Consider the following 72,089-nt stretch of genomic DNA (forward strand, 5'->3'; position numbering starts at 1 on the left):
GAGAGTTGGACTGTGAAGAAAGCTGATTGCTGAAGAATTGATGCTTTTGAACTGTGGTGCTGGAGAAGACTCTTGAGAGTCCCTTGGACTGCAAGGAGATCCAACCAGTCCATTCTAAAGGAGGTCAGTCCTAGGTGTTCATTGGAAGGACTGATGCTAAAGCTGAAACTGCAATACTTTGGCCACCTCATGCAACGAGTTGACTCATTGGAAAAGACTCTGATGCTGGGAGCGATTGGGGGTAGGAAGAGACGGGGACGACAGAGAATGAGATGGCTGGATGGCATCACCGACTCGATGGACATGAGTTTGAGTGAACTGCGGGAGTTGGTGATGGACAGGGAGGCCTGGTGTGCTGTGGTTCATGGGGTTACTAAGAGTCGGACACGACTGAGCGACTGAGCTGAACTGACTGAAATAGACAGTGATTTGTTTAATTCATGTGCGAGTTTAAATTTCACAGTAATCACAGAAAGTGCACATATTAATAATTATGAAATATATCCCATACTTTAAAAAAAAATTAAGTGAAATTTCAGAAACATCTCACCAAATCAGGGAATGACTGTGATAAAGAAGGTGAGGATAATTGATTCAGCCTCTTATTAGTCACAGATCTATCACTGTTATCACCACATCACTGATTCATGCCAGGGGGTGTTTATTCTATTTGTGTTAGCTTTGAATCCAAATGCCATTTTTTAACTGAAGATGTAATTGTGTTTTTCTTTTTATTACTTTGATTGTAAGACAATTACTGTTCTATTACCATATTTATCAATATACCAAAAGTTTAACATGCAAGCACATGCAGTAAGTGCCATAGAAAGGATAAAATCTTCAAAACACTGATTTTCAGGTAAGTTATAATGTTGTTTGATACACATGAGACATTTGGAGTGATGAAATAGGAAACTAGTGGAAAACTAGATTGTCCTTACATCAGTCACATCTTTGAGACCTTGTACCCTGCAGCAATCTGATCTCCTTATCACATTTGTTGTCCACACGTGAGGGTGTGAGGTTACTTCATTGGATATCACTTTAATAAACTTAAATTTATTAAAAACAGGCTATCATCTCACACGCTAGTAAAGTCATGCTCAAAATTCTCCAAGCCAGGCTTCAGCAGTATGTAAACCGTGAACTCCCAGATGTTCAAGCAGGTTTTAGAAAAGGCAGAGGCACCAGAGATCAAATTGCCAACATCCACTGGATCATGGAGAAAGCAAGAGAGTTCCAGAAAAAACATCTATTTCTGCTTCATTGACTATGCCAAAGCCTTTGACTGTGTGGATCACAATAAACTGTGGAACATTCTGAAAGAGATGGGAATCCCAGGCCACCTGACCTGCCTCTTGAGAAACCTGTATGCAGGTCAGGAAGCAACAGTTAGAACTGGACATGGAACAACAGACTGGTTCCAAATAGGAAAAGGTGTACGTCAAGGTTGTATATTGTCACCTTGCTTATTTAACTTATATGCAGAGTACATCATGAGGAACGCTGGGCTGGAAGAAGCACAAGCTGGAATCAAGATTGCTGGGAGAAATATCAATAACCTCAGACATGCAGATGATACTACCCTTATGGCAGAAAGTGAAGAGGAACTCAAAAGCCTCTTGATGAAAGTGAAAGAGGAGAGTGAAAAGGTTGGCTTGAAGCTCAACATTCAGAAAACAAAGATCATGGCATGTGGTCCCATCACTTCATGGGAAATAGATGGAAAGACAGTGGAAACAGTGTCAGACTTTATATTTTTGGGCTCCAAAATCACTGCGGATGCTGATTGCAGCCATGAAATTAAAAGACGCTTGCTCCTTGGAAGGAAAATTATGACCAACCTTGATAGTATATTAAGAAGCAGAGACATTACTTTGCCAACCAAGGTCCGTCTAGTCAAGGCAATGGTTTTTCCCGTGGTCATGTATGGATGTGAGAGTTGGACTGTGAAGAAAGCTGACCGCCGAAGAATCGATGCTTTTGAACTGTGGTGTTGGAGAAGACTCTTGAGAGTTCCTTATACTGCAAGGAGATCCAACCAGTCCATTCTAAAGGAGGTCAGTCCTGGATGTTCATTGGAGGGACTGATGCTAAAGCTGAAACTGCAATACTTTGGCCACCTCATGCGACTCACTGGAAAAGACTCTGATGCTGGGAAAGCTTGGGGGCGGGAGGAGAAGGGGACGACAGAGAATGAGATGGCTGGATGGCATCACCGACACTGTGGACATGAGTTTGAGTGAACTCCGGGAGTTGGTGATGGACAGGGAGGCCTGGCGTGCTGTGATTCATGGGGTCGCGGAGAGTCGGACACGACTGAGCGACTGAACTGAACTGAACTGATATGAATATTATTCCTATGAGAAATGACAGGTTTTACAAAAGAGGCAAAGCCATAGTTCCGTGTTCAGTAAAAGATTTCAACTGAAGTCAAGATATCTATTAAAAAGTTCATTACCAGATAATAAAAGCAAGTAAAGGATATAATAGACATCATAAACATATGTTTATAATGGTATGTTATAAACATATGAAGTGTTAATAGTCTCAGTGTGGTAATGTTCAGCTTTGTTCAATTCAATGTAGCTCAATACTTTTCAGCAACTTTTTACTTAATTTATGCCGATGTTGTCGTCAGAGGAGACTAAGAAAGAACTCTGGCTTCATGTAAATGACTGAACATTAAGGAAACAAAGACTCACAGAACTTACTCTGTATTCGAATTGCAGAAGGGTATGACCAGTGGAGCACATTTTGCTGGCCAACCACCAGAAAACCTCATAATTGATACCAATTTAATGAATTGCCCTAGTGCAAGTTTTGGCCCACAGACTTACAGACCCAGAAATGCCAACTTGTTGATAATTGCAAGAAACTTGGGGGAATTTGTCAAGTTCCACTGAAATTGTAATTATAAAACAAATCAAATAGTCACAGCATTGTAATTAGAAAAGATATCGAATTATTAGTTAGTGCTTTTGGTGAAGCTATGTTGGTTACTTGATTGACACAAGATCATCATACTCTGATAACCTGACAGGGAAACACCACCTGAACAACGTTGGGGTGGGCACTGTTATGATTTGCCTTGGTGATTCCCTCTCTTATTTCCCTGTATATTCAGGACTAAATATAGTCTTTTTCAGAGTGTGCTAATACCTCTCACCAGATTAAAATAAAAATTTACTGGCCTAAGAGTCACTGTAATTGAACTGAAGAGAATATGTTCTCATATGTTCTATACATTATGTATGTTATAAAACCTAATTCTCAAATGACAACCATATTTTACTATTTCTAAACACTTCTGAGTCATATATCATAGGCAGCAAATTTCATGAAAAGCTATGCAAATGATAAACACAAACAGAAAAAAAGTCAATCTATTAGGTAGTAAAAGTATAATTTAAAACAAGAGAGAAGTGTTATGTTCTCTGTTATACTGATAAGGAATAAAATAAGACTGAAAATGTGGAAATATGGAAGTTCTCTTTAGTCAAAAATTGCTGATAAATTTTTAGAAAGCAATCTGGTATATTTATCAAAATATGTCTGTATTTATAACTTAATAAATTTATCTAGGCATCTTCTATCTTTACAAATAAATTCCCAATTCTCAAGCACAAAATTAAATATTTATAAATATTATACATTATGGACTCTAGAAAATAGAGTCCCCATTAAGAATTGGATAAAGCTAGTCATAAATAAAAAAAAAAATTGTGACTCCTTTCATGTAAGAATGCCATTGAAGACAGAGATTGATATTTCTTCCCCTTTCTGGAAGAGCATTCCTCCATCCAATGAAACCAGAATAAACTTCATTCTAAAATTTGACAGGCATCATTATAAGGGAATTTTTTAAGCCAATTTCACTTAAAAAGAAGTATAAAAAATTCCTTTAAAAACAGCAATACAAATTCAAGAATATGTAAAAACAGGAAGCAAAAGTGATGATCTAGTTTAAGATACCCAGAAATATAATATTGGTTTGAAATTTGACTATCATTCAATATAATTCACTTTACTAACAAAAATACAAGAAAATAAACATATGATTATCTCAATACATGGGAAAAGTCTTTAAAAACAGTCATTGTTGAAAAACAAAACTTTCATTAACTCAGAACAGAAAAGAATATCTATGGCTGAAAACTTCAATATGAGGCACAAAGCATTTAATAGTACCTATAAATAGCATTGTTATCTACTAAACTGAAGTGCTAGTTCAGAAAACAAAACACTGTCAACAAAATTAAAAAAAAATTTATAAACAGGAAGTAGAAGGAGGTGGGATTCACAGCAAATTGAATTCAGATAAACTTTAAAGATTAACTAAGTGAGTAGTTAAAAAAAAATTCACCCTAAAACTTTTAAATACTGCAACCTGGAGAACTTTATACTAAGTGCAATAAACCAGACACAGAAGAATAAATATTACATGGTATCACTTATACAAGATTTCTAAAATAGTCAAAATCATAGAAAATCTCATAGAAGCAGAGAGTAGCAGTTGCCTGAGGGGGAGGAAAACAGGGAGATATTAGTTTAGACAAAGGAGTTTCTATTAAAAGATGAAAAGCTCTGGAGTTCTAATACATCATGGTGACTATAGTAAACAATATTTCATTTTACACTTGAAATTTGTTTAGAGAGTATGTCTTATGCTGAATGTTATTACAAAAGAGGCAATACCTATAAAAAAGAAACTTTTAGAGGTAACGGATATGTTTTTGACACACATTGTGGTGACAATCTCACAGGTGTATAATTATCTTCAGACTCAGCAAACTGTATCAATTAAAAATGTACAGTCTTTGTATATCAGTCATACATCAATAAAATGTTTCTTTAAAGATTAAAGCTCCACATCTAACAAAAAAATAAAACATGACAAAGTAAATGATATAACATGAAGTGAATATTTTAAATTAAAACATTATATAAAAAGAAGTATACTTATATGATAAGATGTTACAATATCATTTAATAAAGTGGAAGATAAAAGTTATAGATCAGTTTAAAGGTAAAATAACACCAACAGAAAAAATAGAAAACTAAAAAAAGAAATCCAATAGAGGACAGAATGAGTAGGAAAAATGAGCAGATATAGATAAAATAAAGAGCTTCCCATGTGGCTCAGCTGGTAAAGTATCCACCTGCAATGCGGGAGACCTGGGTTTCATCCCTGGGTTGGGAAGATCCCTTGAAGAAGGGAAAGATTACCCACTCCAGTATTCTGGCCTGGAGAATTCTTGGGGTCCCAAAGATTAAATAAATAGAAAAAAATAGCAAGATAGTAGGTATACAGTCATTAAAGTCATTACATGTGAAAGGTCTAAGGACTTCACTAAGAGACAGATACTGTCAAGATGAACCACAAGCAAGAACCAGCTATTTGCTGTGTATAAGGAATCAACTTTAAATATAAAGACATAGACTGCTCAAAATAAAAGGATGGAGAAAAGACATACAATGCAAACAGTAATTATAAGGGAACCAAAGAAATCAAATCAATATCTGACTCTGAAGACTTCAGAACAAGAAATATTACTGAGAATAAAGAGAGACATGCTGTGATAGTAAAGAGCTTAATCCATCAAGAAGGCATAATGATCCTAATCTGCTCGCACCTGATTGATGAGCTTTCAATACATTGAGCCAAACATTTCTTCTAAATTTATTTATTTGTTTGTTTTTGTGTAGCAGAGTTTTATTAATGTAAGATAAAGAACAGAAAGCTTCTGACATAGATATCAGAAGGGGAGCAGAGAAAACCCACTTGCTAGTGCTAGCACGGGGGTTATATACTTTTAAAATTAGCTATTACAGTAAGTCAAAAGAATGTCTCAAGGTTGCAAAGATCTTACTAGACCTACTCCCATAGTTTACATTTTAAGATAACAGAATTAGCCAGAAGGTTTTCAGTTCAGTTCAGTTCAGTTCAGTGGCTCAGTTGTGTCTGACTCTCTGTGACCCCATGGACTGCAGCATGCCAGGCCTCCCTGTCCATCACCAACTCCCAAAGCTGACTAAACTCATGTCCATTGAATCGGTGATGCCAACCATCTCATCCTCTGTCGTTCCCTTCTCCTCCTGCTTCAATCAGTCCCAGCATCAGAGCTTTTCCAAATGAGCCAGTTCTTCACATCAGGTGGCCAAAGTGGTGGGGTTTCAACTTTAGCATCAGTCATTCCAATGAATATTCAGGACTGATTTCCTTTAGGATAGACTCATTGGATCTCCTTGAGTCCAAAGGACTCTCAAGAGTCTTCTCCAACACCACAGTTCAAAAGCATCAATTCTTCAGCGCTCAGCTTTATTTATAGTCCAACTCTCACATCCATACATGAATACTGGAAAAACCATAGCCTTGACTAGATAGACCTCTGTTGACAAAGTAATGCTTTTTAATTTGCTGTCTATGTTGGTCATAGCTTTTCTTCCAAGGAGCAAACGTCTTCTAATTTCATGGCTGCAGTCACCATCTGCAGTGATTTTGGAGCCCAGAAAAATAAAGTCAGCCAATGTTTCCACTGTTTCCCCATCTATTTCCTGTGAAGTGATGGGACCAGATGCCATGATCTTAGTTTTCTGAATGTTGAGCTTTAAGCCAACTTTTTCACTCTCCTCTTTCACACACATAAAGAGGACCTTTAGTTCCTCTTCACTTTCTACCATAAGGGTGGTGTCATCTGCATATCTGAGGTTATTGCTAGTTCTCCTTGAAATCTTGATTCTAGCTTGTGCTTCATCCATTCCAGCATTTCTCATGATGTACTTGGCATATAAATTAAATAAGGTGGATGACAATATACAGTCTTGCGATACTCCTTTCCCAATTTGGAACCAGTCTGTTGTTCCATGTCCAGTTCTAACTGATGCTTCCTGACCTGCATACAGATTTCTCAGGAGGTAGGTCAGATGGTATTCCCATCTGGTATTCCCATCTCTTTCAGAATTTTCCACAGTTTATTGTGATCCACACAGTCAAAGGCTTTGGCATAATCAATAAAGCAGAAGTAGATATTTTTCTGGGACTCTCTTGCTTTTTCATGATCCAGTGGATGTTGGCAATTTGATCTCTGGTTCCTCTGCCTTTTCTAAATCCAGCTTGAACATATGGAAGTTCACGGTTCACATACTATAGAACCCAGGCTTGGAGAATTTTGATCAATACTTTGCTAGCGTGTGAGATGAGTGCAATTGTGCGGTTGTTTGAACATTTTTTGGCATTGCTTTTCTTTGGTATTGGGATGAAGACTGACCTTTTCCAGTCCTGTGGCCACTGCTGAGTTTTCCAAATTTGCTGGCATATTGAGTTCAGCAATATCACAGCATCATCTTTTATGACTTGAAATAGCTCAGCTGGAATTCCATCACCTCCACTAGCTTTGTTCATAGTGATACTTCCTAAGGTCCACTTGAGTTTGCATTCCAGGATGTCTGGCTCTGGGTGAGTGATCACACCATCATGATTATAAAGGTCGTAAAGATCTTTTTTTGTATAATTCTTATGTGTATTCTTGCCACCTCTTCTTAATATCTTCTGTTTCTGTTAGGTCCATAACATTTCTGTCCTTTATTGAGCCCATCTTTGCATGAAATGTTCCCTTGGTATCTCTAATTTTCTTGAAGAGATTAGGCTGTCTTCCCTCCCTGTTATTTGACCTGAGGCCATGCCAAAGCCTTTGATTGTGTGGATCACAATAAATTGTGGAAAATTCTGAAAGAGATGAGAATACCAGACCACCTGACCTGCCTCTTCAGAAAACTATATGCAAGTCAGGAAGAAACAGTTAGAACTGGACATGGAACAACAGACTGGTTCCAAATAGGAAAAGGAGTATGTCAAGGCTGTATATTGTCACCCTGCTTATTTAACTTATATGCAGGGTACATCATGAGAAACACTGGGCTGGAAGAAGCACAAGCTGGAATCAAGATTGCTGGGAGAAATATCAATAACCTCAGATATGCAGATGACACCACCATTATGGCAGAAGTGAAGAGGAACTAAAAAGCCTCTTGATGAAAGTGAAAGAGGAGAGTGAAAAAGGTTGGCTTGAAGCTCAACATTCAGAAAACTAAGATCATGGCAACCGGTCACATCACTTCATTGGAAATAGATGGGGTAACAGTGGCTGATTTTATTTTGGGGAGCTCCAAAATCACTTCAGATGGTGATTGCAGACATGAAATTAAAATACGCTTACTCCTTGGAAAGAAAGTTATGATCACCCTAGACAGCATATTAAAAAGCAGAGACATTACTTTGCAAACAAAGGTCCGCCTAGTCAAGGCTATGGTTTTTCCAGTGGTCATGTATGGATGTGACAGTTGGACTGTGAAAAAAGCTGATCACTGAGGAATTGATGCTTTTGAACTGTGGTGCTGGAAAAGACTCTTGAGAGTCCCTTGGACTGCAAGGAGATCCAACCAGTTCATCCTAAAGGAGATCAGTCCTAGGTGTTCACTGGAAGGACTGATGCTAAAGCTGAAATCCCAATACTTTGGCCACCTCATGCGAAATGCTGACTCATTGGAAAAGATCCTGATGCTGGCAGGGATTGGGGGCAGGAGGAGAAGGGGACGACAGAGGATGAGATGGCTGGATGGCATCACCGACTCGATGGACATGAGTTTGGGTAAACTCTGGGAGTTGGTGATGGACAGAGAGTCCTGGCGTGCTGCGATTCATGGGGTCACAAAGAGTCGGACACAACTGAGTGACTGAACTGAACTGAAACTGTGGTGTAGGTTATGAAGATAATGGTTCAGTTCAGTTCAGTTCTGTCGCTCAGTCGTGTCTGACTCTTTGTGACCCCATGAATCACAGCACGCCAAGCCTATCTGTCCATCACCAACGCCCGGAGTTCACTCAAACTCATGTCCATCGAGTCGGTGATGCCATCCAGCCATCTCATTCTCTGTCGTCCCCTTCTCCTCCCGCCCCCTATCCTTCCCAGCATCAGAGTCTTTTCCAGTGAGTCAACTCATCGCATAAGGTGGCCAAAGTATAGGAGTTTCAGCTTTAGCATCAGTCCTTCCAATGAACACCCAGGATTGATCTCCTTTAGAATGGACTGGTTGGATCTCCTTGCAGTCCAAGGGACTCTCAAGATAATGGTAACCTCCTTCAAAAGGTCCCATTCACGCACTGCTGCAGGCAGTGCCCCCAAGCCTGCAGCAGGCCACCACCGACCCTGAGACTCTTGGACACTCAAGAGCAAGAAGATTTTCAGGAAGGAGAAACTGTCCTTAAGCAGTACATTGTTGTTATATAATCCTTATGACAGTGTTCAAACTGAATTGTTTGTTGTATAATCATGAGTTCTCAGCTGAAAGAAAAAAACTATTTATGTGACTAAGGAATGTATAGGAAAAAAAAGATGGTTGTCCTTTCTGCCTCCTTTAGAATTCCAGACCACTATCTCTGTTTCAAGAGCCTCAGACCCCTTTCTCCTCCTCGTGGAACCCCAGAGTTCTTATCAACCTGCCTAGGAATTGACTCTCCCATTCCCTTCTTTTCTTTTAAGAGAATTATGTTGCCAAGGGAAAGGGGCATCGTTTTCATTCCATAACTACTTCCTGCTGTGATGGGGTGCTGGCCCTAAATTGTTGAGGCAATACATTCTCCTAACCCTCATATTGAGGGTTTCTGATCAAGAGGCCCCAAGTTGGAGCAGTCTGTGGCACTCCTAGGAGCCTGAACAACCAACCATTTGTAACTTAAAAGCTTTCAAACGGTTAAAAGCAAGTCCAGTTACACAGTTACAGATGCAGAAAACAAACAGTAAAGACAGAACAATTAGACTTATTAAGATTAAGATAGTTTTCCACCGTGGGGAGCTACTTAATGTTTCCCAAAGTGAGGTGACTGAGGCTTCAGGAGAATCCATATCCTGAATCATCTTGTTCATGTGTTTAGTAAAGTGAGTAATATTAGTACTCATATTGGATATGAATAATGGCACGAGTTCCTCCTTGTGCAGCCCTTAGAATATCTAAGGCCAATCTGTTTTGTAAAACTGCCTTTCTAATTTGTATTTGTTCAGCATTAAAGGCTGAAAGTTAGTCAGAGCATCAACTCATGGCATAACATCTGATCTGTAGTTCCCAGAGATGGAACTAATATTGCAGCCAGATAATCATGCCAGTGAAATACATATCTTGCCCAATGAGTTTTAAGGTGTGACAGATTAGTAGGCTTCTCTGGAAGCTCTGAAAATATGAAGCCAAGAGTAAAAGCTAGACCTAGGGTGCATCTCCCTATCCAACTAGGGGGAAGCCACGCCCATAGGTAAGAGCCTCATATCCAGTAGATCCCATTTGGTGCAAGCCAGCGTGACTGAGGGATCCAGTCCCAATCAGTGCCTGGCCAGGCAAAAGGAGGACTTGAGCTGGGATTGGAAAACACAGGAATGATCACACTGCATATTTCTTGAGGCAAAAATCCCAATTGTTTCTAATCATTATAATTAAGTTGTCAGCTAACTTCTGGGAAGGCTTTATTTGTTCCCAGCATATGAGAGCATTAGATAGTAGGTGTCCCTTTATAGGAGTTAGCCATGTGACCTCATCCCATATTTGATAAACATCAGGTAAAAAACCACCAGATCTAGACCCACTTACCTTCGTAAGTGCAGCAAAATAGTCATTAAACTAAGATAATGTATAGTCAAAGTTGAAAGTCACATTGTGCCCATAGTTAAGGTACAATATGTTACACCAGTCCATTTTAGGATTGTTAGATGTCATCACAGAGTTGAAGAAAGTCCTTTCCTTGAAGCGGAGAAACCCATCATGGGAAGCCTTCAATTGATGAGAAGGGAAGTACTCTGTAGACCTAGCAATTATGTTGATTGTGGAATGCAGCATAGGAACGAGCTCAGGACAGGAAGGCATTGTCTTGAGGGTCAAACTGCAGACTCAGGGCTTTTGGAGTCAGCAGAGCAAGCCAACATAGATTCTCAGGCCCATCTTGGTTCCTGGCTCAAACAGCAGCTCAGTTCAGTTCAGTTCAGTCGCTCAGTCGTGTCCGACTCTCTGCGACCCCATGAATCACAGCACGCAGGCCTCCCTGTCCATCACCAACTCCCGGAGTTCACTCAGACTCATGTCCATCGAGTTGGTGATGCCATCCAGCCATCTCATTCTCTGTTGTCCCCGTCTCCTCCCACCCCCAATCCCTCCCAGCATCAGGGTCTTTTCCAGTGAGTCAACTCGTCGCATGAGGTGGCCAAAGTATTGGAGTTTTAGCTTCAGTGTCAGTCCTTCCAAATAACAGCCAGGGTTGATATCCTTAAGAATGGACTGGTTGGATCTCCTTGCAGTCCAAGGGACTCTCAAGAGTCTTCTCGAGCACCACAGTTCAAAATCATCAATTCTTTATGAGCTTTGCTGCTGCTGCTGCTGCTAAGTCGCTTCAGTCGTGTCCGATTCTGTGCGACCCCATAGACGGCAGCCCACCAGGCTCCCCCGTCCCTGGGATTCTCCAGGCAAGAACAGTGGAGTGGGTTGCCATTTCCTTCTCCAATGTCTGAAAGTGAACAGTGAAAGTGAAGTCGCTCAGTCCTGTCCGACTCTCTGCGACCCCATGGACTGCAGCCTACTAGGCTCCTCCAGCCATGGGATTTTCCAGGCAAGAGTACTGGAGTGGGTTGAACTTTAGGCATTAGTAAAACAATAGTAACAATTACCCTTAAATAATGTGGCCATAGCCTTTTTTTCAGTAACAAACAAACTAAACTCTGATCCTGTGGGCAAGCTCAAAGTTGGAGCCTGCAAAAGAGCAATTTGAAGAGCCTTAAAAGCCTTTTGGGAGAAGGCAATGGCACCCCACTACAGTATTCTTGCCTGGAAAATCCCATGGACAGAGGAGCCTGGTGGGATACAGTCCATGGGGTCGCAAAGAGTCGGATACGACTGAGCGACTTCACTTTCACTTTTCACTTTCATGCATTGGAGAAGAAAATGGCAAACCACTCCAGTGTTCTTGACTGGAGAATCCCAGGGATGGGGGAGCCTGGTGGGCTGCCATCTATGGGGTTGCACAAAGTCGGACATGACTGAGGCGACTTAGCAGCAGCAGCAGCAAAGGCCTTTTGAGTAGCTAGAGACCAAACCAGCTTGTCAGTTTGGGCCTGCTGAGTCTCAATTGTAAGTCTATATAAAGGCCAGGCAAGTTCCCTATAACCTGGAATCCATATGTGGCCATAGCCTGTAATGCCCAAGAATCCTCTCAATTGTCTTAAAGTAATAGGTAGAAGATGATCTAATATAGATTTAACTCTAGAAAGCATCCTTCAAATCAATGACTGAAAAATATTTGACTCGTCCAGATAGCCCCATTATGGTAGTGGATCAGGAAGAAAGCAGACCAGGGGCTTTAGTGAGCAGAAAGTTGCCCCAGTGTCCAAAAGAAACTTATTGGCCCTCCACAGTTATTAATACTCAAGGTTCCTCAGGTGTTACTAGGATGGGAGCTTGTGTGTGGACCCCCAGGCACCTTCGATCCCGATAGTGGTGAGAGTACAAACCCTGGGGCCTACACTTCAGAGGACAGTCTCTTCTCCAATATGGTCCTTTGCAGACAGGACATGGAGCTGGGGACGGCTTAGATGCCTGAGGGCAATCCCGCTTGAGATGCCCCTCCTTTCCACGGTAATAACAAGTCCGTCCCTTTTCACCTGGGTCCCTCTGGGCATTTTTTTCTCAGGCTGTTTCAGAGCAGGTCTAACAGCCATTATTGGGGCTTCAGTCTTTTTCCTGGTTCTTTTTTGCCTCTTATTTTCTACCATAATATCCTGTCTGAGCCAGCTGCAACAGCTTTTCTGAAGACTGATTTGGTCCAAACTCCTGTTTTTCTGACTTAGGGAAGATATCTGGAGCTGGCTGAATGAGAAATCTATCTTTTAAGATCATTCCTCCTTCTGCACTTTCAAGATCAACATCAGTAAACTTGTGGAGACCTCCCATGGTCTATCTAGGAATTTACCAGGAGTGTGTGCTTGCTTAAGTCCTTCAAGAGTACATCCAGCAAAGCAGCTCTGTTATTGGAACTACTTGGCTCCCAGTTGGAAGGAGGGCTATTCTGTGTTCGCTCTTTCCCCTTGTCTCACGTTCAAGCCATTCATCTCCAAAAGTACTAACTTCCCCCAAAACTCAAGTTTTCGAGTCAGGAATCAGTGTCTGTCCCAAGACATACATAACATCTCTTCAAGTAAGGTCATAAAGTTAGTCCTGGAAAGTCTTCTATGTACTTTTTGGATCCTCTAAATAGTCTTGACCGAAACTGGGACTGTTTGAAATTCTACCGAGACTGAGGCAACCCTTCCTAGAAGGTTGCCCTGATTTTCAGCCTGTTCAGTTGGGAGCCCCAGATAAAGGGGTAAAGTAAGAGAACAGGAGGGAGTTGAAGGTTTCACATGCAAATCTGCACCCTTAGGACATAGTCTGGCATGTCTTTCAGAGAGATAAAGAGCAACACATATGTCACTTCTGCCAATTTCCCTTATTTTCTACAGAACCGGTCTAGTTGTAAAACAGTAATATTTGAGATCCTTTAGCAGGTCAGCGTTTCCCGTCTTCCAAAGGATACTGTGGTCATTCAGTATCACAGAAGAAGATCAGATATGTCTTTTTAAACTCGGGGGATCAAACTTGTCCCAGCTTGTTTTTTAAAACACATATTAAAGGTGTGGTTCTCCCACCTGTAAGAGAGAAAAAAGCGGCATCCACAGCCATGGCTTCTTTCCACCGGAGACATCCCTCCCTGCTCTAGATGAGGGTGTAGACAGACTTGCCACCAAAGCATCCCTTCCCTGGTCAGACTTAGTCTGTCCCTTACTGATGCAGGCATCTTACTCATACCAGTTCTTATCTGGTTCTACCACCTTGGCGGGGTGGAGATGCACCAGGTGTAGACCTGATGGTATCCCAGATTGATTTATTTCCATACAACCAAGACCTTTGTTTGATTTGCCCTTTTCTCTAATGCCACCGGGGTGGAGCAGAGTAGCTTTCTGGAATGTTTCCCAAGCTAGGACTGCTAGGGGAAGCATCCGTCTTACGTGTGTCTGCGCACATTCCTGAGTACAGTCCTAACCGCAGTAGAAGCGGTGAGTCGTAAAGGGGCGAGCAACAACCAAGATGGCCCTTCTGAGTGTCACCACGCCAGTATATATGATAGGAAAAGAGGTGGTGGAGGGTCGGCCAGTGAGGAAAAAGTGATTTTTGTCCTCAAGCTATTAGGGCCAATCCTTCCAGTTCATTCCCACAGATTCCACAAAAGAATATCTAAGGAATTGAGACAAAAGCCACCTGAGAGCCTCCTCTGGTCCACTAAGAGCTAGCGCTACCAAAGGAAGAAGCCCACTGTACTTCCAGTCTGAACAGATCCTGGCAATTTCTGATCTGTGTCCTCAAAATCCTCATGGTCACCAGCAGTGCTTCTCTCCATATAGATAGGCAGCACAGCCATGACAAAGACTCACTTTCAGGCTGCTGGCCCCTGAGGCAGGCAGCCAAGAGAGTAATCTCTAGCCTGAGAGATATTCCTGGAGCTAGACTTCCAGCTCGCTCCATACATGCTCCTAGTAACTTTCAGCTCCTAGCAAAGCTAGGCGCTTTCATACTTGGGGTCTAAGTGAAAGTACATAGTAACAGCATGGATCACAAGTCCCTAGAAAGTCTATGATCTGACAGATTAGGTTAGTAGTTCTAATTCCCCATGCAATTACGAAATGGTCAAAGAGACCAGGAATAGTTGACCGAGAAAGGAAAGTTAGGTCCACATGCTTTGCCCATTTCTGGCTTCTCCCCTCTCAGGGACATTGGGTGTCTCTTGGCACTGACAGGTCGGTATAAATCCCCGACAAGATTCCCCTTTTTGGGACTGCCTTCAGTCACTACAAGGCACTGCAAAACCACAAGCAGGGCTCATCACTTGTTTAATGCAGGGCGTGTCATTCATTCACACAAGCACACCATAGAGTTAATAAAAGAAAGCAGAAAACGTGCAGACTGAGAAAGCAGAGAGACTAGAGCTCTGAGTGTGCTTACCTTGTCTTGAAGATCCCGGACAAACCCCCAAGATGCTAGCTTACTGTGAAAGACGTCAGATTTGTGATCTCCAAAGAAGATTTAACATCGGGCCCAGGGCCCAGGGACCAGGCTTGCTCACTCAAGAGCTTTTGGGTAGCAGAGTTTTATTAAAGTAAGAAAAGGGACAGAGAAAGCTTCTGACAAAGACATCAGAAGGGGGATGGAGAATGACCCCATTTCTTCTAAGTTTATTTTAAAGCACACATTCAGTTAAGAAACAGACTTTAAATTTTCTACAATGTGGGAATAATTATTTTATTAAATCTACAAATTTGGAGGAGGATGCATCTGCCAAAAATGAAATGTGCAAATTACATGTAACAACCAGGGGAAAGGTTCATGATTCATGTTTAGAAAACACTAGGCATTTAAAAAAAAACCTATATAAACAGGGTGATCCCATCAAAATAAATGATATTTAGGAATTAAGTATAGGAATATTAGAGAAGTAGATATCACCCATATTGATGATTTTGAGCCTAAATGTTTCCTAGAATGATAAGAATAACATTAATAGTATTGGTATTATAGTAAAGATATATTTAGGGAAAATGTGTTAATTTGGAGGGTTTCCCTTTTAGCTCAGATGATAAAGAATCCACCTGCAATGCAGCAGACCCTGGTTTGATTCCTGAGTGGGGAAGGTCTGCTGGAGAAGGGATAGGCTACCCTTTCCAGTATTCTTGGGCTTCCCTGGTGGCTCAACTGATAAAGAATCTGCCTGCAATAATGGAGACCTGGATTAGATCCTTGGGTTGGGAAGATCCCCTGGAGAAGGAAAGGCTACCCACTCCAGTATTCTGGCCTGGAGAATTCCATGGACTGTATAGTTCATGGGGTCACAAAGAGTTGGACGTTTTGGAGATGACAAATTTGTGGTTCAGAGATGTCTTGTGATACATTTTGGAACTTTAGAGGTGTATATTTAGGGCTCTTTCTTATAAGGGAGTAAAGTCACTTAAATGTATTAATCATCCAGCAGGAGACCCTAAGAAGAAAATGATTTCAAATGACAGACTTTTGGAGATTATCTACAGGAAAAGGATAGTAGAAACGATAGATATCAAGGGTACTAGGAAGTACTTGTCAACAAAACATTTAGGAGTGCTTTAGATGCATGCGTCTGGGAAGAGATGAATAATCAGTTTAGCTCTAATCATGACATCAAAATGTTCCAAACTGTGGAAGAGGAATGATGGTAGAGAAGAAAGGACATTTGGCAAGGGGTTAGAAAGTGGTATTGGTCAGTATCAACTGAATCAAACAGCAATTCTTCGAGAGCTCTTTCAACCAATCTATAAATTTAAGATGTCGGACTAGTTGACTTTAGTGTCCACACTAATTTCAAAATTCTATGTTATAATAAGGAATTCCTTTCTTTATCATTTTATATTTTGTCCTTTCTCCCCAAGGAGGGGAACATCATAGCTTCACTTAGCTATAGTTTCCCTAAAAGCTTGAACTAAAAAGTTTAAATTTCTGGAAATTACTCAAAGTTTTTTTACTAAAATCTACTCAGCATGATAAAGTGTTTCTATTATAAAAGAACTTCCCCTGCCTTACCTTGAAACCAAGTACATGGATCTTCTAGAGCTATTAACATACCAAGATGGTACACTGTTGTGTAGTACACAGAGGCAAAAAAATGGCTCCTCATCAATTTTTGACACCCCCAATGGCCCTGTTCTAAAACTCTCCTGAAGCAGAATGGACTAGCTAGCAAAACTACTCATGGCTCTTCTTTCCACCATGTTAAATTTTTTCCAATAGGACAAAATATTTCCATGAATCCTCCTGTTTTGTCCATTTGTGAATCCTCAAGGTGATGTACTGTAATTCTTGTGAGCAAACAAACTCTCATGCAATCAGCTCTAATGAAGGTAATTTCTGTTATTACAAGTCTCTGTGTCCCATGATCACTACAATCTAGTGATGCCAAATCACTAATTAGCTTCTCACACTTGTGGTGGTTTTTCTTATATCTATGTGTTGAGGACAATGATACTTCAAAGTGTAAATGGTGAAGACTGAAGTCTGTAAAGACATGGGTTCAGTGCATTTGCCCCCATCCAATGGATCCTGAAGAATGTTGGTTTTTTCCTGGTAGGTACAAATATTTTTGTACCTAGAGGCACAAAATAGAGGCTATTTTAGAGGCTAGGCACTAGAAGAGTGCTGTTTTTCCTCAGCCTTCTAATTCAGTTAGAACAGAAAACAAAGAGAAGCAATCATACTCTACTCTTTCAGTCTTGGATTATTCTATGTCCATTTTGCTTATTATTGTTGTCCTATATCTGAAAAGTAATAGACAGCTGTATTTCTTTACTAAAACCAGGATGGATTTCTTTTTTGATTGAATATGCTTTTATTTTAATACAACATTTTGTAATAATTTTTATAATGGAACTAACACATTCTGGGGATTATGCTTTCAAAAGGCAGAGAATTAGAGAATCATAAAGATTAGGAGGAAGAGTTCTTATCCATTTTTGAAAAGAAATGGTGCACCTTCATAGTGGCAGATTGCCTAAAATTGCAGTTATTTAGTGAGAGGTAGAGTCAGAACATTGAAGAAGGAAATGGCAACCCACTCCAGTGTTCTTGCCTGGAGAATCCCAGGGACAGGGGAGCCTGGTGGGCTTCCATCTATGGGGTCACACAGAGTCGGACACGACTGAAGTGACTTAGCAGCAGCAGCAGAGTCAGAACATAAATTTCAGTGACTCAGGCTATAACTTCTTGTATAGTCCATGATATCTTTAGACATCACCTGCTGATTTGGGTTTTAGGCTATTTTAAAGCTTATAATTTAGAATGGCTTTTGTTGATTCATGACAAAGAAATACCAATGTAAATAAATTATGAAAATAAAAATATCCTGCTGAATATATGCCCTACTTGTGAAAAGAGAAGATATGTCCTATATGATTACTGTATTTTAGACTCTTACTACTATTATGATAAATTTACTACATGGTAAATTCATTATTTCACAAAATAATATTCAAGTATTATTTGAATATTTGATTCAAGTATTTAATGATTATATATCTCTGAGAAGCAGGGGGAAAGTTACCTACACTTTGAATCAAGAGAAAGTAAGATAAGGGGAAGAAAAAGCCTAAATATTTCCTAAACATGGTTCTGATAAATGACACTATATTCTTGATATTTCAATATTTTTACAGACCCAAAATCATATAAAAACCACTGTCATTGGTGATGCTTCCTAAAAATATTCTTGCTAATTAAAAACAAAGTTTATATGAAATTGTAGATTAAGTTCACTCAGAGCCTCCCCTTGAGAACAGTGTTTGAATCCCTCAAAAATTTCATCTATTCTCAGGACCTGTCAGATGAGGTTAAGTTGAAAGAAAGCATTCTCCTAGAATATGTGGGTAAGTAATTCTATACTTAAAGCTTCAGTGGAGACTAAACACTAATTCTCTTCATGTATGCTTATTGATATTTAATTGGTTTTAATTTCTGGAGGTCTTTGAAAGTCATTTATGCTAAATTCTTTGCAAAATTGTAAAATAGCAGGGTTTTTTGCTGGGAGGGGAGGCATTTCTTCCTTTTTACCTCTTGCTTTGTCTTTTAGATTCCGGACTGCTCCAAATACTCCCTGTTACTTAAGTTCTGCGTTAGGACACAGCATGCAGGTTGATGTCCCCTTAAACAGCCCATCCTGTCTACAAGCATCTCGAGTCTATTTCCTACTTATTTAAAAATAAACGTCTTTATAACTCATTTCTTCAAGGCCAGGTCTGTTTTCTTAGAAGATGTAGAATAACAACTAAATCTGATCCATGAATTAATAGCTATCGATTATAAGCTTTCTCCACACTTTTCACTTCATCTTAGGTAAATGAAAGCATTTTGTCAGTATCCTTTTGAAGATGACACACAAGCTTTGTCTCCACAGAGTTGGTTAAATCTCTGATCTGGATTTACATGGAGAAGGTAAAGGCAGCGGAAATGTGGGAAAGCTTGTAAAAGATGTATCTCTGACTGGTAAGAGTTTGGTGGCCTCTGTAAACTATACTCAATTATTTCACTTCATCTACCGGTATTAAGTTCTGAGATAGAAGTATTGGAGAAATAATTATTTGATAGAATTTCATATAGAAGGGGACTGAGGGTCACCTAGTAAATCTTATATGCATGTTAATTTATCTTTAATTATTATAAGAAATGAAAAATTGGTGTTTACATGAACACATCTACTAGTTGGAACTCATTCTTAAATGAGACAGATAACACCATCTTTACCAGTAAAATAATCTGAAAATAGTAATAATTATTTATTCTGGTCTGAAACAATACATTATTCAGAACATTTGCATATATTTAATCATTACAATTGATTAAAGATGTGTCACTGATGTCATTGGTTAAGAAACATTTTCAATGTCTCCTTGAGAGCAACATCATTTTCTATATTTGATATTTGAGGATATTTGAACCCTGAAAGACTAAATGTTCAGAGTCATATAGCTGCCCAATGACAACTGTTTTTACTCTAACAGCTTTATGTTTCTATTAGTACAGTAGTTTTATTAGATGTAAAAAGACAGTCCAATTCCTCTAAAAAGGAGTGAAGGGAAATGAGGATTCAGCATCTTCTCTAAATGAAAAAAGGGATTATAAATATTAATAAATGAGCTTTGGGGAGGCAAGTTATAAACCTAAGTGATCTATCACCAGCTCATGGCACAGAGCCCTGGGGAAAATGGACAGTTATGTACTTAGAGAATAAATGAACTAAAGAAGAATGAACTTTATTAGAAGTAAAGGATTTATACTTAGACTAATTAATTCAGTTTCTTTTGCTCACCACTTTGATCTTGTATACTAAACTCAGATGTTGATTGAATCAGTTCTACCAGTATTCTATCTGGAAAGCAGTATCCTTTCTTTTCCTGGGAACCCCAATAAGCCAATGACAGTGAAGAATACAAGAATGCAAATGACTCAATGGGAGAGTGACTCTTAGGATGACTGTCTCACATAATAGATTTTATTCTAAAGATGTCAGAATGTCTTCTCACAATGACTTCTGCTGTCCCTTTCTGTTCTAGCACCAAAAGATCTCCCTTGGAAGCTCCCTGTGCTTAAGACTTTGCTTTTTCTGATAGGGCAGATATGAACCCTTATTTGCTGGTTTTGTTAGATATTAAGTCTTGCCCTGTATCTAAGGATTCAGTATAGGATTCATGTCAGGGATGTAAGAGTCAGGGTGTTTTCCAGGGAGGATACATCAAGGTGGGTTCCTGGAGTTGACTTGCTAATACGAAACTCCCGAGAAATGATGAGGGGAGAATGGCACTGAAGAGAATGTGGTGGCTCCTTAAATATAAAGTTGTTTCTATGTGTAATTTTACTGGCCACCTGTTTTGACTTCAACCTCTGCTCGTTAGCTTTTTGAACAGCCTGGGATCATATTTTTATATAATCTGAGATAAAATGTGAATTAATTCTTTGGTAGATTTTCTAGAGAATTAGAGATTTGAAATATACAGGTGAGTCCCTGAACTTGGTTCCTGGGGGTTGAAATTATTCATTATAAACCCCGTCTTTATGTGTAAACATTCCAGTGAAACTCAAAGGGTACTAGGCAATTTTTAATTATAATCTAAGAAGACATTAATTTAAAAAATTGCAGATGAGTAGAAATCAGTAAAAGATACTCTTTCCTAAGACCTAATTTAGATCCAGAGAAAGGTTCTTCAAAATCATATGCTTCATTACATTTAATCACACAACTTTTCCAAGTTTTTTTAAAGTTAAAATAGCATAAAAGGGAGAAAGTTCTGATAGAATAGAAAATAACTGAATAGAAAAGAAAAAAACAATTTTCCTATGATACAAATTTCTTACTGACTACTTTCATGCAATACAATTTTTAAGCCTTGCCAAATCAAATAAAATATCAATCATAATTCAATAATATGTCTACATTACTAACACCAATGGCTGAGTTTAAAAAGCTTAATATCTTTGGGGAATAAACTGGGAGGAACTAACACTATATTCTTTCATATGATAGAACTGCATGAAGAGATGAATCACAGCTCTAGGAAGACTTACAATAGACTCTGGATCTTTAAGTTTTGCTGTGGTTTTGCATTTTAGTTGAGATAATTTGTAACTCAATAGGGAAAGGAATAAGATTTAATTATTCAAGGCAATGAGTTCCTATGAACTCTCTCACATAATGTAATGCCATCTTTTCTTCTCCTATTTAATTTTTTGAATATATATCACATACACTCAAAAGCACATGGAGCAGAAATATGTATCTTGATACATTTTCACAAAGTGAATACTCCTATGTAACTATCAACCACATCAAGAAACAGAACATCACCAGCAGTTCAGAAGGCCCTTCCTATCCTTTCTGTCCCCAATTTCCCTTTAAGGATAATCATTATTGAAGCTTTTTCAACCCTAGAGATTAGTTTTACCTATTTTTGAAATTTATTTCAAAAGGTTAGCACAGTATACACCTCTTTGTATCTAACTGTCTTGGTCAACATTAAGTCTGTGAAAATATCTTCCTTTGTGTTAGCAGTTCAAAAAGGATTTATGTTCTTTACTGCAGAAAAATGATTTAGTCTCTGTAGATTCTTAGACTGGATTTCTGTAATGTCAAAAAAATTTCAGATACTCAATTTCATTTTTAAGTTCGTTTATTCCATTTGTTAAATTGATGTAATCGGATATGCCAGGTGGTTGAACATCTCTCCCCTCCATCCTTCTTGAATAGTGTTGTCGTGCTCTCTATATGATCTTTGATGATATGTGCAAATTTAGATACAAATATAAATAGAAACTAGAGTCCTAGGGTATGAAGCAGAACTGGGAAATCAAACCCATGCTCAGTTCACTGATTGATATCTGTTTCTCTCACATTCAGGTGACTAAAGAGAAGTCCTTTCCGAAGTCAATGAATGAGACAAATCACTCTCAGGTGACTGAATTTGTGTTGCTGGGACTCTCTAATTCCCAGGAGCTCCAACCTTTCTTGTTTCTCATATTTTCACTACTCTACCTAGCAATACTGCTGGGCAATTTTCTCATCATCCTCACTGTGACCTCAGATTCCCGCCTTCATACCCCCATGTACTTTCTGCTCGCAAACCTCTCTTTTATAGATATATGTGTTGCCTCCTTTGCTACCCCCAAAATGATTGCAGACTTTTTGGTTGAACGCAAGATTATTTCTTTTGATGCTTGTCTGGCCCAGATTTTTTTTGTTCATCTTTTCACTGGCAGCGAGATGGTGATTCTTGTATCCATGGCTTATGATCGTTATGTTGCTATATGCAAACCTCTTCACTATATGACAATCATGAGCCGCCGTGTATGTATTATTCTTGTACACATCTCCTGGTGTGTGGGTTTCGTCCATACTACTAGCCAGCTGGCATTTACTGTTAACTTGCCTTTTTGTGGGCCTAATCAAGTGGATAGCTTTTTCTGTGACCTCCCTCTGGTGACTAAGTTGGCCTGCATTGACACTTATGTTGTCAGCCTACTAATTGTTGCAGACAGTGGCTTTCTTTCTTTGAGTTCCTTCCTCCTGTTGGTTCTTTCCTACACTGTGATACTCATCACAGTTAGGAGCCACTCCTCTGCTAGCATGGCCAAGGCCCGCTCCACACTGACTGCTCATGTCACTGTGGTCACACTCTTCTTTGGACCATGCATCTTCATCTATGTGTGGCCCTTCAGCAGTTATTCAGTTGACAAAGTCCTTGCAGTGTTCTATACCATCTTTACTCCCATTTTAAACCCTGTTATCTATACTCTAAGGAATAAAGAAATGAAGGCAGCTATGTCAAAACTGAAGAGTCGCTATCTGAAGTCTGGCCAGGTTCTGCAGTCATAAGAAATATCGTATTTCTGGAAACAAAGTAAATTCACAGGACTGTTAACACTGTAGCTGTGTCTCTACATATTTACAGATGGAATCACTGTCACGTTCAGTTCAGTTCAGTTCAGTCGCTCAGTCGTGTCCAACTCTCCGCGACCCCATGAATCACAGCAGGCCAGGCCTCCCTGTCCATCACCAACTCCCGGAGTTCACTCAAACTCATGTCCACAGAGTCGGTGATGCCATCCAGCCATCTCATTCTCGGTCGTCCCCTTCTCCTACGAATGGAATCACTGTCATGTTAAAACCAATCATTTTAACCAGTGGGAAGCATTGATTAAGTTGAAGTAAAGGTTAATGGTGATAATGAAAAATACAAGAAACCTTAGCAATTTTCGTCTTTTCTTCTTTCTATTATGATTACTTGTCTTTTTGACATCCTTTCCTCCTTAATTTTTAAAATTTAAATTTGTTTTAAGATAAAGAGCTACTGATGTGATATCAACGGTACAATATCTTTAACTTTATAAACTGTAAATACATGGGGCCTTCTTTGGTTGGAAAAGTATTGTTTATACCACAACGAACAGAATTATTTTTACTGTGTATAAATAAGGCAATGCACTGTTTTACAACAACTTTTCAAAATTGGAAGAATAGTGACGTGAACTTTCTGTTTTGCCATTTTATGTTCACTCTCCTGCAATAGCAGGAGAATATTGTGAATACTGTTCCGAGTCATTTGTTTGGTGACTTATCATTGGATTGTTAGTTTTCAAGGGGTTCCTCCACCAGCTCCATTTTTCCTTGTAAACTTCCCTGCCATTTGGGTCATATGAATTCCAATTAAATGGAAGTATTCACAAGATACAAGGTCATTATGGGATTCACTAGCAAGATCAAATAGATGAGCATCAATGATAACTCTAAGGGTTCTGGAGGAAAATTTTGTACTCTACAACTGAGCACCATCCACCATTTGGAAAGCAGATCGTAGAACCCTATCAGGATTTATTCTGAATTAAGTTCCTGACCATGATTTAACAAGTGACTATGTGACTAGGATTTCCCACCATTTAAAAAAATCACAATTTCTATCATTCACTAGTTTTACATCGATGTCCATTATATGCCATTCTCCATAGAGAAGGCAGTTAAGGTCTGGGGAAAGGGTAATCTATTAGCCCACTTTGGTTCTGTATCCCCCCAGTACTTACATAACAGAGACATGAATCAGCTGGAATTTAGGTTATGGATCAGATGGTAAAGAATCTCCCTGGAATGAGGATACCTGGGTTCTATCCCTGGGTTGGGAAGATCTCCTGGAGAAGCAAATGGATATCCACTCCAGTATTCTTGCCTGGAGAATTCCACGGACAGGGGACCCTGGCAGGCTACAGTCTATGGGTTTGCAAAGAGCTGGACACAACTAAGCAACCAACATATACTCTGAATCTTTGGATTCCCTTTCATGAAGGCTTTTTGACTACAACTACTCTTAAAACTTTACCTGTAAGTAGAAGAGATTGATATTGAGAACTTGCCAATCAGTTCCTCCTCCACAGGTGGTAGTAAATTGTCTTTACAGGAATGAAATTTTACTCTAGATATGAATTTTCTCTCTCTGCTTGTAGTTCTTCTTCCAAGATCACTATCCAAGGCCTCAGAAAGGGTCTGATTTATGTATTTAGGATTCTACAAAGATTACCTGTGCAACAGATTTTACTCTGACAAATATTGTAGCAATAGACACAAGACCATGAGATCAATTTTCCTGAACAATTCCAGGCTCAAAGAACAATTGAACGTACAATCAGATGCTCAGAAAAGAGTCTAGCATTATGATTATACCTACTTGGAAACAATGAACTCTAACATATGATATATGCATTGAGTGCTGAGTGCTCAGTCATGTCTGACTTAGCAACCCCATGGACTGTAGCCCATGAGACTCCTCTGTCCATGGGATTTCCCAGGCAAGAATACTGGAATGGGTTGCCATTGCCTTCTCCAAGGGATCGTACTAACCTAGGGGTCAAATCCATATCACCTGCATTGTCAGGTAGTTGTTTTTTTTACCAATGAGCCACCAGGGAACCTGTATGCACTGAACTAGCAGTTAATTGTAACATTGTGTTATCAACTTTCAATATACAGTTTTGAAAAATATAGAGTAGAAATAAGAATGTTCCTCTTTCCACCATTCTTAGTGACCTATTTATGAATTTTTTGCTTCTTGCCACTGCAATTCCAGGCTTTGCTATACTGAAGATTCTGATTGCCAGAAGAACAACACTAATGAGAAATACACTATGATTTCCACTGAGCCAAATCTTTGCCAACTGCTTGACCACATTGGGATTTTCATGTTAATAGACAAGCAGCCCAAAAAGGGGGAGTCACTGCATTAACTAGAATAGATGACATAGTTAATACGTGGAGCTAAATAATGTCAGTAAGTTCAGTCTCTCAGTCATGTCTGATTCCTTGTGACCCCTTGGACTGAGGCATTCCAGGTTTCCCTGTCCATCACTAATTGCCAGAGCTTGCTCAAACTCATGTTAATAATGCAGACTGCAAACACATATCACAGTAAGACATAGAAGAAAAACCTATAAGAAGTTAATTAATGATCAGGCTACCACTATAGGAACTGAGCCTTGATCTTCCTTAGAAGCCCTTGATGAACCACATGTCCCAGTACCATGATGTTTTGATTACTATAGCTTTGTAATATAAGAAAGGGGAGGGAAATTTATTGAAAGAAATAATGACAGAAAATGTCCCAAATATGAGAAGGAAAATGAACATCCATTTCCATGATACCTAAAGAACCGAAATAAGTTGAACATCAAGACATCTTCACTAACATATATTATAATCAAATTGTCAAAAGTTAAAGACAGAGGGAATGTTGAGAATGGCAAGAGAAAAGATACTCAAGACATAAAAGGGAATTCTTATAAGTCTATATGCAGATTCCTCTGCAGAAACATTGCAGACCAGGAAATAGTGAGACGATCTATTCAAAATACCTGAGAGAGAAAAGCTTCCAGTCAAGCTGAGGACCTTATCCCTGACCATCTTGCTGAATGTCACTCCACTCCACATTTATGTATTTGCTCAGCCTCAGCATACATGCAAGTCAGTTTTAGAATTAGTAATATATACTCCCTGAGAAACAACTTTACCAAATATAGTACAGTGCTAATGTATAATTATTTTTAACTTAAACTTTCAGGTTAAAATTGGAATGCTCCAGTTATGTAGGGTGGTTCCTTTCCCCCCTTCCTCCTTCAGTGCAGTTATGTCATACATTTCTAATAGAGTTAGAGCTGTTTTTCAGATTCTGAATTCTAGGAGGGATGCCCGTACAACCTGGTTGATGTTCTGCTTGTTTGCTTATTTGTTTATGTTTGCTACTAAAATTAAACACTTATTTACATGTCTATGAGTTTTGAAAAATACATAAGGTCATTTATCCATCAGACTTGTACCATACAGAACAGTCTGAGGGCCACTTTTAATGTAAAACAATCAAGACATAAAGAAAAGAATAGGGAAAAAATTTTAAATGCATTTACATTTCCTTCCATAGACATCAAATGTTTTTATTGTACCATAGCTGCTTCAGATCTTTAAAAGTATATGTAATATCACTGATCCAGTTGAAAAAAGTTTCATCTTACTTCCTGACTATTTCTCTTATCTTCCATTCAAATACTACTCAGAATTTGGTGTTTATCACTTCCTTGGATGTTTTGGAACATTTATTGTCCATAATTATTTAAGCCTGTGAAATCATTTAAATTGTGTCATTTCATTTTTAAACTTTCTTAATGTTCATATATAAAATTCAATTTTAATTGTTGGCAGTATGCCATTGTGTTAAAATATTATATTTTTTTAATTTCCCCATTTATAAATACTTAGATTATCCTCTTATTTAAAAATATTTTAACATACGACATTGTGCATGTATCCTCATGCATGTAAAACTTTTACTAGAGTATACAGAAAGCTGAGTTTGCTGAATGGTACAGAATCCCATCTTCCATTCTTTAAAAATGACCAGTTATAAATTACAGCAGAATCTCTGAAGACAGTCAGGGATGGAACACATATAAAATATCTAAAATATGGTCTAATAGACTACAGGCATATTTGTCCAGGAAACAGAAGATTTGTCATGGAGAAAAAATGAAAGCATCTTCAAATATTTGAAGTACAAATATGTTGAAGGAGGAGATTTCTTCAACTATAGGTGTAGAACCAGTTGAACATGATAACAACAAACTAACTGTCTTGCAAAGTAGTGGGCTCCTTGTGACTGGAGAAAGCCTTCCCAAAAGTTGGTGATCATTTATAAGACTGTATGATGTCTCGAATGATAGTCAGAAAGTTAGGGGTCAAAAAGCTTACTCAGGAGTTTGAGTGATAATCAAACAACATTTTGTTTTCATATGTACCACTTAGTTGGTTGAAGTTTTTTTTCTTTCACTGTTAAAATTATTATGTAAAATATAATTATTCCCACTGCAGGATGACTTCACAGTTTTATAAAGGGTGATATTTCACTTCTCCAATGAGATCAGTTTCCTGGCATCCTGGTAATATAAAATGTCATATCTTAGGATACTGCAATTATATGATTGAAAGAAAGAGGAGCAGAGCCTGCACTACGTTGGCACAGAACCTGAGAGGCTTAGCACATTTCAGTGCAGAGACCAATTTAAAATCATGTCAAGAGTCTATTGAAAATGCATTCAACATGAAAATTCACAGGTTAATGGAAGATTAGAAGAGTCAGAGAAACAAGGACTGGGAGAATTATTAGAACGTGTAAGTATCTCAAGTACATTTTGAACAGGTTTGCTTGGAATAGGGAAATAAATAGTAAGCTGTTTTCTAGATGTAAAATTGACAACTGGAGTTCAGCAAAAGAAAGTCACTGTTGTCTCAAACTGGAAACCCCATCTAAAAGAAGCAAATTTCTGTTCTTTTCTCTCTGCATATAACATAGACACTCCTACTGCACTGGTTTAGGGATAGCCCTGATAGGAACAGGATTAAAATTTGACGAATTGAGGGAAGTGTGTTATAACCATTATCCATGCCTTCTTTGCTCCTTTTACACTTTATAGTCAAAGGCTATTTAGACACTAATAGCCTGGTGGGCTACAGTCCCTGGGGTCAAGAATTGGACACGACTGAGGACTTCACTTAAGTCTGTATTTACTGCCTATCAAAATTTACCCGGAATGAAGACAGGAATTGCTGTCCTTTATTGCATTTTGCTTTCAATCTTATAGGAAAGTAACTTTTATAAGATACATTATGGACAGTAAGAATTATGCCTACTCATGTTCTCAGAGTTCCATTGATTCATTCTAGAAGTATCAAACTTCACCTAAAACCAGGAGGGAAAATTTATTTTATGATGGCTTTGCAGTCTGAAAATATTTTTATGCCTGAGATTTATTGGCAGTGAGAAAATATATAATTCATCAACTAAAATGCTGATGGACTTTCTAAGGAAATTCTAAGAAATTTGAGCGATTTTTCTGAAATTCACATGTTACCATTACACAACTGCCTCTACATTTCTAATTTTAAAGAAATTAAAATATCCTTGGAGATTATTTTGTCTTATTTTCTAAGCTAATAAATGGAAGAAGATTATTTATATATACTAACATGTGCCTATCTAAATTATCAAAAAACAATGAAAAATATTATATTGACCTGGTCTGTTACACTTAATAGTAAAGTCAATATGGAGAGGATATTCTAGTTACTGCTTTTGTTTTGAAAAGTAACTGACAATTCTGTTGGGGAGATGGATATTATATAAAATAAGTTTCAGGAAATTTTTAGAGATAAGACAATCTGTACAGTAGATAATGAGTGATAACACTTCCTTGTGTAACATTATAAAACTCGGGCTTTCTTCTCTCTTCAGCTCCCATGCCTGCCCTTGGCCCTCTACCCAAACCTTCTCTCTGAGTGTCTATTATGTTCAGCATACATATCTCTCATCACTCATTACTATAATCTCCTAATGTCAAATCCCCAATTAGTTTCTAATCATTGCAAAGGCTTTCCTTCTATCTGTATGCTGAAGTCAATGATGTTTCAGAGTGTAAATGGTTAGAGTGAAGTCTTAGAAGACCTGTAGTCTCTATTTTGGCCTTTCTGTAAAGGCTTCTGCAAAATTTTGTTTCACTTGTAGATACTACAAGGCATAGCACAAGGAGGGAGTTGTGCTGCCTTAGACTCTTTATTCAGTCAGAAGAGCAGAGAAGACAATTTTTCTCTACCTTCTTCTTGGATCTTCTTAGGTTCTGTGTCCATTTTATCTATTAACAAATATCTGAATACCTGACCCTGCAGAGTAATTGATGCCTAAATTTCTTTGATGAAATCATCATGATTTTATCTTTTCTTTTTTTTTAACCATATATACTGTTTCCATCAGTGTAACCAGTTAAATTTTTTTTTTTTTTTTTACATTTAAGCAATTTGCTCTCTGGGGATATTTTCTTTTTTCTTTTTTATAATTAAAAAAATTCTTTATTTTAATTGGAGTCTAATTACTTTACAATATTGCATTGGTTTTGCCATACATTGACATGAATCCACCCCAGGTGTACATGTGTTCCCCATCTTGAACCCCTCTCCCTATACCATCCCTCTGGTTCATCCCTGTGTACCAGCCACGAGAATGCCAGAGAATCATAGGCTATTATGGTTAAATAAGTATAGTTCTCATCTGCCTCCTTTTTTCAAAGAGAAACTGAGTACCCGAAGGGTTGTGTGATTTGTCTAAAGTTTGGTAAGATAGTGGAAAAGAAGTAGAAAAGATTTTATCCTAGGCTAATGTTCTGTCTATATCATATGATATCTTTGGATGTCTTTTCTTGATGTGCCTTTCAGGCTATTTTAAAGCCTATAATTTAGAATGGTTTGCTTATTCAAGTCAAGAAAATATTAGTAGATATAAAATACATTTATAGCTACTAGATATAGTTATTAGATAGAAATAACTAATGAAAGTAAGAATCACCTGCTATGTACTTAATTGTGAAAAAAAAGTGTACCGGAGTGACTTTCACTTTCACTTTCCTATATGATGCCTATGTTTGAGAATATTATCACTAATGTTTTCATTTTTGTGTGCTCAGTCATGTCCAAGTCTTTGCAACCCTATCGACTGTAGTCCTCCAGGCTCCTCTGTCCATGGAATTTTCCAGGCAAGAATACTGGAGTGGGTTGCCATTTCCTTTTCAGGGCATCTTCCTAATCCAGGGATCAAACCCATGTCTCCTACATTGGCCGGCAGGTTCTTAACCGCTTGAGTCATCGGAGAAGCTCCACTAATATGGTTAAATCTATTATATTGTTACAGGATAAAATGTCTGATTCAATTATATGAAGATCATACATATCTCTGAGGAGGGAAAAATTAATATGTACTTTAAGGGGAGTAGGAAAAGAAGGAAGAATTTTAAAATTTTTCTAAGCATTATTTTGAGAAAATGATTAAATTTCCAGACAATTCAGGAACTATACAGATCTAAATTTCATGGAAATAACTATACTTGATTGTGTTTCCAAAAAATAAAATTTGGAGTGCATTTGATTAATATTTCTGACTGAAATGCTTTCTGATCATAAAAAGAAGGCTTACATGAAAAATTATATCTGGAATGTTTTGAGTTCCTCCTGGATATCAATATTTTAACTGTTTGATTAATTCCATTCATATCTCTGGAGGCTATGTTGGAAGGTCACATTTCCCAAGGATATGTGGCTGGAATGTAGGTCAGGATTCAATCTTCTTTATGTGACCTTTAGTGAATTTTTATTGATTTTTATTTCTAGAAGTCTCTACAAATTGCTGTGATGGCCAACATATTTCCTTATCTACTGCTATCATAAAGAAAAGCAATGTAGCAACAACTAGGCTAAATTCTGCACAACATTTGAAAATTTATTTTCATCACTTCTTTGCTTCTTTTTACTACCTCTTTTACCACTCTCAGATTCCTGAGAGCTCCAAGTGCTCCCCCAGCTACGAAGGGCTTCCATCAGGATACAGCATCCAGCCCTGTCCCACATCCTTGGAGACAAGTCCACCCCAGGTACAGGCACTGTGCCTCCTAACTTTTAGAAGTAAAGCTGTTTTATGGCTCATCATCTGAGGGCCATGTCAGTTTTTCTTGGTAAATTGTGCCTGACAACTAAATCCTTTCCAAGACTTAATGACCATAGATAAAGATGTGTGCACACTCTTCATTTTATCTTAGATAAGAGGCAGCATTTTATTTGTGTCTTTCTGAGGACCATACAACAGTGAGGGAACAGGAAAGGAGAAGAGCATGGAAAAAGTAGACAGTCAAGAAAGTTTCTGATATTCTTTCTAACTCTAACTTTAAGCTGGTAGAGTTTATTGGCATCTGTAAATTATACTCATGCCTACTTTATCTTACCTATCAGGCAGAATATTTCAACAATAAAAAGTATTGGAGAGAGGCTTTATTTCATAATATTTAGGAAATGGAGGAATCTGCAAGCCACCTAGCAAAAACTCCTATGATTTCACGAATTCACTCTAAAGTATTAAAAAAAAAAAATTTACATGAGCCCATCCAGTAGAGTAAACTTGTTCTTTGAAAAGTTAGATAACACCATCCTTGAACAGGCATTATTGTAAGAAAGAAAATACTCTGATATGAAATAAGACATTATTAAGAATGCTCACATATACATGGTTTCTACACTTGATTAAACATTTATCATTCATGAATTTTTTCTTTTACCAAACATTTCCAGTGTCTCTTTCAGGATAACATTATTCTCAATGTTTTATTTCTGAGAATAATGAGCCCTGAACAATTAAATGACTTGCTCAATGCCATACAGCTGCCTGAAGATACAGTTGTGATCTTAACCTAGAATATTTTCCCAATAGGTTTATGCTTCCATTATAGTATAGTACTTTATTGGGTATAAAAGTAGTATCTTTTTATTAAGTGATAAAGCTATTCTTATTTCATTTAATAAAGAATGTACTGGAGATTCATAGAAAAAGAAGGTCCATCACCTTCTTTAAAAGGAGTAAGGATTATAATATTAGTAAAGAATTTTCAGGAGGGAAAGTTTTAAATCTAACTGCTCTATCACCATCCTACCTAGCTCAGTGTTCTGGGAAAAATGGACAGTTAAATTATTATAAAATAAGTTTACTAAAAATAAGAATGGATTTATATTGCAAAAAACTTAGAACTTTGTTTGCCCCAAATCTTCATCCTGCATTCTTAAGAATGGAGGTATTGATTTAAGAGCTTTTCTGAGGTCAATGAGCTACTCTGTAACAGAAGAGGAAATAGATATAATCTATATGTTTATCCTTCACAGTTTTTTCCCCCCGTTGGAGCAAAGATGAGAAAGCTAAACTTTCTTCCTCTTATGTCCATAGCCCCCTACCATAAGAGAAAAAACTGAAAAGATGAAAATATTCATTTATTATGCAAATCTCAATGATTTATGACATAAAATATACAATCATCGTCCACTAATGCTGAGTTGTGAAAGATTGTTTCTGAAGAAGCCAATGCCCCAAACTATCTTACTAGGAATGAGAAAAGAATTTTAACTGTTACAGCAGGAGGAGGTTTTTAGAACCCACAAGGGAAAGAAAAAGAAAGTCCCCTTTTTTCTGGACATCCTAAGAAGCCATTCAACTGAGTCAAAATCAGACCATTACTAGTAATCCAAAAGCCCCTCTAATGTTTCCTTCTGTCCCTTTAATCCCATCAAGGAAAACTGCTATCCTAGCTTCAAATACTATAGACTTGTTCATCTGTCTTTCAACTTCATTTAAATAGAGAAATAGAGCATTTACTCTTTTGTGTTTAATGTCTTTTGCACATTAATTTTGTGAAAATGTATTTCCTTCTTGTAGCAGTTCACACATTTGTCTCTTTTTAAGAGTTCTTATTTTATTTAGTGAAGAAAAAATGACATTTTGTCTCTGTAGATAATAATAGTGGATTTCTGAGATATATAAACAGCTTTTCAGATATTTATTTATAACACTCACTTGTAAATCTCATTTGCAAATTAGCTTACTTAACTTACTAAACTTAGTGAAAGTCACTCAGTCGTGTCCGACTCTTTGTGACCCCAGGGACTATACAGTCCGTGGAATTCTCCAGGCTAGGATACTGGAGTGGGTAGCCCTTCCCTTCTCCAGGGGATCTTCCCAATCCAGGAATCGAACCCACGTCTCCTGGATTGTGGGCAGCTTTTTTACCAGCTGAGCCACAATTAAGCAATTAATAAATCAGTTGGTTGAAATTCTCTCCACCAACCTCCCAACCACCACCCTCCTCTTCTAGAAAACTTTTGGTTCAATATCCCATCCTGACTCTGTTCTCCTTTTGATTACTAGATCACTGTCTCTATTTAGACATGTGTGAGGTCTATGGACATGAGTTTGGGTGAACTCTGGGAGTTGGTGATGGACAGGGAGGCCTGGCATGCTGTGATTCATGGGGTTGCAGAGAGTCGGACACGACTGAGCGACTGAACTGAACTGAACTGAACTGAGGTCTTACAAGTACATTTGAGTAGAAACTAGTCTCTCTAACTGAACTGGAAAATTAAATCATAGTTAGTTCATTCACTGATTTCTATTTCTCTCCTATTCAAGTGACTGAAGAGAAGTCCTTTGCAAAGTCAATGAATGAGACGAATCATTCTCGGGTGACTGAGTTTGTGTTGCTGGGTTTATCTAGTTCCCAGGAGCTCCAGCCTTTCTTGTTTCTAATATTTTCACTGCTCTACCTAGCAATACTACTGGGAAACTTTCTCATCATCCTCACTGTGACCTCAGATTCCCGCCTTCATACCCCCATGTACTTTCTGCTTGCAAACCTCTCTTTTATAGATATATGTGTTGCCTCCTTTGCTACCCCCAAAATGATTGCAGACTTTCTGGTTGAGCACAAGACTATTTCTTTCGAAGCCTGCTTGGCCCAGATTTTCTTTGTTCATCTATTTGCTGGTGGTGAAATGGTGCTCCTTGTGTCCATGGCTTATGACCGTTACGTTGCCATATGCAAACCTCTCCACTACACGACAATCATGAGCTGGCGTGTGTGTATTACTCTGGTCCTCATTCCATGGTGTGTGGGTTTCATCCATACTACTAGCCAGCTGGCATTTACTGTTAACTTGCCTTTTTGTGGGCCTAATCAAGTGGATAGCTTTTTCTGTGACCTCCCTTTAGTGACCAAACTGGCCTGCACAGACACTTATGTTATCAGTTTACTAATAGTTGCAGACAGTGGCCTTCTGTCTTTGAGTTCCTTCCTCCTATTGGTTCTTTCTTACACTGTGATACTCATCCCAGTTAGGAGCCACTCCTCTGCTCGCACGGCCAAGGCCTGCTCCACACTGACTGCTCATATCACTGCGGTCACACTCTTCTTTGGACCATGCATCTTCATCTATGTGTGGCCCTTCAGCAGTTATTCAGTTGACAAAGTCCTTGCGGTGTTCTACACCATCTTTACTCCCATTTTAAACCCTGTTATCTCTACTCTAAGCAATAAAGAAATGAATGCAGTTATGTCAAAACTGAAGAGTCGCTATCTGAAGTCTGGCCAGGTTTCTGCAGTCATAAGAAATGTTCTTTTCCTAGAAACAAAGTAAATTTATAGAACTGTTATGACCACTGTAGCCTGTGGCTAGACATTTACAAATTGAATATCTGTGATATCAAAACAAATCATTTTGACCAATGAGGAGGACTGATTAACTTGAATTAAAGAGTAATAATGATTCAAAAGACATTGAATGAATTTTACTTATTTTTATACTTTCTTCCTCCAAATTTGTGCTTTTATTCCTTTTTTTCTATTTCCTACTTTTTATTTAACTTCTTTAAGATACAGCCTTATTTTGGCATTATTTTGAGAGAGGGATAACTTAGGTATGGCATTGGGTTTTTTTTCTTTTTGCAGCTTGAGTCAGTTGTAAAATAACTTAATGTAGCTTTTTGCAATGTGTATTCTATAGTATTTCTTTCATTTGGTGAAATTTTAACTGTTAATGTTTATGGCATTGTGCTTTGTACCATTTATTAAATAAAAATTAAAAAAAAGATACAGCTTTTGAAAACATTAAGAATGGAATTTATATTTGAGTGGTAATTAAACTGTATATTTTCCCTCTCAAAATAGTACTGCTCAGATGCCAGTTTTGGAGTAATAATAGGTACATAACACTTTATCATAGAGATAATAAATCTATTTGCATATATAATATATGATATACCTAAGTAATAATGCATTTCTCACTGTACTATGTAACTGACAGCTTGAAGACAATTCTTATTGTCTAGTAAGGTGTAAAGTGGCCTGGTTGTACAACAGAAAGCGTTTATATTCAACACTTTCACAAATCCTTGTTCAATGTTGTAGCTTAATATGCACTATTTATGGAAAACAATTCAGAGGATAAATGTGCCAGTGTGTTCTGTGTTTGGTTATCTTAATTTCTGCTTAATACTGATAAAATAATCTGGAGAATTTCAGTGATGAATTACGGTTCTCTACCTCTTGTCTTCACAATGATGAGAGACTGACTCTAAGATAAAACGCACTCTCTCCCCCAGGTCTTCATGATTCCTGTACTTTCAGATAGGAGTTAAAGCCACTCAGTCGTGTCCAACTCGTTGCAACTGCATGGACTATGCAGTCCATGGAATTCTCTAGGCCAGAACACTGGAGTGGGTAGCCTTTCTATTGCACAGGGAATCTTTCCAACCCAGGGATCAAACCCAGGTTTCCCACATTACAGACAGATTCTTTATCAGCTGAGCCACAATGGAAGCCCAAGAATACTGGAATAGGTAGCCCTTCCCTCTCCAATGGATCTTCCTGACCCAGGAATTGAACCAGGGTGTCCTGCATTGCAGGTGGATTCTTTACCAACTGAGCTATCAGGGAAGCCCTTCAGATAGGTAGGGTAGTTTTCAAATAGATACTTGGTAGAAACTATCATGGAGAAGGCAATGGCAAGCCACTCCAGTACTCTTGCCTAGGAAAATCCCATGGATGGAGGAGCCTGGTGGGCTGCAGTCCGTGGGGTTGCTATGGGTCGGACACGACTGAGCGACTTCACTTTCACTTTTCACTTTCACACATTGGAGAAGGAAATGGCAACCCACTCCGGTGTTCTTGCCTGGAGAATCCCGGGGACGGGGGAAGCCTGGTGGGCTTCCGTCTATGGGGTCGCACAGAGTCGGACACGACTGAAGTGACTTAGCAGCAGCAGCAGAAACTATCATATTTCTATGTGGACATTTTCTTCAGTTAACATCTTATTTTTATATTGCCTAATGTATGTCCAGAAAATGACAGAATCCTATTTTAAGGCCTTAGGAATAGTCATGAATTTATCCCTCCCCAATTACTTACAAAATCAATATTTTTTTAGGATTTCCTACTATATGCTATTTTGGGTTTTTTTCTCTTGTATTGTACTTTTATGTAAAAAACAAATGACATATCATTCCAAAACAGTACTAATTGCAACTGAACTGACACTGTATAACCAGAAACGTGGTAAGAATTTTATGTCTTTTAAGCTTTAAAATACCTCTATAAGATATTCTTAAAGATAGAATAAAATAGCTTAAAATCAAGAATACTTTATCCCACAAGATTATCATTTAGATTTGAAAAAGAGATAAAGAGGTGTACCAATAAGCAAAAGCTAAGAGTTCATAACACTAACCTTGCTGACTCATTGGAAAAGATCTTGATGCTGGGAAAGATTTAGGGCAAGAGGAGAAGCGGGTGACAGAGGATGAGATGGTTGGATGGCATCACTGACTTAATGGACATGAGTTTGAGCAAACTCAGGGAAATAGTGAAGGACAGGGAAGCCTGGCATGCGGCCATTCATGGGGTCACAAAAAGTTGGACATGACATAGCAACTGAACAGTAACAAAGCAAAAAAATAAATATCCAGGAATAGACATAAGAATATTATGAAAGGAAAACTCTCATTGATAATAACAAAAATATAGTTAAGGAAGTAGATCAATCACTTTTAAAGCTATTAGGAAGGTTAAAAGACAAAAGTAGTAAAAGTATCTGTAATTATAATAAGTAATTAAGGGATTCAGACATAATACAAAAAGATGAAAAATATGATGTCAAAAACAAAACATAAATGTGAGGGAGTAAAAAGCAAGGTGCTTCGAATGCATTCAAACTTAAGAAATCATCAACTCAAAATATACCTGTATAGAAAATACTGTTATATATGAACCTCATGGTAATCACAAACCAAAAAAAATAATAGATACATACACAAAAAAAGGAAAAGGAATTCAAACAAAACATGAAGACCATCATCCTATCACAAAAGAGTAGAAGAAGAAAGGAACCAAAAGCCACTATAAAAACAATCCCCAAACAATTAACAAATGACAATAAATACATACCTATTAATAGTTACTTTAAATGTAAATGGACTAAACGCTTCAATTAAAAGACACAGAACGGCTAAATGGATAAAGAAAAATAAGACTCATCTATATGCTGCCTAAGAAGACACAGTTCAGATCTACACACACACACACAAAGTAAGGGGTTAAAAAAAGTATTCCATGCAAATGGAAACAAAACAAAAACTGGAATAGCAAAAGTTATATCAGACAAAATTAGACCTTAAAACAAAGGCTATAACAAGAGACAGAAAAAGGACATTGCATAATGACAAAGGGAAAAATCAAAGAATTAACAATTGTAAATATAGGCATCTCGCATCACCCACTCGATGGACATGAGTTTGAGTGAACCCCCGGAGTTGGTGTTGGACAGGGAGGCCTGGTGTGCTGTGATTCATGGGGTCGCAAAGAGTCGGACACAACTGAGCGACTGAACTGAACTGAACTGAACCTGCCTGCCAATGCGTTTGATCCCTGGGTCAGGAAGATCCCCTGGACGAGGGCATGGCAACCCACTCCTTTTTTCTTGCCTGGAGAATTTCCACGGACAGAGAAGACTTGTGGGCTGTAGTTCATAGGGTTACAAAGAGTTGGGCATGACTGGAGGGACTTGGCATGCCCACATGCAAGTACACAGAGCAAATATAAACAAACAAAAAGAAAGAAAAATAAAATCCTCAGTAATAGTAGGGGATCTTAACACCACAGTTTTATCAATGAAGAGATCATTCTGACAGAAAACTAATAGGGAAACACTTGTTTTAAATGACATATTAGACAATTAGATTTAATAGATATACATAGAAAAGTCCATCCAAAAGCAACAGAACATACATTCCTTTCAAGTGCACTTGGAATAGTCTCTAGGATAGATCACCTTTTTGGGCCACAAAACAAGTCTCTACAAATTCAAAAATATTGAATTCATATCAACTATGTTTTCTGACCATGACCCATGAGATTACAACGAAAAAAAAAAAAAGCTTCAAAAACCACACACATGGAATTTTCAAGGGGGTCATTGAAGAAATAGAAGAGTACACTAAAAAAAACTTGGAGGAAAATGAAAATGAAAACATAGCAATCAAAATCTATGGAACCTGTGATGACGTAGAGGGGTGGGAGAGAGATTCAAGAGAGAGAGGATTTATGTATACTTATTGCTGATTCACTTTTTTGTATTGCAGAAAGCAATACAACATTGTAAAGCAATTATACATCAATAATAAAATAAGTAAATAAGTTTGATCTGTTCTGTTCAGTCACTCAGTCGTGTCCGACTCTTTGCGACCCTGTGGACTGTAGCCTACCAGGCTTCTCCGTCCATGGGATTCTCCAGGCAAGAATACTGGAGTGGGTTACCGTTTCCTTCTCCAGGGGATCGTCCCGACCCAGGGATCGAACCTGGGTCTCCCGCATTGGAGGCAGACGCTTTAACCTCTGAGCCACCAGGGAAGCCCAAACAAAGTTAAAAATACATTTATGGGATGTAGGATGAATGATTCTAAAGAGAAATGTTTACAGTGGTATAAGAATACCTAAGAAAACAAGAAAAATCTCAATCAATCCTTACAAGTAAAGTAACTGAAAAACAAAAACAAACAAAATGCAAAGTTAGTTGAAGGAAGAAGATAATAAATGTCAGAATGGGGGAAAAATGAAATAACTACTGAAAAAAAATAGATCAATAAAGGTAAAATCTGGTTGCTTGAAAAGAAAAACCAAAATTGATAAACAATTAGCCAGACTCATCAAGAAACAAAGAGCAGTCATAAATAAATAAAATCATAAATGAAAGCTAACAAATACCATTAAAAATACAAAGGATCATACAAGAGTATTATGAATGATTATATGTTAATAAACTGGACGACCTAGAAGAAATGGATAAATGCCTGTAAATGCATAATCTCCCAAGACTAAATCAGGAATAAATACAAACTATGAACAAATTGATTACCAGTAATAGAACTGAATCAGTTATTAAAAATATCTCAGCAAATTTTAGGGCTGGAGGGCTTCACAGGTGAATTCTACCCAAAGTTTAAGGAAGAGTTAGCACCTATAATTCTCACAATATTTCAAAAATTGAAGAGAAAGAAACACTTCTTAACCCCTTATAGAAGGCTAGCATCAACCTCAGACACCAAAAAAAGACAAACACTACAAAAAATTATAACCAATATCACTAATGCACACAAATGCAAAATTTCTCAGCAAATATTAGCAAACTGAGTTTAAGAACACATTGAAAGCATCATACATCATGATGAAGTGAGATTTTCCCCAGAAACACAAGGATGGTTTGCTATCCACAAATCAATGATTTACTACATTAGTAAATTGAAGAATATAAACCATACGATCATCTCAATACACACAGAAAAAACTTTTGACAAAATTTAACATCCATTTATGGAAAAAACTCTGCAAAATGGATATAGGAGAAACAAACCTTAACATAATAAAGGCCATATATGTCGAGGCCACAGCTCACATTATATTCAATTGTGGAAAGCTGAAATCATGTCCTCCAAGATCAGGAACAAAATAAGAATGCCACTCCTGTCACTTGTATTCAGCATAGTATTGGAAGTCCTAATGACAACAATCGGACAAGGAAAGAAATGAAAGGAATTCAAATAGGAAAGGAAGAATTAAAACTGCCACTGTTTGCAGATGATATAATACTATCTACAGAAAATCCCAGATGATATAATACTATCTACAGAAAATCCTTAAGTCTCCACCAAAAAACTCTGGAACTAATAAATAAATTCAGTAAAGTTTCAAGACACACAGTACTATATAGAAACATATTGTGTTTCATAAAATAATAACATATCATTGGAAAGAGAAATTAAGAAAATAGTCATTTAAAATTGCACAAAAGAGAATAAGATACATAGAAATACATGTGTTTAAAAAAAATGTGTATTCTGGAAACTATAAACCATTGATGAAAAAAACTGAAGACTATTATACAAAAACAAATGAAAAGATATATCATGCTTATGGACCAGAAGAATTAATATTGTTAAAATGATCATACTACCCAGGGAAATGTAAATGATGAGTCACTATGGAGTATTCCTGAAACAAATATACTGTATGCAAACCATATACAAATTTTTAAAAATTTAGAAAAAGGAAAATGTAGATAAATTGAAATTCATCAAAATTAAAACTTCAGAGGACATTTTAAGAAAGTAATGAAACAGTTTATAGATCAAAGAAAATATTTGCAAATCATATCTATGACAAAGGTCTTATATCTAAAATATTATCAACTTATATCACAACAATAAAAAGACAAATAATATAATTTTTAAATGATCAAAGTATTTGAGTATATGTTTTTCCAACCAAGATATACAAAGGGTCAATAAGCACATGAAAAGATGATCAACACCATTAGCAATTAGGGAAAATGCTAATAAAAACCACAATAAGATACCAATTCATACCTACCAACATGGCTAAAGTAAACAGGAAAAAAATAACAAGTGCTGGTGAGGATATGCAGAGATTTGAAATCCAAAGTACATACATTGCTGGTGTGATAGAAAAACTATGCAGTCTTTTGGGAAAACAGTCTGACAATTCTTGAAAATATTAAGTATAGAGCTAACCAATAACCCAGCAATTCCTCTCTCAGGGATATATGTTAGGGAAGTGAAAACATGTTCTTATGAAAACTTACTAATAACTATTCACAGCAGCGTTATTCACAATAGCCACAAAATGGAAACAACTCAAATATTCACTAACTATTGAATGGATAAACAAAAGTGGTATGCCTATACAATGGGATGTTATACAGCTATAAAAAGGAATCAAGTAATGACACATGCTACAACATATGTAAACATTGTGATAAAGGAAAAAAAAAACAGTCACCAAAGGCAAGTTATCATATGATTCCATTAATACTGCATCCAGAATAGACAAATACTCAGAAATGGAAAGTGGATGTCAGGATTAGAGAGAAGGGAGAGTGGGGAGTGACTGTTACTGGGAAGAAGGTTTCTTTATGGGATGAAAATATTCTGCTTGGGAGTAGGACACACTAGTGTCCTTGGGACAGTTAACGGAACAAATCTAACACATTCTGTCATCACAGTACCTGGGAGTCACTAGCCATTTCATTTGAACCTATAGCAGACAAAAATGGCATGTTAGAAAAAGGCAATGCATGGTTTAGCCTAAATAGAACACTATCAAAAACAATTCTTAAAATTAAGTGTATATAAAGTGGATAAAAATCAATGGCAAACATCTAGATCTAAAGAAAATTATCACTAAGTCTCATTGAGAAACTGGGAATAATTATAATAAATCAATTTTCATTAGAAAGTGAATACAGCTTGTCATATTTTAATAGACACAATAACATTTAATGTTGTTTTGTAAAATTAGCATGTATAATAACTATTGACTCTCTTGAAAAAATTTTGTAATAAATTTTAGTATAAGATAGATTGTATGCATATGTGTGTGATATTGGTAGCAAAATATTAACTAGCATTCAATCAGAATGCTAACAAGTTGACTATTAGCTTATTTGTCTGATTACTTTTGCCTGAAAATTTTACTATTAATGCAAATTTTTCTCCAATAAAAGAACAAATAAGCATAGCTTTATTAACATTTTATTACATTGAATTAGTTCTTCCTCCTCCTGAAAGTTATTTTTCTCCTTCAGCTAATACAGTTGAATATTAATACTTTAATTATTTGTTTTCCATATATTATTTCAGCTGTCAATGCAAGTTCTTCAAAGATTTCTTTTAGGCCTTTGATTAAATCTTACAGTCCTAAGTAGTTTTATTAGATCTGTCTTCATCTCTTTCTTCCAGAGATATACTGTAGATTCAGTGGCTGAGTAATGGAGTTAACATGGAATAGAACAGACTCAGACTTTTCTGGGTCTCTTGGATTCCCTGCTCTTGGACTCACACACAATCACAATGGAGCCATAGAATAGGGACGTCACAGTCAGATGGGAGGCACACGTAGATAAGGCCTTAAACCCTATCTTCTGAGAGGGCCCTAAACCCAGCTCTGATCACCAGGGTATAGGCTGGTAATGAAGAGTAAGGTAGAGAACATGATGACTGTTACAGGTAGCACAGATGATCTCAGTGACGGCAGTTGGCGTAAGGACAACTTTATAAGGAGATCTGGTTCACATAGGAAGAGATCAGTCTTACTGAGACAACAGAACTGGAGCAGAGAGATCAGGTGAACAGACAAGAGGAAGTACAAGAAGCAACACACGCAGCAGGCTCCCATATTGACATAGCATCGTACCGTCATGACAGTGGGGTAGCGTAGGGGCCTGCAGATGGCAAGGGACCTGTCAAAGTCCATGGCAGACAAGGTCTTGGTGGTGCCCGTGGAGAATAAGTAGAACTTCAGGAAGCAGCCAGAGAAAGAGATGGTGTTGGTTTCAGAGAAGTTACTGAGCATATTGGGCACAGAAGGACATACCGCATACCACAGAGTTTAGGTTTCTAATTGAATTTCACAAGTTTCTTTACACAACTGGAAGCATTTAAATTGTAAAATTCCCAAGAGCTGTATAACTTACATGATATTTTCTAGAAAGCCATGCCTCCTAGATAAGTACTAGATTCTTTTTAGAGTGGTGGCTCAGATAGTAAAGAATCTGCCTGCAATGCGGGAAACCCAGGTTCAATCCCTGGGTCAGGAAGATTCTCTGGAGAAGGGTACGGCAACCCACTCCAGTGTTCTTGCCTGGGGAGTCCCATGGACAGAGGAGCCAGGTGGGCTAGAGCCCATGGGATCACAAAGAGTTGGACACGACTGAGCAACTACACTTTTTTTCACTTTCAATCCTTTACCAGCAACATTCTGAAGGAAGATTTAAAGGATGAAGTCTTTTTTTTTTCCAGGAAAATACCTTTACTGGATTACTGGATTTACCTGGAGTCTAGTCGCTAAGGAATTTAGTGTGTTTCCTGTGTCTTCTTTTACCCCGAGGGATTTCCTCATGTGAAAAAAGTGAATGGATAGTCGAATAGTCACTGTAATGCCTTCTTATTCTGCATTAATAAGCACATGTTTTGCTGCAATTTGGTCACCATCAAAATTGCCCTTATTATAACTTCTTAACTATTTAGCCATAGTAAGTCTTTTTCCTATACAATTTGATATTTTATATGATTTAAAGAAAAGAACTTTATTACCACACATTATTAATTATTATAGTCATTTCATTAATTCTCCATATTCCACAATTTGCCTATTTTCTTTTATATAAGTAATTTATTTCTCATTCTTTTTTCCTACCCTAAATAATGCTTGAAATGTCACTGAAAGGTACTATTTAATTATAAATTATATGAATAATTTATTTTAAAATGATTAGATCAAGATTTTATGATCTCAGGGACATAATCAAATAGATTCCTTTTGAAAATGTGTGATAGAAAGCAATCTTTTCAGGAATATCAAGATGGCAAAACAAAAAATAAGTAAGCATGCTGTGATTCATATTGCCCCATAAACTTTGTGACAGATTTGGATATGCCATAAAATACTTGAGAAACTTTTATTTTAAAGTAGTGATTTGGAGTTTGTGTTTGATCTCCGCTCTTAACAAATACCTATTAAAATATAAAATGTATATAAAGTTGGAAAAATCATCTATAACAAAAAATAAATATATAAATAAACATAGTAGTACCTTTTGTGACCTTCGATTAGGCAAAGATTTCTTAGATATGAAACTAGCATCACAAGTGATAAAAGTTAAAAAGATAAGTTGGACTTCATTAAAATTCAAAACTTCAAAGGACAATCATAAAAGTAAAAATGTAACTCACAGATTGATTAAAGATATTTGCAAATTATTTATCTAATAAGTGACTTATATCCAGAGTATATGTAAAGACCTCTACAGCTGAGAATTAGAAAGATGAATAGGCTAACGTTTTAAAAATCATCAAGGATTTGAATATATATTTCCCAGTGAAGACATGCAAGTGGCCCATAAGCACACTGAAAGATAATCAACAATCTTATCATTAGGGAAATGCAGGTGAGCACCATAATAAGATATCTCTTCATATATACAAGGATAGCTAAAGGACAAAAAAAAGAAAGAGCAAACAAGTGTTGGTAAGGATACAGAGAAACTGAACCCCACACATTTCACACTATGCTGATATGATAGTAAAGATGGCACAGTCACTTTGGAAAATAGTCTGACAGTTCCTCAAAATGTTAAATAGTTAACATATGACACAGCAATTCCTCTCCCTGGAGTAAACCCCCCCAAAGTGAAAATATACGTTCACACAAATACTTGTTCCTGTGTAACTCACAATAGACCAATGATGGAAACAACTCAAACGTCCATCAACCATTGAATAGACAAAGTGTGGTATAGTCATACTAAGAAATGCTATTCAGCTATAAAAAGGAATAAAGTACAGATAAACATGCCCAGCAAAAATGAATCTTGTACACATGATGTTAAGTGAAAGAAGTTGGTCACAAAAGGTCACACATATTATATGATTCCATTTATATGAAATTTTGAGAATAAGTAAATCTATAGAACAGAAAGTAGATAGTTGTTTCCAAGGACTGGAGAGAGGAAGGATGGGGGAGTAATAACTAATGGATTCATGGTCTTTTCATGAAATGAGGAAAATTCTGGCTGACAGTATGAGACACTATTGCTCTTGACATAGTTAACAAAGCAAATCTAGCAATTTCTGTAATCACAACAATACCTGAGGGTCACTGGCTGTTATCTCTAGCTTGTAGAATGCACAAATGATGTATCAGGAAAAGGCAGTATATGGTTTATTTTATAGAGAATTTATTTTAAAAATAATTATTTTTAAATGATCTCAATTATTTTTAAAAATTATTTTAAATGAGAAATAATGGCAACCATCTGGATCCAAATTCTGAGTATTTAAACTAAATCTTGGTGAGAAAGTGGGAAGTACAATTATGATAAATGAACTTTTATAAAGAGGTTAATTAATTTTGTCACATCTTTAATATTGACATAGAAATTAAAATTTAAATGTTGTTTTGTAAATTTAGCATGACTTTTGACTTACCTGAGAAATATTAGTAATAAATATTTGATTATTGTGTTTACATGTATAACTGAAATGGTAACATCAGAATTTTAGCTAGTATTAAGTCTAAATGCCAGGAAGATGACTGATTATTTTTTCTTTGATTATTTTTATTTGAATATGAAAAAATTTTACTATTAATGTAAATTTTCTAAAACCATAAAAAAATGGACAGATGGCCACAGTTAATTTAATCAACATTTAATTACATTTGACTATGTTCTTCTCCCTCCCCCAAATATATTTGTCTAATGTGGTTAATACGATTGAATGTTAAACTTTCAATCATTTATTCCACATATATTTCAGTTGCAAACACAAGTTCTTCAAAGATTTCTGCCAGGCCTCTGCCTAAATCTCACAGTCTTAAATAATTTTCTCAGAGCCTCCTTCATCTCTTTATTCCGGAGACTATAGATCAAGGGGTTGAACAGTGGAGTTAGCACAGAATAAAACAAAGTCACATATTTCTGAATCCCGGCTGGATTGCCTGCTGTTGGGCTCACATATACAACCATAATAGAGCCATAGAACAGAGACACTACAGACAGATGGGAGCCACATGTAGAGAAAGCCTTATGCCGGCCTTCTGCTGAGGGTACCCTAAACACAGCTCTGATCACCAGGGTGTAGGAACTAGTAATGAAGAGTAAGGGGGAGAAAATGAGGACTGAATTGCAGATGGCACAGATGATCTCAGTGACAGGAGCTGGCACACAAGACAGCTTTATAAGGGGTCCTGGGTCACATAGGAAGTGATCAATTTTATTGAGACAACAAAAGGGGAGTTGAGAGATTAGATATATAGGCAAGAGGAAGTACAAGAAGCCACATACCCAGCAACAGGCTCCCATTCTGATGCAGCGTTGCACTGGCATGACAGTGGGGTAGTGAAGGGGCCTGCAGATGGCAAGGTACCTGTCAAAGGCCATAGCAGACAAGAAGAAGGTCTCAGTGGTGCCCACGGAGAAGAAGCAGCCAGAGAAGGAGATGGTGTTGGTCTCAGAAAGAAAGTTGACTAGCATATTAGGGACAGTGGAGGTGATAAACCAGATCTCCAGGAAGGAAAAATTGGCCAATAGGATGTACATTGGAGTTTGCAGTTGATGGTCTCACCTCACAGCACAAATAATGCACAGATTTCCAATGAGTGTCAGAATATATGTCCCAGAAAACACTGAGAAACAGAGGATCCCAATTCCCCAAGTATAAGGGAAGCCTAAAAGGATGAATTTACTCACAGAGCTAGAGCAATTCTCTACATGGGTATTTGTTTTTAAAGCTGCAAAAGAATGACAGATTTCCATATTAGAATTGGCCTTACAAAACATTACTCATTAGAACAGATGACTTGCTTTGAGCCACATTACTTTGTGCTGTACTTAGTTGCATCCAACTCTTTGGTACTCCATGGACTGGGACCCACCAGGCTCATCTGTCCATGGGATTCTCCAGTCTAGAATACTAGAGTGGGTTGCCATGACCTCCTCCAGGAGAGCTTCCCAACCCAGGGATCGAACACAGATCTCCCATATTGTAGGCGGATTCTTTACTGTCTGAGCTACCAGGGAAGCTCAAGAATACTGGAGTGGGAAGCCTATCCCTTCTCCAGCAGATCTTCCTGACCCAGGAATTGAATCGTGGTCTCCTGCATTGCAGGCAAATTCTTTACCAGCTGAGCTACCTACCATATACAGAGATGTTGCCATGATTTTCAAGTATTCATATTCCTATTTTGGATATAATAAAAACAAAGTGAACAAAGAGCTTTCCTAATTTCCTACAGCTAACAAGGTGTTGACAATAAGTAAATATGCATAAGGACTTACCATTTTAAATAATACTGAAAAAAACACAGATTCCCCCCCAAGAAAAAAAACAAAAACACAGCCAAGTTAACTCAGTGTTTGTGACATACAAAGACATTAGAGATAATGCTATTCAATATTCTTTGTTCTATTAGTGAGAAACATGTCGAGTTGAATTAAGGACAATATCAATAGATCTAAATCCTTTATACAACTTTAAATTTTTCTGAGTTAGTTTATGAGAAATATTCCTATATCTTTTTAAGAATAGATTATAAGTCAATATTAAAATGAAAATTTACAAGAGTTCACATTTCAATTCTTCCCTTCAGTAAAAACACACTCTCAAAAATACATGTTAAAGTTAAGTAAGTGATCAATTATTAAAATATGTCATATTTACTTATGCTTACAAAGAATGTCCTAAAATTTGCAATCTCAAGTAAAAATAAATTTCCTTGCCTGCTACTCAACCAATATAATATTGTAAAATAATTTGCCTCCAATAAAAAATAAATAAAAAAAAAGAGAAATTACAGGGGATAGACTTTTCTGAAAGAAGGCGTATCCATTCATTTTCTGGAATTTTCCCTGATTTAGGATCAGAACACCCTTCTATAGAGTGGGAATAAAAAGGAGCATCTGGCAAGATCCTTTAAGAGTTTTAGCAAATGTTTGAAATAACATTTTTTATAAGCTCTCATATAAAATCTCGGCTATGATTCTAGAGAAATAGTACTTTTATAATTCACATATTAAGTTATAAAGCAAGAAGGGGTAGAAGAAAGAAATAAGGAGAGCTTAGACACATGTGAGCTTTACCTTACCTGAAGATACAAGGTGAATATCATAGAATTCTGTATAGTTGAAGGTCATTTTCCACATCTGAGTATACAGAAAAACCAAATACAACAGTTTTCTCATATCTCAGAAAAAACAGCTATAGTAGTATTCCATGAATTATTGTGGGAATTCATATGAATTGCTGAATAGGCTTTTAGGAACATTATGGGATTAAGAAGTCAGTCATGGGTACCCTTCAGGTTTGCCCTCTGTAGTTCTCCCTTTTTATATAAACTGTAAAGGCAAAGTGACAGTGGCAAAGAAAATCATGGTCTAGACAGAATCAAATGAGGAATTTAAATATTGTTCCCTTTTATGTTCTGTAGAGGCTATCTTTGGAAATTGGCCCTCTAGAGAGGGAATTCATAAACCATATTCTAGAGTAAAATATTTCCAAATAATAGAATGTTATCGTGTAAGATGTATATCTTAAGAGCTATCCATTATTGTATCATATAAGAATATAATACATAAATATAACATACTTTTTAATTAATAGAAGTAACATAAATATGTCTTGATAGATGCAGAAGAAAAATAGATAAAATTGAAACCCATTTTTAATAAAGTAAACCAGAAATAGAAAGAAATTATTTAACTTGGTAAAAAAACTTCTTCATCAGAAATAATTGGCAAACTCATATTTTAGTAGTAAAACATAAAAACATTACAATTAAAATCAAGGACAAAACAAAATATTCATATGACAGAGTTATTGTTCTAAATGATTCATTTTCCTTTTTTACTAGAGGATAATATTTCTATGTTTCACAAATGTTAGACTAAGCAATGTGACATGGTTTGCCCAATAAGACAATTTTACATATGGCACTTCTAAAGAAAACCTTTAAGAAACATTATGCAATGCACCACAGCACTTTTTCCACTGCTATAAAGTTACACCCATGGCTGATTCATGTCAATGTATGGTAAAAAGCACTATAACATTGTAAAGTAATTCGGTTCAGTTCAGTTCAGTTGCTCAGTCGTGTCCTACTCTTTGTGACCCCATGAACCACAGCATGCCAGGAACCCTGCCCATCACCAACTCCCGGAGTTCACTCAAACTCATGTCCATCGAGTGGGTGATGCCATCCAACCATCTCATCCTCTGTTGTCCCCTTCTCCTCCTGTCCTCAATCTTTCCCAGCATCAGGGTCTTTTCAAATGAGTCAGCTCTTCGCATGAGATGGCCAAAATATTGGAGTTTCAGCTTCAACATCAGTCCTTCCAATGAACATCTAGGACTGATCTTTAGGATGGACTGGTTGGATCTCCTTGCAGTCCAGGGCCCTCTCAAGACTCTTCTCCAACTATACAGTTCAAAAGAATCAATTCTTTGGCACTCAGCTTTCTTCACAGTCCAACTCTCACATCCATACATGACCACTGGGAAAACCATAGCCTTGACTAGACGGACGTTTGTTGGCAAAGTAATGTCTCTGCTTTTTAAAATGTTGCTCACAACTTTCCTTCCAAGGAGTAAGTGTCTTATAATTGCATGGCTGCAATCACCATCGGCAATAATTTTGGAGACCGGAAAAATAAAGCCAGTCACTGTTTCCACTGTTTCCCCATCTATTTGCCATGAAGTGATGGGACCAGATGCCAAGACCTTAGTTTTCTGAATGTTGAGCTTCAGGCCAACTTTTTCACTCTCCTCTTTCACTTTCATCAAGAGGCTCTTTAGTAATTAGCCTCCAATTAAAAAAATAAATTAATTAGGGGGGAAACCTATTTGCAGGGCAGGAATAGAGTTACAGATGTAGAGAATGGACTTGTGGACATAGTGGGGGAAGGGAAGGGTGGGATGAACTAAGAGATAGCATTGACATATATTCTTTACCATGTGTAAAATAGCTAGCTAGCAGGAAGCTGCTGTACAGCACAGGGAGCCCAGCTCAGTGCTCTGTGATGACCTAGAGGGGTAAGATGGGAGGGAAGGTACAAGAGGGAGAGAAAATATATATACCAACCAGAAGCAACAAGTCAAATCAAGTAAAAAATATAAAAGAAGAACTTGCTGTAAGTCATTGATAATTCAGTTCAGTTTAGTTCAGTTCTGTCGCTCAGTCGTGTCCGACTCTTTGCGACCACATGAACCACAGCACGCCAGGCCTCCCTGTCCATCACCAACTCCCGGAGTTCAATCAAACTCATGCCCATCGAGTCGGTGATGCCATCCAGCCATCTCATTCTTTGTCATCCCCTTCTCCTGCTGCCCCCAATCCCTCCCAGCATCAGAGTCTTTTCCAGAGAGTCAACTCGTCGCAAGAGGTGGCCAAAGTATTGGAGTTTCAGCTTTAGCATCAGTCCTTCCAATGAACACCCAGGATTGATCTCCTTTAGAATGGGCTGGTTGGATCTCCTTGCAGTCCAAAGGACTCTTAAGAGTCTTCTCCAACACTACAGCTCAAAAGCATCAATTCTTTGGCGATCAGCTTTCTTCACAGTCCAACTCTCACATCCATACATGACCACGGGAAAAACCATAGCCTTGACTAGACGGACCTTGGTTGGCAAGTAATGTCTCCACTTTTTAATATGCTATCTAGTTTGGTCATAATTTTCCTTCCAAGGAGTAAGCGTCTTTTAATTTCATGGCTGCAATCAGCATCTGCAGTGATTTTGGAGCCCAAAAAAATAAAGTCTGACACTGTTTCCACTGTTCCCCAATCTATTTCCCATGAAGTGATGGGACCAGATGCCATGATCTTTGTTTTCTGAATGTTGAGCTTCAAGCCAACCTTTTCACTCTCCTCTTTCACTGTCATCAAGAGGATTTTTAATTCCTCTTCACTTTCTGCCATAAGGGTGGTGTCAAGTGCATATCTGAGGTTGTTGATATTTCTCCCGGCAATCTTGATTCCAGCTTGTGCTTCTTCCAGCCCAGCGTTCCTCATGATGTACTCTGCATATAAGTTAAATAAGCAGGGTGACAATATACAACCTTGACGTACTCCTTTTCCTATTTGGAACCAATCTGTTGTTCCATGTCCAGTTCTAACTGTTGCTTCCTGACCTGCATACAGGTTTCTCAAGAGGCAGGTCAGGTGGTCTGGGATTCCCATCTCTTTCAGAATTTTCCACAGTTTATTGTGATCCACACATCCAAAGGCTTTGAAGTCAATGAAGCAGAAATAGATGTCTTTCTGGAACTCTCTTGCTTTTTCCACGATCCAGTGGATGTTGGCAATTTGTTCTCTGGTTCCTCTGCCTTTTCTAAAACCAGCTTGAACATTTGGAAGTTCATTGTTCATATATTGTTGAAGCCTGGCTTGGAGAATTTTGAGCATGGCTTTACCAGCGTGTGAGATGAGTGCAAATATGTGGTAGTGTGAGCGTGCTTTAGCATTGCCTTTCTTAGAGATTGGGATGAAGACTGACCTTTTCCAGTCCTGTGGCCACTGCTGAGTTTTCCAAATTTGCTGGCATATTGAGTACAGCACTTTCACAGCATCATCTTTCAGGATTAGAAATAGCTCCACTGGAATTCTATTACCTCCCCTAGCTTTGTTTGTAGTGATGCTTTCTAAGGCCCACTTGACTTCACATTCCACGATATCTGGCTTTAGATGAGTGATCACACCATCGTGATTATTTTGGTCATGAAGATCTGTTTTGTACAGTTCTTCTATGTGTTCTTGCCACCTCTTCTTAATATCTTCTGCTTCTGTTAGGTCCATACCATTTCTGTCCTTTATCGAGCCCATCTTTCCATGAGATGTTCCCTTGATATCTCTAATTTTTTTGAAGAGATCTCTTGTCTTTCCTATTCTGTTGTTTTCCTCTATTTCTTTGCATTGATTGCTGAGGAAGGCTTTCTTATCTCTCCTTGCTATTCTTTGGAACTCTGCATTCAGATGCTTATATCTTTCTTTTTCTCCTTTGCTTTTCACTTCTCTTCTTTTCACAGCTATTTGTAAGGTCTCCTCAGACAGCCATTTTGCTTTTTTACATTTCTTTTCCTTGGGGATTTTATTGACCCCTGTATCCTGTACAATGTCACGAATTTCTGTCCATAGTTCATCAGGCACTCTATCTATCAGATCTAGTCCCTTAAATCTATTTCTCACTTCCACTGTATAATCATAAGGGATTTGATTTAGGTCATATCTGAATGATCTAGTGGTTTTCCCTACTTTCTTCAATTTAAGTCTGAATTTGGCAATAAGGAGTTCATGATCTGAGCCACAGTCAGCTCCTGGTCTTGCTTTTGCTAACTGTGTAGAGCTTCTCCTTCTTTGGCTGCAAAGAATATAATCAATCTGATTTCAGTGTTGACCGTCTGGTGATGTCCATGTGTAGAGTCTTCTCTTGTGTTGTTGGAAGAGGATGTTTGCTATGACCAGTGCGTTCTCTTGGCAAAACTCTATTAACCTTTGCCCTGCTTCATTCCGTGCCCCAAGGCCAAATTTGCCTGTTACTCCAGGTGTTTCTTCACTTCCTACTTTTGCATTCCAGTCCCCTATAATGAAAAGGACATCTTTTTTGGGTGTTAGTTCTAAAAGGTCTTGTAGGTCTTCATAGAACCATTCAACTTCGGCTTCTTCAGCATTACTGTTTGGAGCATAGGCTTGGATTACTGTATTATGGGATGGTTTGCCTTGGAAACGAACAGAGATCATAATGTCGTTTTTGAGATTGCATCCAAGTACTGCATTACAGACTCTTTTGTTGACCATGATGGTACTCCATTTCTTCTAAGGGATTCCTGCCCACTGTAGTGGATATAATGGTCATCTGAGTTAAATTCACCCATTCCAGTCCATTTTAGTTCACTGATTCCTAGAATGTCGACGTTCACTCTTGTCATCTCCTGTTTGTCCACTTCCAATTTGCCTTCATTCACGGACCTAACATTCCAGGTTCCTATGCAATATTGCTCTTTACAGCATTGGCCTTGCTTCTATCACCAGTCACATCCACAACTGGGTATTGTTTTCGCTTTGGCTCCATCGCTTCATTCTTTCTGGAGTTATTTCTCCACTGATCTCCAGTAGCATATTGGGCGCCTACCCACCTGGGGAATTCCTCATTCAGTATCCTATCATTTTGCCTTTTGATACTGTTCATGGGGTTCTCAAGGCAAGTATATTGAGGTAGTTTGCCATTCCCTTCTCCAGTGGACCACATTCTATCAGACCTCTCCACAATGTCCCGCCTGTCTTGGGTGGCCCCACATGGCATGGCTTAGTTTCACTGAGTTAGACAAGGCTGTGGTCTGTGTGATCAGATCGACTAGTTTTCTGTGATTATGATTTCAGTGTGTCTGCCCTCTGGCAATTCCTACCGTCTTATTTAGGTTTATCTTGCCTTGGTCGTGGGGTATCTCTTCACGGCTGCTCCAGCAAAGCTCAGCCTCTGCTCCTTACCTTGGACGAGGGCTATCTCCTCACGGCCGCCCCTCCTGACCTTGAACGTGGAGTAGCTCCTCTCGGCCCTCCTGCGCCCGTGTAGCCGCCGCCAGTTGGACATGGGGTTGCTCCTCTCTGCCACTGGCCCTGACCTCGGGCTTGGGGTAGCTCCTCTTGGTCGCCGCCCTTGGAGCCGCCGGCGTCGCTTACAGGTACTTAAAAGATAACGTAATTTGGGGAAAGTCAGTTGATACATCATCATCACTGTTCCTATATATACCAATGAAGAGACACAAAGGTAATAATATACAGGCATGAATATTAGGAAGAGAAATTTTGATTGTTGGCTAAGAAATGAATGTCCACCAAGAAGAAGAGAATCAACTAAAACAAAATGATTCAATAAATTAGCTAACTACAAAACATGTAGGTGATAAAACTTTCGTTTTAAGGATGAGAAGATTTGTAAATTCTTATGGGTAAATTATTTCATTTTCCATAGCAACACAAATCATCTGGAAATAAACTTTGAAAGATAGTACATGTACCATTAAGAAAATGTGAATCTTTACAAGGGTATATAAAAGAAAACCAGATTATTAGGAAAGTTATAGCATGTTCTTTCATGGATTGACTTCTTAGTGTTAAGTATAAATACTTAACACAAGGCAATACACAAATCCAAGGCAGTCTAGACAAATCCCAGTCAGACTCTGCGAAAGATACTGTTATAGAAGTTTTCAGCTTAAGAAAGAGATTTAAAAAATCTCTTTTGAAATAAACTCTCGGATAATAAATGTATTTTGAAAAAGTAAAATAATGATGTAAGATTTGACCTATCAGATACAAAAAATGAAAAGACAACTTACAGAATGGGAGAAAATGTTTGCAAATGTTGCCAGCATCACCCTGATATCAACATCAGACAAAAATATCACAAAAAAAGAAAACTACAGGTCAATATCACTGATGAACATGGATGCACAAATCCTCCAAAAAATTTGCAAAACAAATTCAAGAATACTTAAAATGATTATTCACCATGATCTAGTGGTGTTTATCTCAGATATGCAAGAATGGTTCAATATCCACAAAGCAATCAACCTGATACACTACATTAACAAATTGAAGAACAAAGATCAAATATATTTTTAATAGATCCAGAGAAAGCTTTTGACAATATTCAATATGCATTTATGATAAAAACTCTATGCAAAGTGGAAATAGAGGGAAGGAACTTCAACATAAAAAGCCATATGTAATAAGCCCACAGCTAACATCATACTCACTGATGAAAATCTGAAAATATTTTCTTTAAGATCAGGAACAAGACAAGAATGCCCACTCTCACCACTTCTATTTTTCATAGACTCTTCAGGTTATGTCGTTGGAAAACCTGGACAGCTACATGCAAAAGGATTAAATTAGACTACTTTCTCATGCCCTTTGTAAAAATTAATTTAAAATAGATTAAAGACTCTATGGGGTCACAAACAATTGGACACAACTGAGCAACTAACACTTTACTTCACTTTTTTTTCTAAAGTGTAAAGCCTCAAACCATAAAACTCTTAGCAGAAAATGCAGGAAGTATGCTCTCTGATACTGGTCACAGCATTATGTTTCTAGATCCATCTTTTTAAACAAAGGAAATAAAAAAATAAATAAATGTGAATACAGCAAACTTTGCCTTTTGCACAGCAAAGGACACCATCAACAAAGTGAAAAGGCAGCTTACTAAACTGGAGAAATCATTTTCAAATAATACACATGATATGGGGTTAATATCCAAAATACATAAATCACTCATAGAACTCAACAACAAAAACCAACCAGTTGAATAATGGGCCTGAATTGACATTTTTCTAAAGAACACATACAGCTGGCCAACAGGCACATGATAGGATATTCAGCATCAGAAATCTTCAGAGAATTGTAAATGAAAGCCATAATGACAGAATGGCTATCATCAAAAAGACAACAAATAAGGAGTATTGGTGAGGATGTGGATAAAAGGAAACACTTGGACACTGCTGGTGGAATTGTAAATTGGTGCAGTCACTATGGGAAAAGTATGAAGTTTCTTCAAAAAATTAAAATATAACTGTCATATGATTCATCAATTTCATATCTGGGTATTTATCAAAGAAAACAGAAACTTTAATTGAAAAAGGTATATGTACCCCAATGTTTATTGTATCATTATTTATAATAGCCAAAATATGAAAACAACCTAAATTTCATTACCCTGACATCAAAGCCTGACAAAGACATAGGAAATGAAAACTACAGATCAATGTCTCTAATAAATGCTAAAATAAAAATCATCAACAGAATACTATCACAGAGATTTTAACAGCATACTAAAAGGATTATGATTATACAAAGTGGGTTTTTTTTTCCTGGAATGAAAGGATGGTTGAAGAGAAGAAGAGCAGTCAAAGTTACATATTACCTACATGAAGGACTAAACCCACATGAATATATCAACTAATGCTGAGAAAAAATCTGACAAAACTCCTCACCCTTACATGATAGGAAACATTAAAAAAAAAAAAAAAAAACCACTAGGGGTAGAAGTGAATTATCTCAACATAATAAAGACCATTTAGGAAAAGACTCACAGCTAACATTAGAGTCAATGGTGAAAGACTGAAAATATTTCCTCTAGATAAGAAATGAGGCAAGAATTTCCACTCTTACCTCTACTGTCCAACATAAGAGGAAATCCAGAGCTATTACACAGGGAAAAGAGTTAAATATTATCCTGAAATAGAAAAGGAAGAAGTAAAATGATTTCTGATTTCAGACAACATGATCTTATAAGTAGAAAACCCTACAGATTCCAACAAACTGTTAGACCTTATGAATAAATTCAGCAAAGTTGTAGGATTAAAAAATCAAAACCCAAAAAATTATTTGCACTTCTAGATACTATAAACAGTCTAAAATAAAGTTAAATATCATTCATTTATAATAATATCAAAATTAAAATAGGAATGAAGGTAACATAAGGAGGTTGAAGATACATTACACAGAAAACTATAACATACTGTTGAAATAAATTATAGAGCCAAATAAATGGAAGGACATTCTGCGTTTATGGATTGGAAGACATAATATTGTTAAGATGTGCATACTAGCCAAAGTAATCTGTAGATTCAATACAATAAAATTTAGGCTAAGTGAATATAGCAAAGTCACTATAACTGTTTAAAAAATAAAATTAAAGAAAAATAAATTTGCAGTAGTTCAAAAATAAGATAAAGAGTAAAAAAATCTAACTAACTCTACTCTGGAAACTGAAACACATAACTGAGAGAAATTAAGTGAAGCAATATGTTCATGTTTATGTACACATGGCTCATTGCTGTTATACGGCAATGATCCCAAACAGTTACTTTGTTTGACTGATATATTAAAATTCCAATTAGCATTCTTATAAGTATGCTAAAGGAAGTTGATAAGCTAATTCTAAACTGTAGGTAAAAAAGAATAGGGCCTAGAATACACAAAGCAATGTTAAAGAACAAAGGGGAAGATTTATAGTATCAGGTATAAAGGTTTAATGTAAATCTTAATATGACAGTGTTGTATTAGTAAAAGTATTAAAAAATAGAGAAGATTGAAATGGAGACCCATATATAGTGTTATTTATCACATAGCCTGCACTGCAATCTAGCCAGAAATCAGTGGTCTCTTTAGTAAATATTTTTAGGTCAATTAAATATCCATATGAAAGAAAATGAAACTTGACACCCTACCTCACACCACACACAATTAATTTTAAAAGGATCATATCCTTATATGTGAAAACCAAGAATCTTTAAGCATTTTAAAATGAGAATACGACTCCTGGGCATACACACCAAGGAAACCAGAATTGAAAGAGACACATGTACTCCAATGTTCACTGCAGCACTGTTTATAATAGCCAGGACATGGAAGCAACCTAGATGTCCATCTGCAGACGAATAGATAAGAAAGCTTTGGTACATATATACAATGGAGTATTACTCAGCCATTAAAAACAATGCATTTGAATCAGTTCTAATGAGGTGGATGAAACTAGAGCCTATTATACAGAGTGAAGTAAGCCAGAAAGAAAAACACCAATACAGTATACTAACGCATATATATGAAATTTAGAAAGATGCAAATGATAACCCTGTATACGAGACAGCAATAGAGACACAGATGTATAGCACAGTCTTTGGGACTCTGTGGGAGAGGGTGAGGGTGGGATGATTTGGGAGAATGGCATTGAAACATGTAAGTTGTCATATGTGAAACGAATCTCCAGTTCAGGGTCAATGCATGTTATAGGATGCTCGGGGCTGGTATGTGGGGATGACCCAGAGGAAGGATAAAGGGAGGAGGGAGGTGGGGGGGGTTCAGGAAGGGGAACTCATATACACCCGGGGCGGATTCATGTCAATGTATGGGAAAACCAACCAATATAATATTGTAAAATAATTAGCCTCCAATAAAAAAAATGGGAATATGTTCATGACTTTGAAAGAAAGAAATATTTTTCAAAAGAAATGTCTTTTGAATATATGAAAAACCACATATGAAATCCATATATGAAAAACTTGACATTATTAAAACTAAGAGCTTCTGCTTACTAAGACACCATTAAGTGAAAAGGTAAGTGCTGATAGAATTAGATCATTGCAATGCATATATTCAATAAGGGATTTGCTTATACATGATACAAATAATATAAGTCAGTAAGAAAATGCCCATGATCCAGTTAATAGCCCATAGATATATGAAAAAGATGTCAGTTTGATTTTGGATTTTTCCTACAACACTGAAGATAAAAACTGATATAAGAGAATAGCATGTTTATATTACAAAAAGGGAAACTAGTGATGTCAATAAAGAAAAATATTTGGCAGTTTCTTATTGAATTAAACACACATTTATTCTACGATTGAAAAGTTTCAGTTGATATACACATACATCCAACAGAAATGAGTGTTATGTCCATTAAAAAACATGAGCAGGAATGTTCATAGCAGCTTTCTTGTACCTGACCAATGTCCAAAAACAATGTAATGTTTAAGTAAATTACGGTATGTTCATACAATAAAAGAAATAATACAGTTCACTAGTAACAAAAAATAAACACTGATTAGCATAACTGCTTGAAGAAATTTCACAGATAGTATTAAATCAAAGTAATCAAACATATACAGCATTATCATTCAATTCCCTTTATTGAAGTTCAAGAAAGCTAAATTAATTAAGAGTGATTAAAAATAAAGATAAAATTTAGGATTTTTGACTGAGAGGAGGATATGAGCTAGCCTCCTGAGGTACTGTTGATATGCTATTTCTCTGTTTGTTTGGAAGTTTGCATAGGTAAAAATTTAAATTTAGGCTAGGATTAAATATCAATATTTCAACTATTTGCATCTTGTAATATCCTTAAAATCTAGAGAATTTCTGTAAATTGATAATGAAAACATAATAGACAGTTAAGTGATAACATGCACATGAAATTTTCAGAAGGAGTATTCAGTTCAGTTCAGTCGCTCAGTCGTGTCCGACTCTGTGACCATGGACTGCAGCATGCCAGGCCTAACTGTCCATCACCAACCCCCAGAGTTTATTCAAACTCATGTCCATTGAGTTGGTGATGCCATCCAACCATCTCATTCTCTGTTGTCCCCTTCTTCTGCTGCCCTCAATCTTTCCCAGCATCAGGGTCTTTTCATTTTTTTTTTTTTTATGTAATGAAAGAGTTTTATTTATTTTTTTTCAACATACATGCATATAATTCATCACATTGAAGGGTCTTTTCAAATGAGTCAGTTCTTTGCATCAGGTGGCCAAAGTATTGGAGTTTCATCTTCAACATCAGTCCTTCCAATGAACACTCAGGACTGATCTCCTTTAGGATGGACTGGTTGGATATCATTGCAGTCCAAAGGATTCTCAAGAGTCTTCTCCAACACCACAGTTCAAAACCATCAGTTCTCTGGTGCTCAGCTTTCTTTACAGTCCAATGCTCACACCCATACATGACCACTGGAGAAACCATAGCATTGACTAGATAGACTCCTTGATGAGACTTCCCTGGTGGCTCAGAGTATAAAAGCATCTGTCTACAATGCGGGAGACCTACAATGAAATCTTCCCAATGGGTTGGGAAGATCTTAGTGGCAACCCACTCCAGTATTCTTGCCTGGAAAATCCCACGGACAGAGGAGCCTGGCAGGCTACAGTCCATGGGGTCGCAAAGAGTCAGACATGACTGAGCGATGCCACTTCACTTGACTAGACAGAACTTTGTTGGCAAAGTAATGTCTCGACCTTTTAATGTGCTGTCTAGGTTGGTCATAACTTTCCTTCCAAGGAGTAAGTTCTTTTAATTTCATGGCTGCAGTCACCATCTGCACTGATTTTTGAGCCCCAAAAATAAAGTCAGCCACTGTTTCCACTGTTTCCCCATCTATTTGCCATGAAGTGATGGGGCTGGATGCCATAATCTTAATTTTCCTACTGTTGAGCTTTAAGCCAACTTTTTCACTCTCTTTCACTTTCATCAAGTGGTTCTTTAGTTCCTGTTCACTTTCTGCCATAAGGGTGGTGTCATCTGCATATCTGAGTTTATAGATATTTCTCCCAGCAATCTTGATTCCAGTTTGTGCTTAAAGAGTATACAAATAATGAAAAACCCAAAGATGTTCATTAATAACTGCTGATGAGGCAAACACAAATTAAGATAATGAACTATTATTTTATCTATCATATTTCCAAAATTACAATAAAGATTGATATTATCCAGTGTTGGAAAGAGTGAAAAATAGCACCACGTATATTGTTCACAGGAGGAAAAAACAGTCTGTCAACATTCTTCTCAGAAATTTCACTCTCAGGCCTGTATCCCTCCCAAATCCCAATAAATACCTAAATAACTATGAGCAAAATTCAAAATTTGAAACTATTCATTGTAGTGCTGTTTGCAGAAGTTATAAAATAATAAATGATATGCATGTCCATTAATGAATATTTATTTCATTATAGCAGAACTAATTCAAAAATATTATGTATTATTAACAACGAATTAGCATTGCATACAGTATATGAAAGTATATCCATATCAATCTTTCTCTCTCTTTCCGTTCCTTCTTTTCTATTCACCCCTCTCTCCTTCTTTCCCCTTGTGGTATGGATGTGGCAGTGGAAGAAAGGGTGAGAATTTTACTCTTATTTACATAGTTCTATAATTAGGAAAAATAAAACAATATAAAATCTAAAGTGGGAATCCTGATTAGAGAAGGCACGTCAAATAAAGAAAGTGGTGAAAAGGTTGACCATTTTTGGCAAGGCACTTGGAACCAAACTTTTCCTAATGTTTCATTGTCTTTCTTACTAACCTCAGTCCTGGGAACATTTACCTCTCAATTACATATCATTTTAAAAATAGGTCCGCTACATTGAAATAAATATTCAATTAATGGACATGCATATCATTTATTATTTCATAACTTATGCAAACAGCACTACAATGAATAATTTTTAATTTAGAAATTTTAAATAACCCAGATGACATACTGGAACTATCACCCAGCTGATATATTGCAAAAAAAGAATCTTTTTTCCTCTTTATTTTTCCTATCCATTGCCACTTACCCCTGCATCCCACTATTACCCTAAAACACAGATATTTTTTTTGTGTTTGGTAATTTCTGGCAACAGATTATGATTTAAAAAATTTAATAATTCCCATTACTATTTGACTATGAGTACCTGAATCCCTAAATCCCTGAACGCCAAAATTTCCTAATAATGCCCGATGTAACCTGGGGGTTCCACTTTATTTATTTATTTTCCTACGTCTATAGTATTTAGAATGGCTCTGTAGTGTTAACGTGCCAGGCTTCTGTGACCACATGACCCGAGAATCTACACTTTATATGAAGAAGGTATATAGTTAGACTTAAACTCTATCATGTTGAAAGTTTTACTTCATGTTCCTGTTATTTATACCCATTTGCAAGACCAGTATTTAATGGAAATTGCAGAATTTTTCAGTAGTAGGTCATATTGTATATGTAATATCAATTATATAAATAAAAAATACATTTTAGAAAGCTTTCAAGAATATATGACACACTAAACTTAATCATGTTTGCTTCTTGGTATTAAGAAAATTATTTCCCTCATGTTTATCATGTTTCTAAATTTCAGCAATAAATGTTCATTATTTTTGTAATTATACAAATGTTTAAACATGAAAAATTAAATAGTTTAATATTTTTTGAAAAACATACTATCATTAAAACCTTGCTTTTTAATAAATTTGAGGTTTTTTTATGTTATACCTGCTGCTGCTGCTGCTAAGTCACTTCAGTCGTGTCCGACTCTGTGTGACCCCATAGACGGAAGCCCACCAGGCTCCCCCTTCCCTGGGATACTCCAGGCAAGAACACTGGAGTGGGTTGCCATTTCCTTCTTCAATGTGTGAAAGTGAAAAGTGAAAGTGAAGTCGCTCAGTCGTGTCCGACCCTTAGCGACCCCATGGACTGCAGCCCACCAGGCTCCTCCATCCATGCGGTTTTCTAGGCAAGAGTACTGGAGTGGCTTGCCATTGTCTTCTCTGATGTTATACCTAGACAACAATAATTGCTCTGTAAAAAAGTTACATGGATTATAACTAAGGGGATTTTTAATCTGAAATTTAGTAACTAAAATAAGCAACAATTATGACTGATGCTAAAGCTGAAACTGCAATACTTTGGCCACCTCATGCGACGAGTTGACTCACTGGAAAAGACTCTGATGCTGGGAAAGGTTGGGGGCGGGAGGAGAAGGGGACGACGGAGAATGAGATGGCTGGATGGCATCACCGACTCTGTGGACATGAGTTTGAGTGTTCTCCGGGAGTTGGTGATGGACAGGGAGGCCTGGCGTGCTGTGATGCATGGGGTCGCGGAGAGTCGGACACGACTGAGCGACTGAACTGAACTGAACTGAACTGAAGTTGCACATAAAGGACAAAATCCAAATATTCAGTTTTTTAATATGAAATAAGAGTTTTACTATCAAAAAAGCTGTGTGGATATTTATAACTGCACAAAATCACAGAGAGCTATATATTAATCAAAAGTATAATTGAGTTTATTATAGAAAATTTAAAACTATCAATAAGTAAAAAGAAAGTTTCAATTGTCCAAGTAAATATTTATATTTTGTTGTTTTTCCTTTAGTATAGCTGTTTATACAGCTTAACTTTTCTGTGTATATAAATTTTTTTCATGTTTCAAGTATATTTTTGTGCATTGTTTTATTTCCCTTTATTATTTTACCATTTTCTTGGGTTAATTCATCTTTTTGCAAGCATCATTTTAACAAACTGATACTTAAATTTGGGAGATTTTCTTCATATTATTCTTTGATAATTTTAATTGTTAGCATATAAATAATAATATTTCTATTCATTAACTTTTTCTTTTTTTCATATAATTTCTTTAATTGTGAAGTATATACATTTTTACTGCTTTCTTTAATTTTTATTTGGTTTAAAATTATCTTTTTCAAAACTTGCATTCTTGTTAATTGCCTAAATGAAGATATTCATAGACTCAAACAGGGCACGAACTATGATGATAAAATATAAAGAATATTCACTGATATCTAAACTTGAAATTATTGTGTCTTAATTCCTCAAAACTTTGCCATGTGTAGTAGCACTGTAGACTTTGTGTCAATAGCAGCTATTGCGTGTGCCCACAGTCCTCAGTAGACTATTACCCGTTTCACTTCATGCAGTAGCACCTTCTAGCTATTGCTCATATGAATGGATGAAATATGCGAACACAGTCCCTGGACTGCTAATTCTTTCATATGAGAGAAATCATTTCTGTGTGCCCAGTTTGATAGGAGTCAAACAAAGGAGTAACTTTAATGTATGAATAACCATCATGTGATTCTATTTAGATCAATAAAAGCATACTATGTACCCATAAGTCCACAGCTATGACTTAAGATGAGAAATGTTATTATAGATAATAATAAGCTGGATGGAAATTTATTATAACAATAATATGCAGGACAGACATTCAGCAAACTTAAGTAAGAGTCATTACTTAGGTAATGAGCTAGCAATAAGACCAAAGTGGCAAATAAACTTCCCTCTAGCCATTTTTACAGGGTGGAGCCTCAAGAGTTATCTTCATAGAAAATGACACAGGGTTATCATAGTAGCCTAACCATCTACAGTGTGATGATTTCTTATCTCAGATAAAACCTTTATAGACTCTAATGCCTGTACACTGGAATTTTAAATTCTATCTCCTAGTTTTATTTTTTTCTAAAGATTATAATTTTTAAAAAATATTAATATCTTAGTGAAATGTAATATTGCCTTGAGACAATGTAAAACAGGGGAAGGAAAATACTGACTGATGGAAGATAGAGATGCATCAAGTTGCAGCTAAAAGTCCAGTACTGGTGACTTCAAAAAATGTTGGCTGCTTCATCAGTATCTCAAAGCTAGAGTTGTTGGGAAATATGTATTCATATCATCTAAGAAAAAATAATTTCTTCCAGCTAACCAATCGAGATGCATCCTAGAGAAAAAGTTCACTTTTGAAATAAGGTTCTTACATTTTGTGTGAAATATCTTATCCATTTTTAACATTATTAATGCCCCATTGTTTAATTTTTTGATCCAGGTGAAACCAGATCAAATGGATGAAAACCCAACAAAGGTAGTGAGAGAATTTATCCTGGCAGGCTTCTCACAGACACAATCTATTGAAACAGGGCTATTTGTACTATTTCTTCTCTTCTATGTGTCCACTTGGGTAGGAAATGTCCTTATCATGGTCACAGTAGTCTATGATAAGCATCTGAATTCATCACCCATGTATTTCCTTCTCGGCAACCTCTCTTTCCTCGATCTATGTTATTCAACAGTAACTACCCCTAAGTTTCTGGCCGACTTTCTTGATAATGAAAAGCTCATTCCCTCTGACCAATGCATTGTGCAGCTCTTCTTCCTGCACATTGTAGGGGCAGCAGAGATGTTCCTGCTCACAGTGATGGCCTATGATCGCTATGTTGCAATTTGTCGCCCCCTGCACTATACCACTATCATGAGTCAAGGATTATGCTGTGTGTTGGTAGCTGCCTCCTGGATGGGAGGATTTGTGCACTCTACTGTCCAGACAATTCTCACTGTCCATCTGCCCTTTTGTGGGCCAAATCAGGTGGACAATTTCTTTTGTGATGTTCCCCCTGTCATCAAACTTGCCTGTGCAGACACTTTTGTCATTGAATTGCTAATGGTATCTAAGAGTGGGTTGATTTCTACCAGCTCCTTTGTAGTGTTGGTTTCTTCCTATGCCACTACCCTAGTCAAGATTCGCTCCAAAGAAGGAAGGCAAAAGGCACTCTCAACCTGTGGCTCTCACCTCATGGTGGTAACAATCTTTTTTGGACCCTGTATTTTCATCTATGCTCGTCCATTCTCCACTTTTTCTGTGGACAAGATGGTGTCTGTACTCTACAATGTTATTACTCCCATGCTGAACCCCCTCATCTACACACTTAGGAACAAAGAGGTCAAGTCAGCCATGTGAAAGCTGTGGGATAGGAGTGGACTTACTTGGAAAAAGCAAGAGACATAAGAAGATGAAGTGAGTTTTTGCAAGCAAAGAATCTTGGGTGAGAATAATTACTTTGGCAAGAATGTGTTAGGAGATGGTAGCTAAGTTGTTTGGTTTTCTTCCATTAAATCACAATACTCCTATTTATGGCTTTATAACAAAATTAAACCCAGAAAAACTCCTTTCATAATGAATTGTTCTGTTTTCTGCTTCTTTTTCTTCCCTAAAGAAAATCTGGTTTCTGTTTCCGATCAATTCATGCTTTTCCATTCTATCTACTTATCTAATTAAATTTTATTCTATACATTTTGTATATTCAGTTTGCTATTACATACAGGTACAATCTACCCTTTCCAAATTCTCATCAGTTTCTTCTCCACCTTGCTACAGGTTTTGTCTTGGTCTCAGTTTTAACTTACTCCAACTAAAAGTCTGCAATGAATTAAGTAATGAATTTACACAGGTTTCTTACTCTCACAAAAAAAGGAATATCAGTGAGATGAGTCAAAGTGAATCAGATTTATATGACTGCATAACAACAAACTAGTGGGATATGTTAGTCTGCTTCATCACTTCACCACATTATTAATTACCATCTAGCGGTGGAATTGAGACAGCAATTGCCTCATAGTGTGGGTTCAAATACCCCTCTCTGAATTACAAATCAAGTAAGGTTCCTATCTGTAGCATGTACAAATTGATGCCTATTTTCCAGTTCTTTGTGAGAGCTAAAAATGATGAAAGATATGAATGCAGATTCACCCTGGTTCATAACAGGGTTTCACTATTATTTACTCATTGAAGTTGATACTTTTTCAAGGGATACAGATGTTGAAATTCTAAATTTGTTGATTTGCCTTAATGAAACAACAATGTAACCTACTGTAACTGGTTTGTGGAGAATGCTAGAAAGTGTACAGAAATGTCACAACATTTTCAACTTCATCAACTATTGGGCACAGTTTATATTACTGTCACTATTTTCATCAATACATTCAGTTCAGTTCAGTTCAGTCACTCAGTCGTGTCTGACTCTTTGAGACGCCATGAATCACAGCACGCCAGGCCTTCCTGCCCATCACCAACTCACGGAGTTCACTCAAACTCACATCCATCGAGTCAGGGATGTCATCCAGCCATCTCATTCTCTGTAGTCCCGTTCTCCTCCTACCCCCAATCCCTCCCAGCATCAGAGACTTTTCCAGTGAGTCAAATTGTTGCATGAGGTGGCCAAAGTTGGAGTTTCAGCTTTAGCATCAGTCTTTCCAATGAACACCAAGGACTGATCTCCTTTAGTATGGACTGGTTGGATCTCCTTGCAGTCTAAGGAACTCTCAAGAGTCTTCTCCAGCACCACAGTTCAAAAGCATCAATTATTTGACACTCAGCTTTCTTCAGAGTCCAACTCTCACATCCATACAAGGCCAGTGGAAAAACCATAGCCTTGACTAGATGGACCTTTGTTGACAAAGTAATGTCTCTGCTTTTTAATATGCTATCTAGATTGGTCACACATTAGTAAAGCCATGCTCAAAATTCTCCAAGCCAGGCTTCAGCAATATGTGAACCGTGAACTCCCAGATGTTCAAGCAGGTTTTAAAAAAGACAGAGGCACCAGAGATCAAATTGCCAACATTTGCTGAATCATGGAGAAAGCAAGAGAATTCCAGAAAAACATCTATTTCTGCTTCATTGACTATGCCAAAGCTTTTGACTGTGTGGATCACAATAAACTGTGGAACATTCTGAAAGAGATGGGAATACCGGACCACCTGACCTGCCTCTTGAGAAACCTGTATGCAGGTCAGGAAGCAACAGTCAGAACTGTACATGGAACAACAGACTGGTTAAAAATAGGAAAAGGAGTACATCAAGGCTGTATATTGTCACCTTGCTTATTTAACTTATATGCAGAGTACATCATGAGGAACGCTGGGCTGGAAGAAGCACAAGCCGGAATCAAGATTGCTGGGAGAAATATCAATAACCTCAGATATGCAGATGACACTACCCTTATGGCAGAAAGTGAAGAGGAACTCAAAAGCCTCTTGATGAAAGTGAAAGAGGAGAGTGTAAAGGTTGACTTGAAGCTCAACATTCAGAAAACAAAGATCATGGCATCTGGTCCCATCACTTCATGGGAAATAGATGGGGAAACAGTGGAAACAGTGTCAGACTTTATTTTTTTGGGCTCCAAAATCACTGCAGATGCTGATTCCAGCCATGAAATTAAAAGACGCTGACTCCTTGGAAGGAAAGTTATGACCAATCTTGATAGTATATTAAAAAGCAGAGACATTACTTTGCCAACAAAGGTCCATCTAGTCAAGGCTATGGTTTTTCCTGTGGTCATGTATGGAAGTGAGAGTTGGACTGTGAAGAAAGCTGATCGCCAAAGAATTGATGCTTTTGAACTGTGGTGCTGGAGAAGACTCTTGAGAGTCCCTTGGACTGCAAGGAGATCCAACCAGTCCATTCTAAAGGAGATCAATCCTGGGTGTTCATTGGAAGGACTGATGCTAAAGCTGAAACTCCAATATTTTGGCCACCTCATGCGACGAGTTGACTCACTGGAAAAGATTCTGATGCTGGGAAAGGTTGGGGGCGTGAGGAGAAGGGGACGACAGAGAATGAGATGGCTGGATGGCATCACCGACTCTGTGGACATGAGTTTGAGTGAACTCCGGGAGTTGGTGATGGACAGGGAAGCCTGGCATGCTGTGATTCATGGGGTCGCGGAGAGTCGGACACGACTGAGCGACAGAACTGAACTGAACTGAACTAGGTTGGTCATAACTTTCCTTCCAAGGAATATGCATCTTTTAATTTCATGGCTGCAATCAGCATCCACAGTGATTTCGGACCCTCCAAAAATAAAGTCAGCCACTGTTTCCACTGTTTCCCCATCTATTTCCCATGAAGTGATGGGACCAGATGCCATGAGCTTTGTTTTCTGAATGTTGAGCTTCAAGCCAACATTTTCACTCTCCTCTTTCACTTTCATCAAGAGGTTTTTTAGTTCCTCTTCACTTTCTGCCATAAGGGTGGTGTCATTTGCATGTCTGAGGTTATTGATATTTCTCCCGCCAATCTAGATTCCAGCTTGTGCTTCTTTCAGACCAGCATTCCTCATCGTGTACTCTGCATATAAGTTAAATAAGGCAGGGTGACAATATACATCCTTGACGTACTCCTTTTCCTATTTTTAACCAGTCTGTTGTTCCATGTCCAGTTCTAACTGTTGCTTCCTGACCTGCACACAGGTTTCTCAAGAGGCAGGTCAGCTAGTCTGGTACTCCCATCTCTTTCAGAATGTTCCACAGTTTATTGTGATCCACACAGTCAAAGGCTCTGGCAAAGTCAATGACGCAGAAATAGACATTTTTCTGGAACTCTCTTGTTTTTTCCATTATTCAGCGGATGTTGGCAAGTTGATCTCTGGATCCTCTGCCTTTTCTAAAACCTGCTTGATCATCTGGAAGTTCGCGATTCACATATTGCTGAAGCCTGGCTTGGAGAATTTTGAGCATGACTTTACTAGCGTGTGAGACGAGTGCAACTGTGCGGTAGTTTGAGCATTCTTTGGCATTGGCTTTCTTTGGAATTGGAATGAACACTTATCCTTAAAGTTATATTAAAACTAATTCATCGGTTTGTTTTTTGTTTATAAGCAAAGATAGGAAAATTAAAATGACATTCAAGTTTAGAACAAACTAGACACAAATTTAATATAAATGAAGCCTCCATTTTTTAGGGTTTTTATGTCAGTGGATTATAGAAGCCATTGCAGCAAATAATTTGGGTGACAGAAACAGAAGCCAAGATTATTTGGTAAATTCATTGGATACTTAGGTTTTGTCTTTATTATCTCTACATTTACGAGTCAGAGTCAGATTTAGCTCTTTCCTATGACAGATGAAGACTCACTTGGTCCTGTCACCAGAGCTGGTGAATGTGCAGAATAGATGCAGCAAAACTCCAAGCGAGTGTTTGAACCTCCACTAAAGTGTTCTCTTAGCACTTGTTATTATTGTTTAGTTGCCAAGTCATGTCTGACTCTTTTTTGACCCCATGGACTATACCCCTCCAGGCTCCTCTGGCATTGAATTTTCCAGGCAAGAATACTGGAGTAGGTTGCCATTTCCTTCTCCAAGGAATCTCCCGACCCAGGGATTGAAACCACATCTCTTGCATTACAGGTGGAAGATACTGCTGAGCCACCAGGGAGGCCCTACATATTCCCAACACCTAATTTTTAAAAGGGAACACATGTACACTTGGGGCGGATTTGTGTCAATGTATGGCAAAACCAACCAATATATTAATGTAAGGTAATTTGCCTCCAATAAAATAAATTTAAAAAAAATAAAATAAAATGTCCAAAATAAATGCTGGAGAGGGTGTGGAGGAAAGGGAACCCTCTTACACTGTTGGTGGGAATGCAAACTAGTACAGCCACTATGGAGAACAGTGTGGAGATTCCTCAAAAAACTGGAACTGCCATATGATTCAGCAATTGCACTCCTGGGCGTACACACAGAGGAAACCAGAATTGAAAGAATCACATGTATTGCAATGTTCATTGCAGCACTGTTTATAATAGCCAGGACATGGAAGCAACCTAGATGTCCATCTGCAGATGAATGGATAAGAAAGCTTTGGTACATATACACAATGGAGTATTTTTCAGCCATCAAAAAGAATGCATTTGAGTCAGTTCTAATGAGGTGGATGAAATTGGAGCCTATTATACAGAGTGAAGTCAGCCTGAAAGAAAAACATCAATACAGTATACGAATGCATATATATGGAATTTAGAAAGGTGGTAACCTTACCCTGTATACAAGACAGCAAAAGAGACATAGGTGTATAGAACAGTCTTTGGGACTCTGTGGGAGAGGGTGAAGGTGGGATGATTTGAGAGAAAGGCATTGTAGCATGTACATTATCATATGTGAAATGAATCACCAGTCCAGGTTCGATGCAAGATACAGGATGCTTGGGGCTGGTGCACAGGGATGACCTGGAGGGAGGATATGGGGAAGAGGGAGGTGGGGGGGGAGTTCAAGAGGGGGAACACATGTACACCCGGGGCAGATTTGTGTCAATGTATGGCAAAACCAACCAATATATTAATGTAAAGTAATTTGCCTCCAATAAAAAAAAATTAAAAAAACTTAAATGTCCAAAATAACATGAATTAAGATTCAATAAAAATATGTTGAATGATTGGGGAAGAGATATTTCAAAGCTGAGGTTTTTTTCCCCATACTTGGAAAGAGAATTTGCAAATTTTTCACTGAGACATAGGAAACATTTGAGTTATGACAGAGAAAGAACAGATCAAAATTGCTTTAGTTCCTAAAATAGATATAAAAACATTTATAGATACACCACTTGTTGTCACTGAAGACCAGATAGACACCTCAATACTGAGCAGATAATTAGGAAACCTGATTCATAATACAAATAACTAGAAAGATGTGACTTCATCTATAGAAAAATGACTATTTATAATGACTATAAAGGACTGTAGTTGAATTATTTGTCAGTCTTTTAGTTTTTATTGCTTAATAACAGTATTACTAACAGAGGAGATAGCTAAGGGTTAAAATTCAGCAGGATTGAGGCAATTCATCATAAAGACATAATACAGTTTATTTTTCTCTAGAGATTAAGGGAGAATCTCTCTTGCTCCTAGACATTTTCCACTAATCAATAATATATGGGAAAAATTGATACTTAGGAATTTAAAAAATGGTTCAACATTTTGTAATAGGAGAAGATAAAAAGTACATAAAATCAGTATTCTTAGAAAATATAAAATATAAACAAACAGATATAACTATAAATTCTACAGGATAAGTGAGAATGCCTGTTTAAACAGAAGTACAAATAAAGCTCTCTAGAATTCTCAAGAAAGCAACTGCCCCAATAAAACATCCCTAATACTACTCTTTGATGACTTTTACTGCTTCTCCTGTCATGACCACACCACCATTTTTGCAATACCTGCATATCTGTATTTTAAAATAAGAAGTTTTAAAAAGTCCATTGTATTTCTGTACACTGACAATACAAAAATTGAAAATTAATTAAAAGTACTAAAATTATACTACATGCCTCTTGAGAAACCTGTATGCAGGTCAGGAAGCAACAGTTAGAACCAGTCATGGAACAACAGACTGGTTCCAAATAGGAAAAGGAGTACGTCAAGGCTGTATATTGTCACCTTGCTTATTTAACTTATATGCAGAGTACATCATGAGGAACGCTGGGCTGGAAGAAGCACAAGCTGGAATCAAGATTGCTGGGAGAAATATCAATAACCTCAGATATGCAGATGACACCACCCTTATGGCAGAAAGTGAGGAGGAACTCAAAAGCCTCTTGATGAAAGTGAAAGAGGAGAGTGAAAAGGTTGGCTTGAAGCTCAACATTCAGAAAACAAAGATCATGGCATCTGGTCCCATCACTTCATGGGAAATAGATGGAAAAACAATGGAAACAGTGTCAGACTTTGTTTTTTTGGGCTCCAAAATCACTGCAGATGCTGATTGCAGCCATGAAATTAAAAGACGCTGGCTCCTTGGAAGGAAAGTTATGACCAACCTTGATAGTATATTAAAAAGCAGAGACATTACTTTGCCGACCAAGGTCCGTCTAGTCAAGGCAATGGTTTTTCCCGTGGTCATGTATGGATGTGAGAGTTGGACTGTGAAGAAAGCTGATCGCCGAAGAATCGATGCTTTCGAACTGTGGTGTTGGAGGAGACTCTTGAGAGTCCCTTATACTGCAAGGAGATCC

The 72,089-nt window shown here is 37.4% G+C and overlaps 3 protein-coding genes and 1 pseudogene across 3 annotated transcripts; 3 read left to right on the top strand and 1 right to left on the bottom strand.

Annotated features, from left to right (window-relative positions):
- The first annotated feature begins 21,961 nt into the window (after positions 1–21,961).
- LOC148776969 (olfactory receptor 4K15-like) lies at positions 21,962–23,005 on the top strand. The gene has a single exon (XM_088840438.1). It carries the CDS (start codon positions 21,962–21,964, stop codon positions 23,003–23,005), a length of 1,044 nt encoding a protein of 347 aa, XP_088696564.1.
- Positions 23,006–33,644: 10,639 nt separating this feature from the next.
- LOC148776970 (olfactory receptor 4K15-like) lies at positions 33,645–34,711 on the top strand. The gene has a single exon (XM_088840439.1). The coding sequence runs from the start codon at positions 33,737–33,739 to the stop codon at positions 34,709–34,711; it is 975 nt and encodes a 324-aa protein (XP_088696565.1). The 5' UTR covers positions 33,645–33,736.
- An 11,396-nt stretch (positions 34,712–46,107) lies between these two features.
- On the bottom strand, positions 46,108–46,738 carry LOC148776971 (olfactory receptor 11H6-like; annotated as a pseudogene).
- A 17,608-nt stretch (positions 46,739–64,346) lies between these two features.
- Positions 64,347–65,303, top strand: LOC148776972 (olfactory receptor 4Q2-like). Its single transcript, XM_088840440.1, is given in 1 exon segment — positions 64,347–65,303. A coding segment is annotated over 1 exon segment (942 nt). The 5' UTR covers positions 64,347–64,361.
- The last annotated feature ends 6,786 nt before the right edge of the window (positions 65,304–72,089 follow it).

This window comes from Moschus berezovskii, chromosome 9 (genome assembly GCF_049115385.1).
Source record: "Moschus berezovskii isolate FMDL1 chromosome 9, NW_MosBer_1.0, whole genome shotgun sequence".
Lineage (NCBI taxonomy): Eukaryota > Metazoa > Chordata > Mammalia > Artiodactyla > Moschidae > Moschus > Moschus berezovskii.

Bases quoted from the DNA above. Each gene is read 5' to 3' on its own strand.
- LOC148776969 (XM_088840438.1), top strand. From the start codon at position 21,962: ATGAAGCAGAACTGGGAAATCAAACCCATGCTCAGTTCACTGATTGAT.
- LOC148776970 (XM_088840439.1), top strand. From the start codon at position 33,737: ATGAATGAGACGAATCATTCTCGGGTGACTGAGTTTGTGTTGCTGGGT.